Here is a 72,089-nt window from a genome sequence, read left to right as displayed (position 1 = left end):
CGTTCGAATTCGGCTCGATTTTTTTACTGTTACATTTTTAGGCCTTTGGCTTGACTTGATCCAATTCGCAAGTCGATTTGGGTCGATTCCAACTGATTCGAATTGAGAGGGTTTTTTAGTTAGCTCGACTCGTGTTCAGCTCTGTACGCTAGCCAAACCGCTTGTAAAATTTGTACATTGGAATTCGTCCGGGAAGTTTCGTAAGATCGATTATTTGATGGCCACAAATTCGGTAGTGAGGGATGCCTTTTGGGTTACCAGCAATTAACGGTGGGTCCCATCACTTGGGGGGTTTGGGTCTACGTTCATTGAATGCTATTTGTACCCTGGATGTTAAGTGGCATGTGAGCGGCTACCAACCGTCCAGATGTCCTGCACGACTGCCACGTTGGGAAAGCGGATTGGCTGGTACCACACATCAGCTATCCAGCTGCTGTTGGTACGTATCGTGAAGAAAAGCGCTGACGCTCCTCGAGCTCCGAGCTGTACGAACGGTTTAAAGGAGATCAAAGTTACGTAAGCCCTACCGTGATGTGTTTATTATATCTACACTGTTTTTATATTTTTAAATACTATTTTACAGTGTTATACGAAAACCCAAAGATCAACCCGACGACACCACGAATAGCCGCGAGATAAAGATTTTCACCATTAAAATTTTGATAGGGCCCACTGTAATGTATATTTTCCATTCAATGTTTTTATAAGTCCACAGAGACCGGGGTGAAAAGGAAAAATAAATTTCATATTAATCTAAAACTTCTGCCACCCCAAAATTGGTTTCAATGGTAGACATCCAATTCCCCGTTGCTTTTTGCAGTGTGGCCCACTTGATGGTTAAATTTATTTTATTTTTCGTCTCAAGCCTTGAGAAGAGCTTGCCAAATGGATGGATGGTTTGAATATAACTGGAGCTGAAAGTTGAGTGGGTTCAACCCGAGTGACCTGTGATTAACCCGACATTAGGATGGGCTTGGGCAGGATGTATCAGGTTTTGCCTTGAGCTTGAGCCATTCAAACACCAACCCGATAAAACTTAGGTTGGGTTCGAGTTGAGGTCTTGAGTTGCCTGACCCAACCCAAACCTGAACCCGATCAATATGTAAGTCCCTTATAAATTAATTATAATTGAGTGTGGATCGTAGAAGGCACAGGAAATTCCAATGCCGTCGGGTTTCATTGGTCCATGTCATTTCCGATGACTCAAGCTTACAAGATACGTCGGATTTCTTTCTCTCCCAAATAGATTGCTTGATAGACAATAGGACTTTTAAATGAGTATTTGTCCTATATTTTAGCTTGATGGTTTAGGAAAGATGAATTTCTTTACGATAAATAATTACGTATATAATTACTAAATTTATAGGTACAAAAAATAAGAAGTGTATTGAAAATATAATAGACTAATGTAATAATGAAAATATTAGTATATATCTACCCGACCAACCTTGCTAACTCGACCGAGCCTGCTTGGGTTTAGCTTGGGTTTAGAATTCCCAATCCGAGGTTGGGTTGGGTTGAGTTAGGCTTGAGGTATAGGAACCTTGGGTTAGGTTAAGGTTGAGCACCAACGCGGCCCAACCCGCCAGACTTTCAGTCCTTAATATAACACATACCTTATGATCAAACCCACGGAACTTGCCGGCGTCAATACAACAAGTATATAGCTAGTGTGGGGTACACCAGCCAATCTGCCGGCCTGCATTTTATAAAATGGATTGGCTATTCCCTGCCACCAGCCAGGTGACTGCTAGTCAATGCTATGTGGGACCCACCATGATGTGTGTGTTTTATCTATTCCATTCATCCATTTTTATGAGTCGTTTTTTGTTTTGATCCTAAAGATGAGAGGGATATAAATATCAGTTGGACCACACCACAGGAAAGCAACAATGACTAGATCAATCTGTTGATTAGGTCATACGGACCCAGATGAAGGGAAAAAACAATGATTCGCTTGATCCAAAACTTTTATAGTCCTCAAGAAGTTTCTAACTGTCGACATTCATTGAACACCGTTTCCTGTAACGTGGTCCACTTGAGATTGGGATGTACCTCTTTTTAGTCTCATATCAGCAAATGATCTTTAAAAATGGATGAAAGGAATGGATGAAACATATACATCATGATGGGCCTACGGAGCACCGACCACCAGCCATTGCTGGTGGCAGAGGGAGTAGCTGGTGGCAGAGGGAGTAGCCAATCCGTTTCCTGCATTGCAACTCAACATGCAGGACGGGTCAGCGGCGATCCCTGATTCAGCCGAGTGGGTGACACCCTGACCGTTGGGGCCCACCTCATTGTATGCCTCGTATATCCATGCTATCCATCCGTTTTTCCAGCTTATTTTAGAACATGTTTCAGAACATGAAGCAGATACACATCTCAGGTGGATCATGCAGTAAGGTTTGAGTTTCCACCATTAAAAGCTTCTCCGAGGATTTAAAAAAAAAGGTTTTGGATTAAGCTGCTATGTCTTTTTCCTTTATCCAGTTCGACCTTATCAATGGCAAATACACGTTACATTTATGGGTGTACATCGAGTCGAACCGTGTCAAGCTGGCCTCAGCTTGACTTGGCTCAGCCAGTAGCTGACCTTAGTTAGAACTCAGCTCAGCTCGGCTTGGTCCTCGACTCTAAGTGGCCAGCTCGGTGCGGTTTGGTCAGCAGCTTGGGCCAGCTCAGGCCGAGTTTGAGCCAAGATTGAGCCGAGTTTGCCATTGAGGCATTTCCACAACCACCTGGATTGCACCTTCAAAATCCCTCTGTATGTGAAACAAAAGCAATGATTTTACAGTTATTTTATCAAACATCTTCTAAGCAACATAAAAATCAAGAAAAATCAATAAAAAAGGGTATTGTTTCATGTACATACATTTCTTTCTACCAGCCATACTTCGTTGAGTCATTTTATCAAACACTTGGTGAGCAACATCAATGGCAGAGTAACTGAGTCATCGAACTGGTTCGATCGGAGTTCGATTCAAGCTAGATTCGATCCGAGTCGAGTTGAGCTGGGGCCTGCTTGAACTCGGCTCGAACTCATTTTCGAGCTCAAAAAATCAGCTCAACTCGGCTCGAACTCAACTTCGAACCAAGTCGAATTGAGCTTTTTCAAGTCGAGTCGAGTGAGCAAACCGAGCTAGCTCGATTGGTGTACACCCCTAATTTCATTGGATGTGAGGAAGTTTTAAGCGGTGGGCATTTAATGATCATTGTTTACTGTGGTGTGGTCCACTTGAGATGTTAATTTTCTACAATTTTTAGACCATGTCTTCAAATAGGTTGGAAAAATGGATGTACAGAATAGATATGTAATTCATATATCAAGGTGGGCCCCGTGATCTGGGTGATATCTACTTGGTTGGATCCGCTCGCAACTAAACTACGTTCATTTATGAGAGGAAAAAAAATTTGAAAGCGGATTGGCTACTGGGTACGCGTCGTGCGAAGACGAGCGCCAATGCTTCTCGAGCTTCGAGTTGCAAGAATGGTTCAAAGAGATCAAAGTTACAGGTAGAGCTGCGCATCGGACCGAGTCGGATCGGATTGGGTCTAACTTGACTCGGTCCGAAATCTACATGGCCTGACCTAAACTCGATCCGATTTGGGACCGAGTCCAAGTCATTTGACTCGAACCGATCTGAACCACTGCTAGCCTAATCCGATCCGAGTCGGACTTGATCAGGAAAACTGAGTTGGATCAGATTGGGTATGGTTTGGATAGGTCCAGATGTTTTTTTTTTGTTGAAAAATTTAAGAAAAATTGACTGGACCACCCGACCACTGTCAGACCATCGTCGAGCCAGGGCCGCACCACCCGACCACTGTCGGACCTCCGTCAAGCTAGTGCGGTCCACCAGCGAGCCACTGGCTCGAAACTACATCCCCATAAAAAGAAAAAAACACCAAATAACTTACCGGATCGAGCTTAGAGGACCGGACGAGTTGCTGGTGGGTGGGTTCGGAGTTCGAATCGAGCGCAACTGTTAGAGAAGAGGAGATGGGTGGTTAGGGTTTAGAGAAGAGAGACTTAGGATAAAAGAAAAAAAATGCATACCTGATTTGAAGAAGACAGGGACGGCCGAATGAGTTGCTGACTTGCCGGGCTGAGCGGTGGTGGACGGGTGGGTTCGGATCGAGATTTGAAGAAGAAGAAGACAGGGTTCATTTGTTCGGTTTTGGGATAGGTAGGGCAGGAAAGATGGGTAAAAGTAATATTTTAGGGTAAAAATTTATATATATAGTACCTATTCCGAATCGGGTCGGATCAGGTTTCGAATCGGATCGGTCCAGATTGACCACGATCGGAACTCGATTCGAAAAACTGTTGGATTTGAATGACTCTACTCAATCCGCACCGATCCAGGCCGTCAGTTTGGTTCGGATCGGGTCAGACATGCCCAACTCTAGTTACTGGATGAGGATTTCCTGTGAAAGTCTTTGGCAGGAAGTTCCTGCGCTAGGATGCAAAGTGGGGGCCACCGTGATGCTTATGAGAAATCTAACCGGTCCAATGTTTTTTGAGCTCATTTTAGTACACATGACTAAAAATGAGGAGGATAAGATTCAAGTGGGCCATACAAGATGAAACCGTGGGGAAAGGAATGCCTACCGTTGGAACCTTCATAGGCTTCACCTTGATGTTTATATTCCATCCAAACCAATTACAAGGTCATTTTCACTGGGGTGAAGTGAAAATACTAAAAAATTAGATCGATACAAAACCTTTATGGCCATATAAATGTTTCAACGGTGGTCATTAAATTCCCACTGTTTCCTCCCGTGTGGCCCATTCGAGTTTTGAATACACCTTATTTTTTGCCACATGTCCTAAAATATCTTTAAAAATGGATGGAAGGAGTGGCTTTCTCACAAACATCATAGTGAGCCCCACCCAGGTTCCTTGTGCAGGAACTTCCTGCATAAGGCTTTCACAGGAATCTGCGTCCAAAGTTACATGGCCAAATGTATTTATCATATCTACACCGTTCATACATTTTGAGAGATCATTCTAGATTTTGGTCAAAAAAATGAGTAATTTCTAAGGATCAAGTGAATCGGACCATAAATAGCAGCGGGACAATGATTCTCACCTTAAAACATTCGTGGGGCTCACCCTAGCGTTTTCTTTCCATCCAATTTAATCATAAGGTCAAACATACCTCTACGAAGAGCAAAAACAAATATAATATTCATCCAAAATTTCTATGACCCTCAAAAGGGTTTCAATGGCAGGCGTTCCATCCCTCGTTGCTTTTTACAGTGTGGTACGTCTGATTTTTGGATGTGTCTTATTTTTTGGCTCAAGCATTACCACAAGCTCCCCAAGTGGATAGAAGGTTTGGAAATAACGCATACCTCATGATGGGACCCGCAAATCTTGGTGGCGTCAACACACAAGCCGTGTATTGTACATCAGCCCATCCGCGTTCAAAAAATTCATTACACTCAAATCAAGTACCTAGCCAGTTACACGGAACTTTGACGATGATTCAAAAACTCAGTTAGACAGGCCATGTGAAGGGAAACATTTGGGATGGAACGCCAGCCATTAGTTGAGATGGTCTACTTGGTATTTATATAAATTAGGTAAGTCATAGCATGTGAATTTAGCGAGTGTAACCTCTCTTTTTTTTAGTTTTTTTGGTTGGCAGATTTCATCATTGAACGGAAATGAATGTTTTTTAGAACATGGATTGCGTCCTATCCTCGTCCGAGGGATGTGGATTGCGTCCTAACCCCGCATGGGACGCGGATTGCGTCCTACCCCCGCCCGGCTCTGTGGGGCCCACCGTGATGTAAATGTTTTATCCACACCGTTCATCTCTTTTCTCAGATCATTGTAAGCATAATTACAAAACTGAGGCAGGTCCACAGCTCCAATGGACCACAAAGTAGGGATTGAACGTCCACCATTAAAAAGTTCATGGGAGCTGGAGAAGTTTCGGATCAAGCTTATATTTATGTTTTCACTTCATCCACGTCTACATGAACTTATTAATAGGTTTGGATGGTAAAAAAACATTACAGTGGCCCTTAGAAAGGCTTCAACGGTACGTGTCATTATCACTGCAGCTTCCTTTGGTGTGGTACACTGGAGCTGTTGACCTACCTCATTTTTAGGATGATAACTTAAAACGGTCTCGTATAAGCTATGAACGGCGTGGATAAAATACTTACATCACGGTGGGCTCTAATGAGCCCTGATCGGACGGATTACTAACCGGGCGGGGTAGGACGCAATCCCCGTCCCACCGCATGGACGTTAATCCGTATGGGCAGATATTATGTGGGACCACCGTAATGATCCCACGCCATTTCAGGGGAAACGGATTGGCTACTCCCCCGACACCAGCCCTGTGACTGATGGTCGGTGCTCTGTGGGCCCATCATGATGTATGTGTTTTATCCATTCCATTCATTCATTTTTACCGATAACTTTAGGGCATGATCTAAAAAAATGAGAGGGATATAAGTCCCGGATGACTATACCACATGAAAACAATAATAATTGGATATCCACCATTAAAATTCTCCTAAGGCTCACTTTACTGTTAATTTGACATCCAATCTGTTGATTATGTCATACAGATGAAGGGAAAAAACAAAAATCAGCTTGATCCTAAACTTTTATGGCCTCCACAACGTTTTTAATGTTTGACGCTTATTCAACACTATTTCCTGTAATGTGGTCCACTTTTGATTGTAATATTCCTTACTTTTGGCCTCATACCGTAAAATGATCTGTAAAAATAGATGGACGGCATGGATGAAACACATACATCATGGTGGGCCCACAGAGCACCGACCACCAGCCATTGGCTGGTGTCAGGGGGAGTAGCCAATTCGTTTCCCATTTTAGGCTACAAGATAAAAATAAAAAAATAAAAAATGAGCAGGTACAGAGCAACTGTTGAAACCTTCCTAGGGTCCACTCATCCTACCTGTTCATGAGGTCATATAGACCAGGATGAAAGGAAAAAACTAATATAAGCTTGATCCAAAACTTTCAGGATCTCAAGATATTTTTAATGGTGATCGTACAATCCCCACCACAATAGACCAGGATGAAAGGAAAAAACTAATATAAGCTTGATCCAAAACTTTCACGGATCTCAAGATATTTTTAATGGTGATCGTACAATCCCCACTGTGTGGTGCAATAGAGAGTTGGATTTTACTCATTTTTTTGGTTCACATCCTAAAATAATAGGGAGAAATGGATGGATGGCGTGGATAAAACACTTAACGTCATGGTGGGTCCCCTGGAGCTCTGCTTGGATGGCTTAACGTACACTCAGGTAGGACCCAATCCGCTTCCCAGCCCACTTGGGGTCGAAACGGGCTGGAGCTTTGAATGGCTACCATGATGTATGGGTTTTATCCACACCGTCCATCTATTTTGGATCAAAATTTAGATAGATCAAATGTAATGCCGTATCATAGTCCATACCGTTCCGTATGCTTCCGCAGTCCTTCCGGTTGAATTTCAGCAATTCTCAACTTGTATCCAATGTTTGCGCGTGATCCTAAATTGAGTCCTGCATATCGGAGTCAACTCGACTCGAAACTTGTACCTTTGTGACCGCGTCATTGCCGCGGTTCCAACGCCCCGACTCGCGCACCGATACCCATACTAGGAGATGTATGCCCGCGTTCATTTCGAAGAAACGCTGTGCATTGCAAATTCTGAAAGAATCTCTACAACATGTCTCATCAATCAATCAATCAATCAAGTCAGGTACACTCCATACTTCAAGTACAAGCAACCCATCCCTTTCCATTCCCAAAGTCAACTCTCTCTTTCCATCCATCCCTTTCTTATAACTCAATCACTCCACCCATCACCCATCACCCATCACCCATCACTCCAACTCTTTTCATCCCATCACTTCCCTCGTTCTCTCATTCTCTTTCTTCACTCCCAAGCAACAAAAAAATATCCCACGTCCAAGCCTTCCCAAGCTCTCCCAAAACAACAAGTGTGGCCCACCTTCTTACTCTCTCATCTCCCATCTCAACCTTCCAATCTCCATCAACCTCTATTAAAGTTGAAGGCAAAGAGCATGGGTGCCTAAGGAGCTAAGGAAGAAGGCCGATAGGTGGGTGATCTTGGAATTTTCTCTGTTGATTTCTATTTGTGGGCCCACTTATGGTGAGACCCACTTGATGTATGCTTTGTATTAAGAGTAAGGAGGGCCCATAGTGGTGGGGTCCCTCCCCTTTGCGTCTCTCTCTCTCTCTCTCTCTCCCTCCTTCATTTTATTGTGATGATGAGGCCTTATGGCCCACCCGGATGGACCCCATCATGAAGTATGTATTTTACCCAGGCCATCCACTAAACAGGCCCATATAGGTTGTGAAATTCCACTACGTGCATGTGTGTGGAGGTGTGTAAGGGACGCTACTGCCAGTGTCCCGAGGCTGTAGCATCCCAGCTCTTTCAAAGGGGAAAGTGTGGGACCCACAACAAGCCCCACTCATGATGCATGTATCTAATCCACGCCGTCCACCCTCCTTCCCAGTTCATTTTAGACATTGAGCCGAAAAATGAAGCTGATCCAAAACTCCGGTAGGCCACACCGTCTAGAACATTATGTTAGTAGTTAAAAACTATTAGGGCCTGCTGTGGTATTTCTGTGTGTCGAAAAATACCCAATATTGGGCTTGTTAGACCCGTCTCAAACACAAGGACCCAACTGGCGGAGTAGATCTTCCTTATACGGGCCCCACCTATGAAAATCCACCAGATAATATATATATTTCCTCCATCCGTCCAGAGAGCGTCCAGAGACTCTGGACGCTGGACTGTTTTTTATTTTATATATATATATATATATACACACACACACACACACACACACACACACACTTAGAGAAAGGAATGGGTGGGCCACTGCTACGTGGGACCCACCCTCCGTCAATTTCTGCACGTGGGATTAGACCCACGTTGTCCATCTACCCGGTGGGACCCACCGTCGCTGGCCGGTCAGCGGTCTCACACGTGAAGTGGGGTCCACACGTGTGGACCACACGTAGTGTATGGGTTTATCCACACCGTCCATAGGCTGGGACGGTGGGCCCCTTTGATGCATGCATGCCGTCCATCCATTTGGCGACTTGTCTCACGATTGAGACTAAAAATAAGGCAGATCTAATATCAAGTGGACCACACTGCATAAAACAGTGGGATGAAACGCCCACCATTGAAAACCCCCTCTAGGTTATAGGGTCCTAGTCTTGGACCAATGTGATAATTGTTTTCCCTCTATATCCAGGTCTTTGTGACCTTATGAATAGTATGGATGGGAAATAAATACTATAGTGGGCCCTCTAAATTTTTAACTGTGGAAATCATTATCACCACTGTTAAATGCGGTATGGTCCAGTTGATCTCTTGATATGATTCATTTTTTTTAATGATACTCTATACTGATCTCTAAAAGTAGATGAATTGTGTTGTATTCGGCCATTTGACTCGGTTTATTCGACTCGGCCCATTCGATTGACCGCTTTGATTCGACCCATTTAATCGACCCATTTGAATTGGCCCATTGATTTGGCCCATTTGATCGGCCCATTTGAATCGGCCCATTTGATTGGCTCATATGAATCGCCCTTTTAATTCAGCCCCTTTGATTCGACCCATTCGATCGGCCCATTTGAATCGACCCCTTTGATTCGGCCTAGTTGATGTAGCCCATTTGATGCATGATTGACCCTTTGGAGCGGCCCACATGATGCAGCCCACTTGAGGCATATGAGGCCCATTGCGATGTGAGATTTTCACCACGATGTATGTAATGATGTTTTGTTGGTCATGCCTTGAGAGCAATGATGGTTTGACGTCCACATTGTAAGAGCAATGATAGTTAAATGTCCGTATTGTAACTCTCCCTAGGGCCCATTGATAGGCCCATACTTGTAGTGTGTAGGCCGTTTAGGCTCTTCTTTGTTATGAACAGAACCCATCACCACATAACATGTTTAGTATAGTTCCATGATTCATGCTCATAAGCATCATATGTATGCTTGAGATGAGAAGTGACTGATCATAGCATATGCCTTTAGGCAGATTGTTTATGGGCTCCCTGATAGGCAGAGTTGCCCTTCATGAGCGCGTAGTATGCGCAAGATTGTTGCATGACTGGTAGTGTGATTCATGCACTTCGCATTTGTATGACATGATTTCTATATGCCCTAGCGACATCAGGGTTAAGACCTTCACAGACACATCGTGGATGGCAGGATCAGACACTGAAAATATTGTTACTAAGCATCGGGGCGCTATAAATGTCCCTGGGTAAAAATCTCTAAACTTAATGGTATCAAAGGATGACTCCAACATCGAGATTGAGTGAATACATAAGTAAACGAGGGTTGAATACCAGGAGGCTACGTCTCCCACTGTGTCGTGGTCGGTTAGAAAGAGGTGTAGCCTTACCCGCTCGAGGGTAGGGAGCATTGCTAGGTTGATTATGACCAGCTCGTGAATGGGTCCGTTATCGACGTGCCGGATAGATATTGGCAGACTATTGGCTAAGCAGATAGTGAGGTTTCTTACGCTTACTTGGACTGCATGCCTGGGAAAGAGACAGTGCCATTTGGAGTGTACTAAACCCTAGTGATTATTTAGAATGAGAACCGTACTGATATTTGATGCTCTAGCGAGGAGCTGTGTTGATATGTGGATGAAGATTGACATGCTTGACTTGCATTTCGCATTGCATGGCCTTTGATATGGCCGATAGCATTCATGTTTTGCACCACATAGCCTTGGTAAGGCTGATTGCATTGACGTACTTATCAGCATGATTCCGCATTACTGTCATTGTATTCTGAGCACGCTCATATTACGCATACACTTACACCACCCTCTAAGCTTTCTATAAGTATATGCACGATTGATGTGTGCAGGTGACGCTAGGACGCAGCCGTAGCTTCGCCGCAATAGGAGTGTGCAGTCGAGCTTTAGGAGTTTCCGTTATCACTATCTTGTATTTCCCTTCATACGCATTGTACTTTAACGTTTTTTTATCATAGTGAATTTTGTGATGGTGTTCTTGTGGTTATTGTTCGTGGGTTATGCTTATGGTTATGCTCTTTATGAATCAAATTGATGTAAAAAAAATCTTCCTCATAAATTTTAGCTTCGTTTTCAAAGCTTTTGGGAGGGCTGTCTATGTAGGACCCACCTTATTCATATCTGTCTAGTTGGAGTGAAGGATTTTGAAAGGAGGCGTTGTACAATCAGGTGAGAAATCTATACCGAAGCTTCTCCTATGAAATCAATGCAAATGTGTGAAGGTTCTTGAATGTCGATAACAATGTAGATATGAACATCAATTACAAGCATTGAAATCTTTGAATTGAGGACAACTTCTTCACGGTTACAGGAATGTATGCTGCTTCTACAGTGTATATGTATGTCTAGGAGACATGAATGTACAATCGATTTCTTGTCGAACGCATGTCTAGCATAACAGTGATGTCAGAAGTATTCTATGTTTGACCCCATCACAACATGTGCAGCTAGTTGGATGAGTGGTCTGCAATCAAAGAATACATGTTTATCTTCATTGCAATCCATGATTGTGTGCATAAATACGAAATAGTCCAAAGGTTAGAATAACTCATGATGGTGCGTATATGTTGGTGTTTTGACTAATGAAGTTAGAACATGAATTCGTCATGGCTCTAATACATCTAGCTGAAGACTAGATATGAATACAGGGTTCTTATTCAAGCATTGATTTTATTCCTCACATGGTTTTGATATAGGGCATTGGTGCAACATTGGTTTTATTCCAAATGTGTCCACTCGTGTCCACTCCCTATTACAATTGCGCCAAACATGTCCATTCCCTATTACCATAGGATTGTGGATTCTTATGGGCAATCCAAACGTGACCTACCACGAAATACCGTGGATCTCTCATAGAACATCACCGATCCAAACAGGTTTGGTGTATATTCACTGACATCTAGCAATGATGGCTTTGAATGCAATTCCATCCCCTGTAATCCTATGGTCTTTGATGGGCCAAACATGACCTTAAAAATTTAAGAGGATATTTATGACTATGCAAGGAATATTTTTCAAAAAAGCTTTTTTTTTTTTTTGGATTTTGGCTATTTTGGTTAAAATCACTGTTATAGTGGTGTGGTCAACTTGAGCCTTGAATCTGCGTAACTTTTGGAATACTATCATAAAATGATTTTTTTTTTTTTTAAGGATGGACAACATGAATAAAATCCACACATCACGGTATGCTCGGCATACCCCTTTGGATTCCGCTTTGCAAGAAGAAAGCTTCGTAAGCAATCCGTGTCGTACTTCCGAATATTCATAGATAGCACTCGTATGCGTATTGGAAATGGACACATATTCTGAAGTACCATATATATATGTCATGCGAGTCAATGTACTTGGAAATGGACACATATTCCTTACTAATTCTTAAAGATCTATCAATACCTAGTTAGGATTCACCAAACCCTTGACCAATCCACCTCGGCATCTATAACGGAGCATCATCATACGGTTGCGGTAAAGGGAGCTAAAAATCCTTCATCATCAAAGAAGATCTTCATTAATTGTTTAATGTGGTTCACTTACTTTTAAGTAAGTACCAAGAGCTTGTTTGTGTCTAGAAACCATTCATTGTGTAGGTTTGGGTTTTAAGAGTTTGAATTTCCAAACTCGAAAAGTCCTTATGTAGGCCTCTGACAAGAGAGTATGTTTTGTTGTCCTTGTGTAGGACTTATCATGTTTTTGTAGAGGACTTGATAAGACCTTATGTAGGACATCGATGGATGGAAAGCATATGACCTTGTGTAGGTTGTGAAGGTTTACGGCGAACCTCATTTAAAACCATTTGAATAATAAAATCCGGCACACTCTAGAAGAGAGTGGGTCAGCCAAGAGTGGAGGAGGCACATAGCCGAACCATTATACATCGTGTACATTATGGCAAATGATTAAATTCCGTATTTGTGATGTTTGACTGAAAATTATACTTTGTTTATTTTCTACAATAAACATGTTTGTCAAAATACATGAATGATGTGTTTCACTGATTATACTATGTTTATGCACTTATTCTCACCTAGAATTCTTTACTTGTGTAGTTAGAATGAAGTGCATGTTATTAGTTTAAATAAAATTTTGAAAAGTCCTATTCACCCCCCTCTAGGACATTAGACATATCTCCAAGCTTTTCCCGTAGCAATAAAGCCGCAATTTCATGTCTCACTTGGATGAGGGGTTAGACCAAGTTTTAACTGCATCCAAAACTTAGGTGGGCCCTACCAAAGTGCTTTTATGTTTTTAGGCATGTCTTCACATGGTTTTAGACGGTGAGGCCCATACCATCTAAAACCATGTGAAGACATGCCTAAAACATATAAAAGCACTTTGGTGGAGCCCACCTGAGTTTTGGATGCAGCTGAAACTTGGTCTGACCCCTCATCCAAGTGGGACACACGCAATGGATGGGCTGGATTTGTGAACCGCATATCGGTGGGCCCAATAAATAATTATAAATGTTTTAATAGTAGGGTAACCCCTCGCAATTATTGTATGTGGTGTGGCCCACCCAAGTCATGGATTAACTTGAATTTTAATCCCGTGCCCCACCATGGAATGGTGCATCTGACTGATGGGGTTGATGTTCGACATACATTATGGTCGGGCCCACACAGTTCGACCTCATGGGAAATTCCCATGGGGTCAACCTCATAGTACCATTTCTCTCTCTCTCTCTCTCTCTATATATATATATATATACATATAAAGAGAGAGAGAGAGAGAAGAGACATGCTCACCTGTGCACATCTGTACCTTTGCACACGTGTCATGGGTGTCTAATACGAACTGTCCATGTGATCTGACATCCCATGAAACCCCACAGGACCAATTTTCACATTGATCTAAAACTCTGGTGGGCTATATCAAAGAGAGATGCAAATCAAGGGAGGAAACTTTTTTCTTTTTCCATGGCCCACCAAAATTCGGATCAAAGTAGAAGTTGGGCCTTAGGGGTTTCATGGGATGCTGCATCATGTGGACCATTCAGATTTGGGACCGTTCATTTTGATATATATATATATATATATATATATATATATATATATATATATATATGGACCCAGAGATTATTTGCTAAGGTGGTACCCAATCCGTGTCATGTCCCATCACATGGACACGGGTGACTGCCTTTTGAAAGAAGTTTTTTCCATCAATAACTATATTGGGCCCATTATGACATTTTTTGAAAATTCACTTAGTTCATCCGTTTTGTCAGATTATGTTAAGACATGAGATAAAAAATCAGGCAGATTTGAAACACAAGTGGGGCATACAATGGGAAATAATGGAAAAGGGATTGCCTACCATTCAAACCTCTTTAGGCTTCATCGTGATGTTTGTATGCAATTCAAACCATTCATAAAGTGACACAAATATTTATAAGGTCATTATCACTGTGATAAATGGAAAGAATAAAATATTATAATGATCCAAAGCTTATGTGGCCCCACGAATGTTTCAACTATGGGGTACAATATCCATTAATTTATGTTGTGTGGCCCACTTGAGCTTTGGATCTACCTTATTTTGGACTCACTCGATAAAATGATTGCCCACTAAATGGTACAATGGGCACAACCCTCTATGCATATGGGCAATTTAAAAAGCTTTTCTTTTTGAATTTTAGCTATTTTAGTCAAATTCGTTGTTATTGTAGTGTGATCAACTTAAGCCCTGAATCTTCGTAACTTTGGGAATATTATGATATAACGATATGAAAAAAATGGATGTGTAGTGTGAATAAAATCCATACATCACGGTAATTCTGAATGCTCGTGGATAGCGCTTGTATGCGTATCGAAAGAAACAGATTGCGTACTGTGTTACTCGGTATGCTTTTATCGTACTGAGTAAACTCAGTTGGGCCCACTGTGAATGTATGTGGTTTATCCACACCGTCCATCCATTTTTCTGGCTAAATTTAGGGGTGATCCCAAAATGGAAGTAAATCCAAAGCTCAAGTGGACCATGCCACAAGAAATAGTGTGGAATAATGATTTTCACCGTTGAAACCTTCCTAAGGCCCACAGTAATGTTTATTTGTCATCCAAGCTGCTCATAAGATCACAAAGACATAGATGAACAAAAAACACAAACATTAGCTTGATCCAAAACTTCTGTGGCCTCCAAGAATTTTTCAATGGTAGAGGTTCAATCACACTATTTCCTATGGTGTGGTCCACTAACTTGAGCTTTAAATATGCTTAATTTTTTGCCTAAAGCCTTAAAATTATCTGTTAACATGGATGAATGGAGTGGATAAAATAAATAAATAACAGTGGACCTCACAGAGTTTACTTAGTACGATAAGGGTATTGAGTTAGTACACAATCCACTTCCGTATTGGAAATGGACACATGTTCTAAAAGTATGGGACATAAATGTCACGTGAGTGAAGCTACTTGCAAAGTACCAGTTCCCCTCATCTTCTAAATCATTGTCCTGTCGGCTTAGTCACATCTGACTGTTTCCTAACCTCCTTTCCTCTTTGCAACTCAAACCATTCTTGCTCTCTCTCTCTCTCTCTCTCACGTGCACACATGCATATGGAAGACCAAAACTCAAATCCCAACCCTCGATTTGTCCTCCATGGACCCCAGAAGCGGCTTCGACCCCACCCCCACTACCAAGACCTTCCACAGCATCCGTCCGCCCGTCCCTCTCCCACCTGAAACCCTCCCTCTCTCCACGACTTCCTACATATGGTCTCTCCTTCCAAATCCGCTCCCTTTGAATCCATCCTTCATAGACTTTACGCATATGGTAGACCAGAACTCAAATCCCAGCCCGTGATGTGTGTCGAACATCTACCCCATTAGGCGAATGCATCATTCCATGGTGGGCCACAGGCTTAAAAATCAAGTCAATCCATGACTTGGGTGGACCACACCACATACAACAGTTGAGAGGGGTTACCCTCCCATTAAAACATTCATAATCATTTATTGGGCTCACTGAGACATGGTTCACAAATCCAGACCATCCATTTTATGTGTCCCACTTGGATGAGGGGCCATACCAAGTTTCAGTCACATCCAAAACTCAGGTGTGGTCCCACCAAGTGATTTTATATGTTTAGGCATGTCTTCACATGGTTTTAGATGGTATGACCCACTTGAGTTCTATATACGGCTGGTTTTTAGGATATCACATAACCTAAAAGGGGACTCATCAAATGCACAGTGTTGATATTCTACACACATCACGATGGGGCTCACACAACTCGACCTCATGGGAAGTTCCCATGAGGTCGACCTTATACTATCATTTCCCATATATATATATATATATATATATATATATATATATATAGAGAGAGAGAGAGAGAGAGAGAGAGAGAGAGAGAGAGGCATGCTCACCTACGCATGTGCGCACCTTTGCACACGTGTCATGGGCATCTAATCCGAACGGTCCATGTGATGCAGCATCCCATTATACCCCACGGGACAAAATTCTAGTGGGCCATGACAAAGAGAGATGCAAATTAAGGAAGGAAACTGTTTTCTTTTTCCATGGCCCACCAAGTTTTGGATCAAAGTATAAGTTGGGCCCTAGGGGTTTCATGGGGTGTTACATCACGTGGACCATTCAAATTTGGGATTCACATCACGTATGATGAGTTCTCAAAAAGTTCGCACAATTTTAGTGCGAACTGGTGTGTAACTGAACATTTGGCTATATATATATATATATATATATATATATATATCATAATGGACCTCAGAGAGTACCTGCGGTGGTGGAACCTAGTCCGCGTCATGTCCCATCACATTGACACAGGTGAATGCCTTTCACAAGAAGTTCTTGCCATCAGTAACTATGTTGGGCCCACCATGATGCTTGTGAGAAATACACTTAGGGGTCGTTTAGAATCATGGATTTGGAGGGGGGGTTGGGATTTGAGGGGATTTCAATTCCCCTAGTTGTTTGGCAACATAAAGTAACTGGGGTTTTCAAATCCAGGGGGTTTCAAATCCCCTCAAAGAGGGGGTTTGAAATCCACGGTGAGAGCTTGGATTAGACCTAAAATCCTTTCAATAGTTGCATATGTAACATGCGTGTCACCATACTATTATTCTATTGGGCACATGACCCATTAATGATATCAAAAAATAATTAGATTATCAATTGCATTACTATAATTACTTTAATATGATGATCAGCACCATCCAAACATTGTCCATGTAAATTAATGGCTAAAAATCGCTAGTCAGTCACTCGAACATGATCTTGTGCTTGTGGCCTATCCGAGACTTGGAATTTCATTATTTTTGGGCAAAACATATATTTCAACAGGCTTATTATAACCATTGTGTCAAACATTACATATGTCACTAATTAGAGATATTAAAGTTGATTTAGTAATTAAATTTAAACCCCCATAAATATACCATGCACGACTACTTTTGGATTAACGTTGATTCCAAATCAAGGGAGCTAAACACAATAAGATGATTTCAAATTTAGGGGGTTCCAAATCCACGCTCCCAAACAGGCCCTTAGTCCATTTGTTTTGTTAGATTATGTTAAGACACGAGACAAAAAATCAGGCAGATTTGAAACACAAGCGGGTCATACGACGGGAAATAATGGAAAAGGGATTGCCTACCATTAGGGCTATTCACGAGTCGAGATAGCTCGAAAAACTCGCTCGACTCGGCTCGAGTTAGCTCGGATTGACTCGGCTTGAATGGCCGATTCGGGTCGAGTCAAGCTATTTTTGTGAAGCTCGAGTTGAGTTCGAGCTGAGTTCGAGCATGGGGCAATTCAACTCGACTCAACTCGAAGCTCGAACTCGAGCTTAACTCGGCTCGATTAATAATTTTAAAATTTTTAAAATTATATATATTATATTTATATTAAATCTATTATATATAATATATATAAGTTAAGTTTTTTTAAAAATAAAAATAAAAAACCCTAGCTACCTGACCGGCCCCTTTCCCTTTTCCTTTTCCCTTTCTTCTCTTTCTCTACCCCACCCAGCCGCTGCCCGCCCGGCCAGCACTCCACCGGACCACCACTAGTCTAGGCTTCCAGCAAGACCAGCACGCATGCTCAACCATCTCTATCTCTCTTTCTCTCACTCTCCCGATCTCGCTGAGCGAACCAACGTGGCTACGCCCAATGCCGGCTTGGCCCGATCTCTCTCTCTCTCTCTCCCCTAATCTCTCCGAGGTTAGTAGTAGTAGGTGTTTAACTTATTTTTTTATTTAACTAGTAGATTAATATAAATGTGGATTTATTATACATTGATTGTAGATTGGGGGCCAGGTTAAGTCGGGTTGGGGATTAGGACGGGTTGGGTGGGTTGGGTTAGGTCAGGTTGGGGTGGCTAGGTTGGGTGCTGGGTCAGATTGGGTTGGGGGGCTGGGTTGGGTGCTGGGTCGGGTTGAGGTGGCTGGGTTGGGTGGGTTGGGTTGGATCCTCCACATATAACCCCCCCCCCATATGTGTGGAATTGTACATTATTTGCTAGCGAGGAGGCCCTATAATGCCTCCTTGAGACAATGCCAGCTTTTGTGGACCTTAGAAATTAAAACGGTCTCTTGAGTGCTAGAATTTAAGCCCTAGTGCTATTGACGACATAGTACCATTAAGCTCAGAGAATGTTGTTCACATTTAAATATCCAACACATGTTTTCCATTCTATCAAGTAGGGCCCTTTGTGTGGGCTAGACTGTATGAATTGTCTGGTTAAAAAATGGGGTAGCTGACTCCATTTGTCTTCTGCGTTGTAGCCCACTTGATGAATGAATTGGCCTGATTTTTTACAGTATGGCCCACCAGATGTAAGGTGTGTGTGTGGATGTAATAGGGAACACTCTAACTTATAGTGCTCTGGGAACTCTACTCATTTCCTTAACTAAAAGAAGTCTTAGAGAATTGGAAGTTAAATATGCTTTGTTTTTAAATGGTGTGCAGCAATGTCTTCAGATGATCCGATATTTGAAATCATGGATCCCAAGTGTACTCCCCAAACCCTAGAAGAATGAAAATCTAATGTAAATTGTGTGTGTGTGTGTGGGGGGGGGGGGGGAAGAGAGAGAGAGAGAGAGACAAAACCATGTCTTAAAGCATCAGAGGAGATACAATTTTTATACCAGGCTCTTGTAGACTCCAACAAAAAGCTTTCTACCCCCTCCCCCACACCGAATACAACTAGCCATAGGATACACAATATCAGACCCGTTCTAATCAATGAAGATTCTGAAATAGAGAGGGTGAAGAGAATAAGTAGAGAAGAAGAAGAGGAGAATGAAGCTAGATTAAAAAGACCAAAAGAAGAGCAATTACAATTAGCCTTGAAGTTAAGCAAGGAAGAGGCAGATGCATCAAGATATCAACTATGTGCTCCTCGACAACATGACGTAGAAGCAGGACCGAGCTTGATAAGCAACAAGCCATCAAAGTTTATTTCCAAACTCGCCTCATTCTATAAGAACTTGGGTATTCCATATAGATCAGCTCATAAAAATAGTTTGAAAAAATTAACTGAATCTATACAAGAGCATGGTGAAACAGTCTCCCCACCTTCTGATTTAGGGGAGGTTAATGATCATATTGGAGAGCATACTACCTCTAGCCCGAGCTTGGATGACGAAAAATTTGAATGTAATTTAGAGTAGGATAAGGAGAATATTAAAAATAAATTTTGAAGTATTAAGTTTTTTAGTTGTAATCTTGTAGACTTATAGTTGTAGTTGTACTTGTATGGACTTAACTTTCCTAATAAAATGCTATAACTTAACTAAAATGTTGTAGATTAATGATCATATGCATTATCTTCTTATTTCTTCCTAATTTTTTTCTTGTAGACTTGTAGTTGTATGGATAAACTGTTTATTATATATTTTGATAATTGTTCTTTAAATATTGATGTTTATGATTAATTGTCATCTGATGTTGTTAATTAATATTTAAGTCACCTAGTGGTTTAGCAATATAACCCATTATTTAAAAATTTATATTGAACAAGTACAATCATTTCATTGAAAATACTTGTTCTTTGTTGATTCCTAAATTGTCCTATATTGGACAATTCGGTTTCATACTATGTACTTAGGTTGTCATCATTCAATTTACATGTAGTTGGAATTTTGGTAGTATTTTACTATATTTTCTCTAAATATGTAGTTTTTTACTAGTTGGTTTTCATTGCATGTGTAATGGATTACATGTGGGTGTGGCAACTAATTAGTATTGAATTTTACATATATCTGAAGAATATAGGGAGGTGTTGCCAAAATTTCGGCTCGCATGTAAATTGTATGGGGACAGTACATGGTATATTACCGAATGGGATAGAGACAATTAACACCTGTAGATAAAGATAAGTAGGAATAAGATATTTAGAAATAATTAGTAAACAAAATTTGAAACAATTATGGATAATTTATAGTTATGTATATGTATGTATCCCGGTGGATTTATTTATTAGGGGACTATTTGAAACACTTGTGTCTTTCAGTTTATAGAGGGGCCCGATATTGTTTGTATTATATATTTATATATACGTATAAATGTGATTGACTGATTACTTCAACCTATAAAAGTTCTGATCTTACCCTACCCTTGTTATCTTTTGATTTTTAGATGACTACTGAAGAAAACCCAAGTATTCCTGGCCCTGGTGTGTCAATCACATCTCCTTTTGTTGTAGATGAAGAAAAATTAGAAAACAAGGTTAAAACAACTTCAGGTTCTGTGAAAGGGAAAAAAAGATTGGCAATATGAGAATCTTTTGATGAAATCATGCAACTAGATGGTTCAGTCAAGATTAGGTGCAAGTTTTGTAAAACTCTTTACAGCAAGCATTCTGGTTCTTCTACAACTCACTATTAGAGACATCTTGATGATTGTGTGAAGAGACCAAGAACATTGAAAGGTGAAACCCAGCAACTGCTTTCGTTTACCATTTATAAAGACGATGACTCTTAAGCTGCACTCTCAATGTATAAGTATAATCCGGATAAACTGAAAGAGTAGTTTGCGAGGTTGGTGATAGTCAATGAGAAGTCATTTAACATGGTAGAAAATAAGGTTTTCACGAAAATTTTTAAATTTCTAAATCCCAGATGTGAGAAGGCCTCTCGTATTACTGTGAAAAGAGAGTGCATGAAGATGTATGCTGTTAAGAAAGTTAACTTAAAAACTCTTCTGGCATCCGTATCTAGAATAAGTTTGACTTCGGATATGTGGACGGCCTCAAATCAGAGAAAGGGATATATGTCATTGACCGCACACTTCGTTGATGTAGATTAAAAACTACAAAAGAGGATTTTAAACTTTCGCCACGTTCCTCCTCCTTGTACCAGTGTGGTACTGTCCGACTGCATTTATAATTGTCTTGTTGAGTGGGGCATTGAAAAGAAAATTTTTTTAATTACTTTAGATAATGCCTCGTCCAATGATACTTTGGTTTCTTTCTTACGTACTTAGTTCAAGGCTACCGAAAATTTATTCTTCGAAGGTAAAATATTTCAGGTTAGATGTTGTGCTCACATACTCAGCTTGATTGTGCAAGAAGGGCTAAAAATAATTAATTCAACGATTACGAACATTCGAGATAGTGTTAGATATATAAGGGGGTCACCTTTAAGACTGAGTATGTGAAATGATATAATCTAATGTTTGGATTTGAAATCTAAACAAGAGTTGAAGTTAGATATCTACACTCACTGGAATTCCACTTATGAAATGTTGGATACGGCTTTAGAATTTAAAGTTGCATTATCTGAACTTGTAATGCGCGATAAAATGTACGCATACGTGCCAAGTGATGAAGACCGAAAGAAAGCTGAAGATGTCCATCAGTTTCTCAAAGTTTTTTACAACTGCACGAAGATTTTTTCAGGAAATAAGTATCCCATGGCAAATCAATTTCTTCCTAAAATTATTTTTATTATGGACGCGCTAAAAAAGTGTGCTGCTGATGGTCCAGAATTTTTAAAAGTGATGGTTATAGGAATGTAGTTGAAATTTGATAAGTATTGGGCTGAATGCCACTTCTTAATGGCCATTGCGGTTGTCCTAGATCCATGATACAAGATGGCAATGGTTATATTTAATTTCAGATCATTTTATCCAAGTTCTGAAAGAGTTTAAGCAGAGACCTTTTTATTAATACTGCAATTGAAGAGTTGTTCACTTCATATGTTGATAATTCAATTGAAACATTAAGTGCAATAGGTACTTCTCAAATTGTGGGTAGTTCTTCTACCGCGGGTAAGCGACTTCGTGACTTTATGTCTTTTTTTAATGAAGAAGAAACGAAGATGCAAAAAAACTGAATCTAAAGTGGAGAAGTATATAAAGGAGCCGGTCATAAGGCTACAAGAATATGATTTCGATGTTTTGCAGTGGTAGAAGTCTCGAGCTTGTGAATACCCTAAACTGTCGGTGATAGCACGTGACATTTTATCAATTCCAATTTTGACCGTGGCATCAGAATCAACTTTTAGCACCGGAAGGAAAGTATTTAGCAAGTATCGAAGCTTACTCGTCTCGAATACAATTGAAGCACTGATATGTACGCAAGATTGGTTGCATCCAATTTGAGGAGGTAGCAATTTTGATATTGAAGAGTATGAAGAGGACAATAGAATTGAAGACGTGGACCTGAATGCTTGAAGGAAGGTAAGCTTTAAAAAATTTTATGAACGGTTTTATAATTTTTGATATATTTTAACTCTTTGGAATTGATATTGATTGTTGAGGACAAAATGTGGTTTTTGGGTATGATACTGATAGTATATAGATGTTTATGTCTTAGTAATGTGGCATATGAAACATTTAATTTATATTTTTAGTAAAAAATTTAATAAGTTAACATATGACCAAGCTCGAGCTCGACTTGAGGTAAACTCGACTCGACTCAAACCACTATCTCGACTCGACAACTTTGGACTAGTACAGCATGAACGAGTTAAGCCGAGGCCGAGCTCGAGCTCGAACTCGAGTACAACATGGACGAGTTGAGCTCGAGGCCAAGCTCGAACTCGAGTACAACATGGATGAGTCGAGCCGAGCTTGGCCCACCTCGACTCGACTCGATTCGATTAGTAAGAGGATCTTCCGAGATCCTTGACGGAGATCTCAGGAGTCCAAGCGTGTCGCAGATATCGTCCGAGATTCTTAGAGAGAACCACAAACGAAACTCCTTTGGGCGAGATCCGAGACCATTAGAGATGTGCAATGGGCGGCCGAGGTGGCCTTGGCCGACCCGACCTGGGGGTGACGTGTTATTTCAAGCTATACCAACTTAGGCCCCACCGACCTGGGTTATGCTGACCTAGGTCATGCCGACCTATCTCCTTAGTTGAGCAGCGGGATGAGATGTTCTTGATGAACTATAGGGGATCTTGGAATCAACAGAGGTAATGCTCTTTCAGGTGTTTGTTTGGGCAGGTCGGTAAGTGTTCCGATCTGGTGACGAAATGTTGAGCTTGATCTTACTTTCAGCTCGGGTTTTAAGTATGAGATCAAATCAACTGTCATGTCCAATATTTTGAAATGAGTCATGACCACATCACTAATGGTGTAGACCAATTACATTGCAACTAGCATGCTACCTTGGCAATGACACGTACCAATCACATTGCAACAAGCAGGAAATTTTACTTATATGAAGCAAAAGATTCAAATTCATTTCGAAATAAAATCTGGATCTTTTTATTGCACTGATCCAGACCAATCACATAATGACAAGTAAAAAATCCAGTCGGTGCGTGAAGTATTGTATTCATATTCATTTACAAATAGAATCATGATCTTACGCTCGCGGAAAGCGCGAAAAATCTGGGAAGCGGATTGGCTGTTGTACCACACACCGGTATACTTACGTGCTCTGCGAAGACGAGCGATGACGTAAGCGATGACGTACGAACGGTTACAAAGATATCAAAGTTACGTGGCCCCAAAATGATGTATTTATTATATCAACAACGTTCATCCATTTTTCTAGATAATTTTATAATACCATAAAAAAAAAATCGTATGCAAAGATTAACTGGACCACAACACAAATAGTGCCCAAGATAATGATTTTCACCCTTAAAAAATTTTCTAGTACCAACCCCAACGTTTATTTTCCTTCCAATCTGTTCATAAACTCACAAAGACCGACGAAGAGGAAAAACAAATTTAATATTGATTCAAAACTTCTGAACCCTAAAAAGTTGTCAATAGTAGACATTCAATCCCCCACTGCCTTTTGCAGTGTGGTCCACTTGATCATTAGATTTGTTTTATTTTTCGTCTCAAGCCTCACGACAGTCTGGAAAAATGGATGGACGGTTTGAATATAACACATACCTCGTGATGGGACCCACGAAACTTGCTGATGTCAATACGCCAGGTATATACTGGTGTGTGGTACACCAGCCAATCCGCTTCCAAAAATCCGTTTTCTTGTCAGCACTGCCGTATGTGGCCCAACTGCAACAACGACGCGGATTGCGTCCTACTCCGCCCGTCTCTAGCCACGCACGGGCAGTTACGTGGGTGGGCTCACCGTGATGTATTGGTTTATCAATGCCATTCATCCCTTCTCTCGGATCATTTTACGGTACCTGTACAAAAATAGGGCAGATCCAACGTTAAAGTGGACCACACCACATAATAAACTTAGTTGCATTGAATGCACATAACATTAAATGTCAATTACGTAAGAGTCATTTGTGGTGTGGTCCACTTGAGCGTTGGATATGTCTCATTTTTATGTTCGTGACTTGAAATGATTGGAGAAGAGAGATAGACGGCGTGGATATACCAATACATCATAGTGGGCCCTCCAACAGAACTGTCCGCTCGTGGCTAAGACAGGCGGGGTAGGACGTAATCCACCTCCCTGCAACAAACAGGTTTTTCCTAAGAGGATCCGGACTCGAATAGAATATCTTAAACGGGGCCCGCTTTATCCGACCTCTGGATAGGCGGAGGCCACACGGGCCACTGAAGGGCCACCATGATGTATGACTTCTATCCACACTGACCATCCATTTTTTCATATCATTTTAGAATATTGTACCACAAATAAAGTATATTCAAGTTTTAAATGGACCACATAGTGAAGATTAAATTCTTACCTTTGAAATTTTCCCAGGCACCACAGAAGTTATGGATTACGATGTATTTATTTTGTCACTTCATCCGGTGTATATGACCATATCAATATGCTGGATGGAAAATAAATGACAAGGTGGACCTAAGAAAGTTTCAATGGTAGGTGTCCTTAGTACTGCTACTTCCTGTGGTGTGGTCCACAGGAGCCTTATACCAGCCTTATTTTTGCTGTATTATTTTAAAATGGTATGGAAAAATAAATAGAACGTATGGATGAAAGTAATACATAACGGTGGCCCTCGGGGCCTCTGCTGTCCCGAGCTCGGAACAGACGGGGCAGTACCTAATCAGCGCTCCTTAGTGCCCACACACGTATTGGAAATCGAAACGTGTCGCTCTTAGCTTCTTTTTGCTGGTGGCGCTGCCATCAGCCAGTGGCTAGTAGTCGGTGCTATGTGGAGCCTACCATGATGTATGTGTTTTATCCACGCCGTCCATCCATTTTGAAAGATAATTTTAAGATTGATTAGAAAAATGATGTAGATATAAATATCAGGTGGACCACACCATGGGAAAACAATATTGATTGAATTTCCATCATTAAAAAATTCCTGAGGCCCACTGTAATGGTTATTTAACATCTATCCTGTTAATTAGGTCATACAGACTTGGATGAAGGGAAAAATTATATATCACATTGATCCAAAACTTGTGGCTCCAAAAAAGTTTTAAATGGTGGGCGTTCAGTCAATACTGTGTAGTCCACTTTAGATTTTGATCAACCTCATTTTTAGCCTATTACCATAAAATGATCTGGAAGAATGAGTGGACGGCATGGATGAAATACATACATCATGGTAGGGCCCACAGAGCACCAACCCCTAGCCATTGGCTACTGGCTTAACTACAATACGTTTCCGCTTGACGCGGATTGGTGCTACCCAGCTGTCTCTGCCTGGAACGGGCAGGAGCATTGAAGGGCCACCGTCGTATGCGGATCTCATCCGCATCATCCATCCATTTTTTTTTTTCTTATAATTTTAGTGTAGAATTCCATCAATGAGGCATATCAAAAGTCAAGTGGACTACGCCATAGGAAGCAGTGGTGACAATGGTTCAAACCATTAGAAAATTTTTAGGGCCCACCATGATGTTTGCTTGCCATCAAACTTGTTAGCAAAGTTACATGTACGAATGAAGAGAAAACACAAATATTAATCCACCCAAAATTACTTCTGTGGCTCCCAAGGAATTTTCAGCAGTAACGGTCTGTGTACGGGCATGCCAAACAGACTGGGTGACCTAATCCCTGGATATAGCAATCCCATGGATCTTAAGACAATCCACCGACAACACCATCATTACCTTTAAATCCCATCCAATCTGTTCAAATTTGCTTGGGATATGTTTGGTTCGAGGGATTGGAAGGGATGGGAAGGTTTAATCCGGGATTGGCTAGGCGTGCCAAACATACTCAATATAGTAATCCAAAACTTCTGTGACCCTGAAAGGGGTTTCATCGGTTTCATCGGTTTCTGGGGTATGGTCCACTTGATAGATAGATCTATCTTATTTTTCCTCTCAAGCTTTAAAATTTCGTCTCAAGCTTTAAAATGAGCTGGCTGAATGGATGTGCAGTTTAGATATAACACATGCCTCGTATACCTCACACCCACAACTTGTAGGCGTCAATACAGCACCTATATAACTGGTGTGAGAGGTACACCAGCCAATCCGCTTCCGCTTCCAACTCATCGTACCGTCGCACTTCTGACTGTTTCGTGGACTCCTCTCCTCTCTGCTGCTAAAACAATCATCTCTACCCCCTCTCTCTCTATCTCACGCGCACATGGGAGATCAGAAGTCAAATCCCAGCCCTCAATCCTCCTCCATGGAACCCAGAAGCGGCTTCGACTCCAGCACCAAGATCTTCCACAGCATCCGTCCGCCCGTCCCTCTCCCACCCGAAACCCTCCCTCTCTCCGCGACTTCCTACGTGTTGTCTCTCCTTCCAAACCCTCTCCCTTCAAATCCAGCCTTCATTGACTCTACCACATCCCTTTCCCTCTCTTACCCAGATCTAATCCACAGAGTCCAAACCCTATCCTCCAATCTCCAATCACTAATTCCAACCCTCCACTCCAAACCCCACCACCATCCAACGGCCTTCATTCTCTCCCCTCCCTCCTTCCATATCCCCACCCTCTATCTCTCCCTCCTCTCCCTCGGCATCGTCGTCTCTCCTTCCAACCCCGCCTCCACTCCTTCCGAGATCTCCCGCCAAATCCAGCTCAGCCGCCCCGTCATCGCCTTCGCCACGTCATCCACCGCCTCCAAGCTTCCCTCCTCCTTCCCTCACCCTATCATCCATCTCGATTCCCCCCAATTCCACTCCCTGATGACTACGACACGTGTCGCATCCTCCGCCGTCCGATCGGTTGTGAACCAGTCCGATCCGGCGGCGATCCTCTACTCGTCGGGGACGACCGGGAAGTTCAAGGGAGTGGTCACGACGCACCGGAACTTTATCGCTATGATCACATCCATTGCACGGCGGGACACTGAATCCGAGGTGGGGCCGTCGGTAGTGCTGTTGACATTGCCGCTATTTCATGTGTACGGATTGTTCATGTGCTTGGGGATGGTGGCGACGGGGCAGACGATGGTGCTGATGGAGAAATTCGAGTTCGGGCCGATGCTTCGGGTCGTCGAGACGCACCGGGTGCGGTTCATTCCGGTTGCGCCGCCTCTTGTGGTGGCGATGGCGAAGTCAGAGGAGGTCGCGAGGTACGATCTGAGCTCGCTGGAGTCGGTGGGGTGCGGCGGAGCTCCGCTCGGAAAAGAGGTAGCGGAGCGGTTCAAGGCTCGTTTCCCAAACGTGGAGATAGTGCAGGTGAGTAGATATGTCTGGACCGACCGGACGCTGATTTACTGCGAAAGCCTTTGGCAGGAAGTTCCTGCTCAAGGATTCTGGATGGGGTCCACTACAATGTTTGTGCGAAATCGAAATCGTCCGTTTATTTTTCGTGCTTATTGCAGGACATGAGACCAAAAATGAGGAGGATCCAAAACTCAAATGCGCCGAAAAAGTAGGGATTTTGAAATATTTTATGGCCACTGAAGTTTTGTTTCACTTCATCCCAGTGAAAATGACCTTATAAACGGTCTTGATGTCATATAAAGATCCAGGTAAAGTTTCAACGGTAGCATTTCTTGCCTACTATATCATCTTGTCTGGCCCACTTGAGTTTTGGATCCTCCTCCTCAGTTCTCGTCGTATGTTCTAAATTAAGCTCGAAAATTGATGGACGGGTTAGATTTCTCACAAACGTTGCAGTGGGCCCATCAAGCCGCGTCCGGACCGGGTGTAAAGATGGAAGAGCTTATTCGTCCTGATGTTGCACACGTATAGCAGATCGCGGTCAAATCGGGCAGCGGATTCAGCCCAGCCGTGTGCTGGGCGCACTCCATCCAGCGCCTACCCATACTTAAAAAAGGTGAAAAGTAAAAAGTAAACGATGACGGGCCCATCTCTTAGTGTGCGGCTTCAATGAATCTTTGACTGTGGGGTCACCTTGATTTATGTGCCTTATATCCACGTTTTGCATAATAAAAAGAATGAGGTAGATCTAAATCTTCAGCTACCGGAAATGTTCAATGATGACGTCACAAAGGCCCTATTTCATATGGTGTGGTCCACCTGAGATTTGGATCTTCTTCATTTTTGGGTTCATGCCTTAAAACGAACATTAAAAATGTACGTACAACGTAAATGTAAGGTACATACATCAAGGTGGAGCCTACAGTTAAGAATCCACCGACCTCAGCGGATCAAATGCCATCCAATAAAATCTCACTATGTCATGGGTGAAAGTTGCTTCATGGATCATTGTCCAATATTTTAGACATTTTAACTATGGGTTCCACCCATAAGTTACATTTTGATTGCAATAAGGTGCATGTTGATTGCAATCATTGGACTGCATGCATCCGCCTCCTACAAGCGACCCTGACTGTGGGATTCATTTTAATGGATGAATTGTATGTTGGTGCCGCCCATCCAATTTTCCAACTCATTTTAGGCTTAAGCTAAAAAATGAAGCACATACAAGTTTCAGGTGGACCACACTATAGGAAATAGTGGTAATTGAAAACCCACCATGAAAAACTTCCCAATACCCACTGTAATATTTGTTGGCCATCCAATCTTAAACTTAGATGAAGTTGTCAATTATAGATTTCCTAGAGAAATAGGTAAAAGAAATTTCCATTCAAGATTTAATAGTTGGTCCATTCTCATAGTAGGTAAAGTCCATCTTGTTCCGATAGGAATGAACAGGAATAGATAAGCTTTAGCTAATATAATAAAGATACCAATTGTGGTTCCAAAGACTCCACCTGTTTTATTTATTCGGAAACTATTACAAATAATGAAGAAACTAGCAGATTTAGGTAAGAGGCAATGTAAAATAAATTAGATTTGATACTTGAATATTCAGTTTGATAACCTACCACTAATTCCTCCTCTGCTTCCAGTAAATCAAAGGGTAATCTCTCACATTCCGCCAGGAGAAGAAATTACAAAAACCATAGACCTTACAGGTTAACATCACAGATACCATCCCCCCACCAAAAATTATAAATATCAACCTTATCCAAAACTCGTGGCTTACGAAAGCTTTTTAATGGCTGATGGCCACGGTTTCACACTTGCATGTACTGTATTTTTGAGCTTATGCTGAGAAAAAACGGATGGGGATGGGCGGTAGGTGTGTCAATGGGTTAGGGCCGGGTCTGAAAAATCTGAATTTTGAATAGGGCCGGATGGCTGGCCCAAAACAGTTCAAAATCCGGACCAAGACCTACTCAGTCCCAGCTCATTGATTGCCCTGATGGGCGGCGTAGAAATATAATATATGCATAGTGGTGGGCCCACGGTTAGAGTCGCACCCACGTTGCTGGTTTCGGGGCGCAGCGAAGCTGCTCTCGCGCCGCCTTCTGGAAAAACCAGAGTCGGATCAATTGCTTAGTTGTGGGTCCCAGCACGAGAACGAGCAATTCCGTCCAGTTAGATAATGTCAAGTGCCATGCGGGACGAGAAAATGGACCGTGAGAAGCGAAGTTATCAAGAACGCCCACGTTGGACGCTTGTTTCGCGTCACTCCTTTTGCAAGGAGTTACTGTAAACCCAGAATTCTGTGGGAGCCGTTGTTGTCCGTAACTTCGAAGTCCGTCCATCAGTTTTAGCCGCTCGTGTCGTGATGGGAGCCGAATAATAAATCATATTGCTGGCAAAACTAATAAATGGATTGGACGTCACACGGACATCACGATGGGCCCCACTAGCAGTGTTACAAGGAAACTCGCGTCTGCATGGAGCTGTGGCTCGACTAAAGTACAGACGCTGTCATGCGATCCATATGCCATGTTCGCTGGCGTGATGCGATTAACCTTTTCAGGTTGACGTGATTAACCTTTTTAGTTTGACGTTCCGCGAGTCGCTTTTCCGTTAATGGATTAGGCTGTTTTATATTTGAGTACGACAGGGTCACAGGAAGATATCAGTGGGGTTTTGTATGTTAGAGAAATGCTCTAATGCTCTGAGGAGCACAGTTTTACAGTGCGCCTAGTTGTATTGGGTAACTTGGACAGTCCAATAGATAGATCTAAACTGTCCATTAAGTCTATAACATATTTCAAGTGCTACCATGTGATATTAAAACACACCGGATTATAAATCCATCATTGATTTGGCCTTTCTTTTATAACTGTACTTTTTTCAACTCATGGATGGGAGAAGAGATTCTTTAGAATTATAAACAATTCATGATGATGGGAGGTAGATAATAGATGGATCAAATTGATGATTAGACCAAATTTTGTATAAATTATCTTGACCGTCCATATTACAGGCCATTGATTAGATGGTTGACATCCTCCTGTCGGTGTGATATTTGCATCTCAGCGCACGAGATGTCGCATGGTAACAAACGAGACGTCAGTTGGACCTAATGGGCAGTCTACATCAATCGGGAAACAGATTGGCTACTCCCCCTTCCAGTGGCCAATAGATAGTGGTCGGTGCTCTGTGGACCCCTACATGATGTATGTGTTTCATCCATGCCGTCCACCCATTTTTACAGATAATTTTATGGTATGAACCCAAAATTGAGGTAGATCAAAATCTCAAGTGGGCCACACAGTGTTGATTGAACTCTCACCATTAAAAACTTCCTGGGACTACAAAAGTTTTGGTTCAAGTTGATATTTGGTTTTTTTGCTTTCCAGGTCTGTATAACCTAACATACATGTTGGGTGTCAAATAAACATTACAGTGGGCCTAGGAGGTTTTTAATGGTAGACGTTCAAACACTACTGGTTTCCATGGTGTGGTCCACCAGAGATTTTGATCTGACTCATTTATGGTATAAATCATTAAAATGATGTGTAAAAATGGATGGACGGTGTGGATAAAACACAGATCATGGTGGGCCTACATAGCACCGAGGTGGCTAGTGGCTGCGTCACTATCCAAACCGCGTCCACGTGAGTGCCTGATTTACGAGAATCGCGAATTATCGTAGCATTTGAGCATTTTCCCCAGATATTCCAAAATTGTGTAGGACCGCTGGGCGATTGCCCGTGCGTGCCTGCATCAAGAGGATCTGAACCGTTCATATGATGTTGTTTCCCCGTGGATAGACTACAATGAGAAAATATCAGTAAGAGCAGGATTATGACCGTTTGATCAGCGGAAGCAAAATGGACGGCTGAAACAAATTCTTCTTGAATAGATAGGATAACGTGGAAGTTTTGCGCGGATTACTTACTGAGAACTCAGTACGTTAAGCGTCGTGAGTAAAATCTGTGGGGTCCACTGTAATTTATGTATTTTATCCGCTCCGTCCATCTACTTTACAAGATAATTTTAGGGCTTGAGCCCAAAAATGAAGCATGTTCAAAGATCAAGTGGACTACACTACAGGAAGCAGCAGTATGAATTGAATGTCTACGGGCCAAAATTTTTTTGGGGCCACATAAGTTTTAGGTCAATCATATTTATGTTTTCCTTCTTGTAAACAGGTTGGATGACAAATAAACATCACTGTGGCCCTGTTAAGGTTTCTACGGTGGAAATCATTATTCCCACTTTTCCTGTGGTGTGGTCCACTTGAGCTTTGGATATACTTTAATTTTAGGCTCAACTCCTAAACTGAGATGGAAAAACGGATGGACAGCGTGGATTAACTACATGCATTGGCCTTGGAAACGGATTGGCTGCTCCCCCTGCCACCAGCCCGTGGCTGGTGTTCGGTGCTCTGTGGGCCCAGCATGATGTATGTGTTTCATCCATTTTTACGGATCATTTCAGGGCTTTAAACAAAAAATGAGAGGGGTATAAATCTCAGGTGGACCACACCACAGGAAAACAATATTGATTGGATACCCACCATTCAAATCCTCCTAAGGCACACTGTGTTGTTTATTTGACATCCAATCTGTTGATTAGGTCATATAGGCCCAGATGAAGGGAAAAAACAAATATCAGCTTGATCCAAAACTTTTATGGCCCCCCAAAAGGTTTTTAATGGTCGACGCCCATTCAATACTGTTTCCTGTAGTGTGGTCACTTAAGATTGGGATATAACTCATTTTAGGTATCATACCATAAAATGATCTAGAAAACTAGATGGACGGCATGGATGAAACATGCACATCAAGGTGGGGCCCACATAGCACCGACCACCAGCCGTTGGCTGGTTGCAGGGGGAGTAGCCAATCCGTTTCCAGGGCACAATAGAGTTTACTCAGTACGATAAAGCGGACTAATTCAGTAAATCCGATTTCGATTAGAATTGCCCTTCTCTGGCCACGAACGAGCAGTTCTGCGGGTGGGCCCACCGTGATGTATCTGTTTATACACGCAGTCCATCCTTTTTATCAGATCATTTTAAGGCGTGTGCACAAAAATAGGGAGATCCAACGCTCAAGTGGACCACACCAAATAATAAGCTTGGGTTGCATTAAACGTAGAAAGCATTAAATGCAAGAGTCAACTGTGGTGTGGTCCATTTGATCGTTGGATCTGCCTCATTTTTGTGCTCATACCTTCAAAGAATATGAGAGAAGGTATGGACGGCGTGGATAAACAGATACATGATGGTGGGCCTGCTAACAGAACTGCCCGTTCGTGGCTAGAGACGGGCGGGGGTAGGACGCAATCCGTGTCCAAGAGAATTGGACTTCCATCACCTATCTCCATAGACAAAAACAAGCGGTCAGACGCAGGCGGTTAGTCCGGTGGGCCCTGCAATCAACATCGTCCACCATAAGGAGGCAGGTCCACTGACGCGAATTTAACGGTCGCAGAGAGCCAAATTCAAAACCTCTGTGAGGCTTGCTGTGATGTGTGTGTGTGTGTGTGACACCGTCTCTGTCCATTTGTGGCTCAGGTTAGAACGTTATCTGAAGAATAAATCTATCACAAAACTCAAGTGGGTCACACCACACAAAGAGAGTAGGAATCGGTACGACTGCCATTGAAACCTTGTTGGGCCCACTAAACTTTTGGTTGAGACTGATATTTGGGCCTACTGATCAACCTACCGCACTCTTCATGTGGGCCACAAATGGACATTGGGTATCAAAATCTTCGGCCATATTTTTCTATTATTGTACCGGTGTTTTTGAGCTGAGGAACATCTATAGTGGGACCGCCTGATGAACGTGCCTGATCCAACACATATGAATTTGGACAGTCAGCCAATGTGTGCCTATGATGCACGACTGTTTTTCTGCTCGTGAGTCTTACATGATGATCAGGCCTGCCCAATATTTTGATGAAAACACATCTAGCCGTTGGATTACATCTGATGAGTGGCTTGGCCCCTGCACTTGTGTGAGAAGCGAGGTTGGCCCCACCATGAGGATCATACTGTACACACCGTAGAAAATAACTGTAGCCACTGATAAATAAAATATCAAGAAAGACTCCGGAACAAGTGGAGGATAGATGAAAAGGAGAATTATTTAATACTCTGCAGAGTATGTTGGATGATACGCATGCACTTGTTCTTATACATGTGTGGCGGACAGATGCTCGTGTCCATGTAGTAGTTAGTGATCTTCTTTTCCTTTTTGCATTTTAGGGGTATGGTTTGACTGAGTCATCGGGTGGAGTAACAAGGACTTTGGGGCCGGAAGAGTGCCAGCGCTATGGGTCTGTGGGCCGTCTTTCTGAGAACATAGAAGCTAAGATAGTTGATCCTACAACTGGTGAGGCGTTGTCTCCTGGCCAACAAGGCGAGCTGTGGTTACGTGGACCAACAATCATGAAAGGTAAATAATAAGGCAAGTTATTTGATACTCTGGTAGAGTGTGACACTTGGTACACAGGCACTTTGAAATTGTACACTTGTAAAACATTAACTCAAGTTAAACTTACTCAATTTTGGAACCAATTGTGGCCAAGTCTCAGCCGAATTGAATATTGGTTGAACAATTCTAACATCTGGTTCATGGACATTTGGACAGTTTGATTTGAATTACTTCAATGCAACATATGCAATTTCTAAGTAATTGTAAGCGTCTGCATATCATCCATCACACTGCCGGTGTATCAAAGTTCTTCTCATGATAATAATAAAGGGCTTCAAGTATCCATGTGCATTGCACGTATCTCCTGCCTTCAAATAATGGTGGGTGGGAATCCTAAACCTCATATTTGAATGAGTGTCTGAAAATTCGCATTTTGAAATGCTTGTGAGGTTCCACCAACTGTCTTTTAATGGGAGATGATAGGACATGGATCGGCAACTAATACACTGCATTGAAGTAATGTTGCTGTTCTTTCATGCATTATCACAATCTTGTAAATGCTCTATTATGGCCATTTTAGTGATATACAACTGTTTTTTTTTTTTTCAGTTGGTTTATTGTTATGATACTGTTTGCTATTCATGGGTATTTCATTTCACTGGTAGCAGGGTAGTACAAGCGATTTAGAACTGCTTCCCACATTCCTTTCTGCATTTGAGTAACTAATATGAAAAATGTTGTAAAATGAGACATATCTTGCTTCCGTTTCTCACATCGCTTCATCCATTTCTCAGTCTCAGAACTATGTAGTAGCAATTTCATGTGTATCTGTTGGACTCTCCACCTTATTCCTTTATTCTATTTTCCATTTTTTCATGCTTTGAGACCATTGATGTTCCACCCCTTCGACATAAACCGTGTTTTTTTTTTTCTTTTTTGTGTATATTTTTCTCCTAGGGGCATATTCTTCCTTTATTTCTTGGTAGTATTGTGTTTAAGAGTGCGTTTGGTTGCACCAAATTAGATTTATTAATCATGAAATACCATGAAATTTGATGATATTTGGTGCAACAAAACGCACGCTGAACTAAGGCAGGTTTTGTATCTTGTCATTTTATTCTTTGCAAATATATTGCATTTGGGAGCACTACTGGTTTTTGATTAATGGTTGCAGATTCTCACCTTCTACTATTTAGTTAAACATGAAATTAGCTCAAAATACTACCCACTGATCATGCCTTGATCACCATTGTCGTGATTGTGTACTGCACCTATGGAGCATTCTTCCATGTATGACATGGTGTGGTTTTTAAATGGTGGCAGAATCTTTTCTTCTTCTTCTTCTTCTTTTTTTTTTTAAAATTATTTAAATTATTTTTATTATTTAAATGCTAATGAGGACCATGTGCAACCTATGTGTATTGGTAAAAAGAGATTTTTGTTACCTGCTGGGCCATGGCCTTATCGATCTTTGTGGGTTTTGAAACTGCCACTGCAATAATACTTGTAAAATTGAGTTACATGAAATTCTTTTTTTCTTATTTGCTCATCATTGACAAGACAACAAACATGAGGTCATCTGTAAGAAGATAATGGTCCTTTCTTGCAAAAGCTCCGTCGCTTGAGATTCCAATCGCTGACAGACAGCTTTGGAAACTTGATTGGAAATTCCTTATTCCTCCCATAGATAAACTGCTACTTTATTTCTCAGTTGATGAATGGAACACTGGTGGTGTTTGTGCAGGTTATGTAGATGATGATGAGGCGACTGCCTCCACGTTAGATTCTGAAGGCTGGTTAAAGACAGGTGATCTCTGTTACTTTGACGATGAAGGGTTTCTCTATGTCATTGACAGGTTAAAGGAACTTATAAAGTTCAAGGCATACCAGGTAACTAGGTTATTTTGTTGAAACTTGTGCTTGTGGCAATAGTCACTCTGCTTTTTCGATCTGTCTAATTGAATTGGGACTTGGTTGCAGGTTGCTCCTGCTGAACTGGAGCAATTGCTTCAATCCCATCCAGAGATCGCTGACGCTGCTGTGATTCCGTATGTATCTGATAGTGGCATGTCTGATCTATGAGCTAGATTTTCTATATGTTGAGTTTTTCTTTGAGAACACGCATTGAGATCTGTTTTGAGATTGATATCTAACAAACTAATTCACAACTGACCGGACTATTTGCATCCAATCTTTCTCAAAATGATACAAATCCAATAAAGGATTCCCTATCCAATGGTAAGAGTGGTCTTCAAACCTAGATAGGGAAGTTGACGAAATCTTTGTATGAGTATTTCCCTGATATGGAGGCAGCGAGGATGGAGTTATTCCAAATTTGGGTGTGCTATTATGAGAATTACCCATCAAATGCCTCAAGTGACCCATTAAGTGTATTTGTCTTGGTGCACTACAGGGAAATTGGACTCCTCAAGGGAAATCCCTCGGCCATTTCCATAGACCTACTGTAAACTTATATTAAGCATGCATATGGAATTGGACAGTTCAAATGCATCCTTGATAGTTTCTTTTCTATTATTCTGATTCAATTGCAACAAAGTCTATTGGAATTCTCCATAATGTGTTGCCTGTACATGTGTTTTTGTCTCATTGAAATATACTTTTTGGTCATTTTTGTAAGCAACAATTTTCCTTCTATTTATCTTGTGGCTAGGTCAGCTTGGGTTGGACCTGCAGCCTCAAGTTGGTGAACTTGGATGCCATCCATTTTTAGCAACAGGCTCAATCTCTGCACTGGTTTTAGTACTCTTCCTGCCTTCTATGGTTAAAAACTAGTGTCTATGATTCTACATGCATGGCCCCTTGGTTGGCTACTCTAGCATTGCCAATTACCATGAGCTTGGAAGCCCCATCATGTCATCAAAGGCTAGGGAGCTGTTTGCATTTGGGCAAGCTTGTGTCTCGACTAGTAGTCATGGACAACTGTACACGTCCATGGTTTGTCAACCTCCTTGTGCACAGGAACAATGCATGTTGGATTATGGATTGGGTTCATCTGGTGAGTGGTGGAACTACTCGTCTTTGACACTTTATAATTTCGGTGCGCATGAGGATCATACTTATCTCTGCACATGCATGACATGTTCAATATGCCATGCATGCGACCATCCAAGTTCAAGCATCCCACATGTTCGTATGTGCAACCATAATCTTCGAGCACTAAAAAATGTTGCACATGTGTTAATGTGAACGTGTAAATGTGCTACCAACCATTCTTTAGTTCCCCACATGTGGTGCAATCTATCCAGTCCATGATCCATGACTTTTGACGAACAACGGATGGAACAACTAGTCAGCAACAGTATATCCATGATCAACCAGCCATGACAGCATGCCATGGATTGCTGGTCACAACAAAACTTTATCTGAATCCAATCATGCTCTAACCCTTAAGGTGTATATACATAATTAAGTTGATATTTTACACAGATCTCTCAATTCAATCCTTGGTAATAATACCTTTTACTGTCAAATCTACAACATTGTCTTCATTGCTCTCAAAATGCAAGTTCACGTCAGCTTATACATTCTTTCATTTTCTCACTTGTCTCAATTATGAGGTGATAGGTACCCTGATGAAGAGGCGGGGGAGATACCCATGGCATATGTGGTGAGAAAACCTGGTAGCACCCTTACTGAAAAACAAGTCATGGATTTCGTTGCAAAACAGGTACTGTTAGTTCAATTAACTGTCTCAATTTATATCTGTTGACGTTCCATGATGGATGGTGATGATCATACGTGTGGCCCACTTCACATGCACATCATGGGTTCTATTGTTTCATTTCATTATTCCTTTTGTTTAGTCGTTAAGTTGATGTGTTAGCATATAGTTTAAGCATATGAGCTTTAGTTATGGACTAACTTAAGCATGGGGTATTTTTATACTTTCACATATATGATGAAAGCCTTAATGATAATAAGAGTGCTAGGGGCATCACCACCTTCTAAGCCTTGTCTTTTCTCTTGTTTCTTCTCATATTCTCTCTTTCTCCTTCTAAATCTAACTCAAGAAACATGGTATCAAAACGGAAAAAGATCCAATATCACATTCCTTCCCCTTTTCTTTCACTTTCTTTCTCTTCTCTTCAATTTTCTTTTCCACAAGGTGAAGTCCAAAGTCATTTGAGGGTTGCGTAGTTGTGCCACGTGAGTGTGTTTGAAGCCCACTTTCAAATACAACCATTTTAGTTGTTTAGAGTGGGCCACTATGCATCTATGGTCAGATTTGAAGATCAAGTGCGGGGGTAGAGATCATGAATAAAAGTGAGGGGTTCTTTGTATTCATTATCGATCTGTCCGTACGTGTATGGGGGTAATCATTTATCTATGTTTTTTTAAAGCAAGTTTTTGGTGAGTTCAAATTCAAGTTCTTCCCTAAATGTTTGATCCCTTCTTTTCCTTGAATTTGGATGTAAAGAACGATGCCAAGGGCAGTCTTTTGCAAGGTGTTCCATTTCCGTTACAATACACTTGTAAAGGCCCGATACATATAGGTAACAACCATGACCGCTACACGTTACGGGGGTGAAACGGGGAAGTTGGTTTTTTGAGACTGTATCAGCCTTTACGGTGGTCGTAAAGGTTGTTACGGGGCAAAATGACCGTTATGCACGTAATATTCAAAAAATGATCACTTTTTTCAATTTAAATCCATTTACTCAATTTTCTCATTCCAAAAACTCTTCTATATCATTTTACAACAGATTTCGACCACTCTTACTATAGCTTTTAGATTGAAGTGATTTGAGCGGATAGAAGCTCCAAGGGCCTTTTTTTTCAAAAAATTGAAAAAGTAGCATTTATGAACCCCCCCCCCCCTTTTTTTTCCTAATTTCTAGTTCTAATGCTTGATTGTGATGTGTAAACATTAGAGACATATAATCATATTAACCAAACAATCTAATACACCACTCTCACGAAAGAGTGGACCATTACAATATTATAAACATGTTCAAAACAAAAAATGAATGCATATTTAAAATATTTACATTATTTTTTATTTTCTAGATATTTTTTTTAAGAATTTTTCGAGTAAAAGAAAAATTTTCAATCGTTACGGGGGTCGTAATAGTCGTTACGCTGCTGTATAAGCCGTTACAGCCAATACCCATGTCGGTAATGGTGGTGACTGTTACAGCCACCGTTACCAATATGGAATACCTTGGTCTTTTGCCTTAATTTGAATCCATGAATCCTAAAATTGTTTCGACCAAGCTTAATGGTGAGAATTATTTATAATAGGCCACATTCATGTAAGTATCTCTTATAGGAAGAAGGAAATTAAAGTATCTAAGGGCCTGTTTGGATTTGCGTATAGTATTGTATTATATTATATTTGGGTACTGTTCATGTATACATTGGACGGTTTTCAGAATACATCCAAATCAATCAGATACTAATCAATGTTTGGATAGGAGGTATTGTTTGGCATAGTATACAATACGTTATACAGATCAATGTTTGGATAGGACGTATTATGTCTGCGTATTGTACAACCTTAATTGGGTCGGGTGGCTTCTTTAACGTATGGAACTTTCTGATTTCTGGCCCAGATGATTTTCACGTTGAAATGTACCAAATGAACGGTCCCGATCTTACACTGCATAGATACCAGATATCTTGTAATCGTACAAATTTCAAACTTTCATCCGCTGCCGAATACAGCGCAATGAGTACGAAGTATTGACGGCAATAGAACCCACTGACAATACTGTTGGTTCGAAAATTTGGCTGGAGTTTGTATTCGCATGCATGGGAATCAACTCCTATTCACTCCAATTGTTCACTCCCCAAGTATAGGGATGTGATGTAGTAATAAACTCGGTGAGACCGAGGTCGAATCCCAAGGGATTGATACCTGTACGTAATCTGAAACTAGGTAGAAATAGAACTAGCCTAAGATAAAATCTAAATCGAATATAAATTGATGAATAATGGTGAGAGATTAATGTAAAACTTAAGAGAAATCAGAGATAAGAAACTAGGGATTCAGAGGATCCACTTGTAGAGATCAGGGAGATCTTATGCCTACTTAAAAAATCATGGAAATTAAACTAAACTTCCTCTGATATAATTCTAAAGAGATGAAAAGTATATGAATTAGAATGGATTCCATCACCAAACCATGCCCAGGAGACAAAACAAACAACAGAATTTAACTAATTACCAACCAATCAACATGCTATGAAGGTTAGGAAAGGTACCGTCATCCAACCATGCCCAGGAGTCGATGGCGAACAACAGGGCTTCCTGACGTCATAATCAAATGAAGGAAAAAGAAATACTCAAAGCCATCGCAGACCCATTATAATTTCAGTCACAACAGACCATTAAAAACTAAAAATATTTCCATAATAAAATTAAATCCAAATCCATTCAATCTAAACAAAAGGGCACATACATGAATTCTCCCATCACGCTACGAGCTTCACCTCTTAGCCCTAGCTAAGAGGTTTAGCCTAACATAGACATGATTAGGCTAAACATCTTAAAAGAAAACAACTAAAATTGAAAGAAAACAGGGAAGAAACGGAACCAGCCGGCCGAACTCTCTCTCTCTCTCTCCTTCTTGCTCTTCTTGGCTTCCAACGTCTCCCAGATCCCCTTTACACATCCTCTCTCTCTCCCTTTTATAGGCAAGGGTAGTCGGTTTGGAGTTTTACGCAGCCAAAACAAAACCCATGCGTAAAGCTGTTTACGCACCAAGAATCATGCGTAGCAAAGACACCCCTTTCCAAGCTTATTTTCCTGAAAAATAATGTCACCTGGGACGTTTTTGGATGGTCTTGGCGATGGATGGTTTGGATCGGCCATCCGATCAACAATGGTGGCCCACCCGAATTTGAACGCAACTCTCTTTCGCAAACAGAGCGTCGTCAATGCGTTGCTGTGAAAGATGGTGGCCTGTGATTGGTGCCAGACAGTAAATCCATTCCGTTCATTGGAATACTCTCGAAAAACCATTCGGGAATGGATTGTTTGGCTTGGATTAGGTGTGGTCCACTAAACTTTCCATTTTACCGTCCATCTTCCGTTCCGCTGAGATCTTCACACAACTGCTTGCAAGGTGGCAAACGGACACCTATACGTTGGTCTTGGCCGTCTAAAGGATCGAATAGACGGTCCAGATCTATCGTTTGAACGATGTATGGGCCCCACAACTCAAAACCGGATGGACGTTGTCCGTCCGTTGGACATTTTTCGGAGAGACGGGTCAGCCCCTGTTTTGACCGGGCGGCAAGCCTGGTGCGTTGCGGGAGTGCACCGCCTGTGCACTCCCACATGTACACGTGGGGTCCACTATGATGTATGTGAAAAATCCACCCCGTCCATCTCTTTTCTCATCTGATTTAAGGGGTTGAGACCAAAATTGAAGCATATCCAGCTATCAGGTGGGCCCCAGATCAGATATTTATAGGCTGATCTGTCCATTGGGCCATTTTCACAAGGATCCAGGAGCTGAAATTTTACGTGTACAGTTCATTTATGGTCCTCAGGCCATGTATAAAGTTTGGAGCCGATCAGATGGTGGGAACCCTGTGATCTTGCATTATGGACGTCTTCCAGGCCTGTTTAAAGTGAGTGGCTAGAATTTCTCTGATCTCCGGCGTGTAAATCCTCTATCTTGGTCCCATGGAGTCCCGTCCAATGCCTTGGTGATGCTTGAGCGTTAAATTCATGCCTTTAGCATCCTTTTCAATCCATGCTCGTCAATACACTCTGCATCACAAACACGATTAAATCGGGCCATTGAACGGTATCATGCTTGTAAATCCAGGCAATAATTGGGTCTGATATGCAATATTTGACCCTCAACACCAATCCAAACACGGTAAACGTCAAATCATAACGTCTAATACGATACAATACATCCCAAAACGCGTATCCAAACAGGCCCTAAGATCTCCTAAGCCTAATGAAAGCTAAAAGATTATGAAGATTGGGTGCAAGAAGTTGCTAAGATTATTGCTCTTTTATGGAATAGCATGGAACCACGTATTAGTTCAAATGTTATCTTCTTTTAAAAGAGATGTATTCAGGTGAGAAGAATTTGACTTGTATATACGAGTTGCTTCAAAACATCTTTGCCCTTCAATAAGGGGATAAGAGCGTAGGCGGGTATTCGACATTCTAGGGTATATGGGAAAAACTGAAAGTATACCATCCCTTATCAACTGATTATGTGACGATGAGACGACAATGGAAGGAATTTCGTCTCCAAATTTGTTTATGGTCTTCGTTTTAAGTTCCAACCAATGCGAGGTTAGATTCTCGGTGATAGTGGTGTTTGCCTGTGTTTGCTTGTGTTGTTAGTGTAAATACTCCAAGTTCATCTTCATTCGATCTATTGGCATTTATTTTCTCTTCTTATAGGGGAGAAGGGAAGTCGCGGTGGATGATTTGGGAGTAGAGATTTAGGGGGAAATCACTTTTGTGGTAGAAATACTTGGGGAGGTTGTGGTGCAGAGTTTGGTGATAGCCGTGGTCATGGTCTTGGAAACTACCATTGCTCTCATTGTGGGCTTTCTAACTGCACGAATGATGCATGTTGGACCTCATTGACAAACTAGTATGGGTGAATCCAATTACAACTCTGGTCACTTCTAATCTTATGAGAGGCATATTCACACTGCTTCTTTTATTACAACAACAATAACGCCACCAATAACAAGTTCGATCTTCTAATGGTAGTTCTAAGGACTCTGTAGTTAAGCCCATCTTAGCTCATTTTAAATCAAGTATGATAGGGGATATAGTTATATTGTTTAAGGATGGGTTTGCCAAATTGCTAAAAAATTGTTTGAACCATGTGTTCTCTTCCACTGCTACTCTTGCTCAATCAAGTATGATATGTCTTGCATTCTCTGAAAATGTTCTTTGGGTTATTGATTCTGAAGCTTCAGACCATCTTGTCTTGTTTTGATTAGATAAGTCTGCTCCCATTTTCTCTGTAACATTAGCTGATCGTACCTCAACTCATGTGTCTGGGTTTGGTACTGTTTATTTTACACCATCTCTTGTATTAACATTAGTGTTATATATTCCTAAATTTTCTCTGAGTCCATTCTCAGTAAATAAGATAACAAAATCCTTAATTTATCTGTTACATTATATCCCTCCTATTGTAAATTTCGGGATCTAAAGAAGGGAAGGACAATTGGTGGAAGACAAAGAGAATGGTCTTTATTATCTCGACAATGGAATAATTGGAGCTACACTGTAGACAGATATCTCACCTCACTGGTGGCATTGCAGGCTTTGTCACCCTCCATCGTGTAGTTTAAAGAGTCTTGTTCCGTCGTTATCTTATGTATTTGAGTTAGAATGTGTAGCTTGCGAGTTAAGCAAGCATCATAAAGTCCCGTTTCCGCCTAATGTGGACAAAAGGAGTGATAGTCCTTTCTCTGTAGTATATTAATGAGCGAGGTCCACTACATAGTAATAGTTTATTTTGCCTTTAAGTATATTATTTGTGTGGATGATTATTCTCACATGACCTAATCATATTTAATAAAGATTGCTTTGAAGTGTTTTCTTTAAAGAATTTCATATGGAAGTGCAAACACAATTAAATTCTAGGGTGTGTGTTCTACATTCAAATAATGCTAGGGAATATGCATCTCATGAATTTAATTCGTCTCTTGTGTCATGGCGTTGTTCATCAAACCTTATGTGCACATGGTACAAAAAATGGTATTGCTGAAGGTAATAGTCGGGGTTACTCGGGCTCTGTTGTTCAACATATATGTTTCAAAAATGTTTTGAAGTGCTGCAGTTTTAACTGCATGCTATTTAATAAAATGGATGTCTTCTTCTTTTTTGAATAGTAAACCATATTATTCTATTTTGTGTCTTGATATATTTGTGTTTTCTGTCCCTCTTAAGGTGCTTAGGTGTGTGTTTCGTACATCAGTTAGATCACGCTTTTGACAAGTTTGAACCCATGGGTATCAAGTATATATTTCTTAGATACTCACATGCCCAACAAAGATACGAATGCTACAATCCTGTCTCTCGTAAACATTGTTTTAACTGATGTCATGTTCTTTGAAAGTACCCCCTATTTTTTAAAGATGGTAAGTTGTTGCAGTTTGGGAGATGTCTGCTACTCTTTCCATTGTGCCTGACACAGAACTTTCATCGGAAGAAATTTCTGTACAACACTTAGTTCAGTCATTGCAAGTCTACTCCAGATGTCCCAAGCATAGTAATGACGTCCTCCCGAATCTCCTTCTTTAGCATCTAATAAAGACAACTTGCCTGTTACTACTCACAAGAGTATACATTCTTGTATTCCACATCCCATTTCTCATTTTGTTTCCTTTGTTGTTTAATCTCCTTTGCAAATTTAGTTTATTCTTGTCGTATACGTTTTGTTCTTCATTCTTCCTAGGAAGCTCTCAAATGGGATGACTGCTCTCCACGACAATCAAGCCCAGACTTTAATGGACTTACCTTCCAGAAAATGAGTGGTTGGGTGTCAATAGGTGTATATAGTTAAGTACAATCTTGATGGCTTAATGGGACACTTAAAGGCTCGGATGGTCACTAAAGGTAACTCTTAGGGCCTAGGTGTCGACTATTCTGAGATATTTTCTCTGTTAGCAAAGCTTAATTCTGTGTGGGTAATAATTTTAGTTGCCACAATTTTGGATTGGTCCTTATACCAACTTTATGTGAAGAATGAGTTTTCTTCTTAGTGATCTTACTGAAGAAGTTTATATGGATAAACCACCTAGAGTTGTTATTTAGGGGGAGCGTGATAAAGTTTGTCATCTTAAGAAGTTCATTTATAATATAAAACAATCTCCATGAGCTTAGTTCAACAAATTTAGTAAAATAGTGTATGAATATGGAATGAAATGGAGTCATGCTGACTACTTTGTCTTTGTCAGGCAAAGTGAGGCAAGTGTCATTATCTTGTTAGTGTATGTAGATGCTTTCATTGTCACTGGCATTGATGGTTCAGGTGTTGACAAGTTGAAGGCATTTTTATAGTAATACTTCTATACAGTAGGATTCGGACAGTCTTCGATACATGCTAGGTATTGAAATATCAAGAACTAAGGTGGGTATTAATTTGTCGTAACAAAAATATGTGATGGATTTACTGGTTGAGTCTGTCTCTTTAGAGCCAAATTAGTTGAAACTCCTATGGACCCAAACTAGAAGCCTAGTGTGGACCACGGAGAGTTAATTGATAATCTAAGAAGACATCGCTGTCTCGTTGGAAAATTGATTTACTTAACGATCACTTGACTTGATATTACTTTTCATGTAAGTGTAGTCAGTCAGTTTATGCAAACTCCTCATGTTCTTCATATGGAACTCATGTTTTGTATACTCAGATACTTCAAAGAAGTTATTGGTTATGGTATTCTATGAGCGCAATGGTCATCTTCTTTTAAGATATCGGGAGGTGTCTCAGTCTGTCTTGACATTGCACCCTGGGCATTATGGCCCACACCTAATGCTGTTCCCACATCATTGCTGACCAGCTGCATAATGCTTGGGTGTTTGGACATGGACCCATTCTGCCAAACTAACGGTGTGGATGTTCATGAAGAGTGCATCCAAATGCATCTATTATCTTTTTCCTCCTTTATTTTTTATTTTTTATTTTTATTTTCTGGTTTCTTCCCTTCAATTGTAACCCAAAGAAGTGAAATGATTCATTAACCATTTCAAAACATTTAAGTGCATGCTTGTATACGTGGAATCCAACGGGAAAATATGGAAAAATAATTTTCCAATGATTATTTCCACGAACACTGTTGAAAAAGAATTTGCATATTTAGGGTCCTATTTGGATAGCAAGTGGAATCCACATACTCACTAGACAACAGTCAGTTTCTTGTGCCACAAAAATCCTGTGGATAAAGTGTAATGAGTACTTTGTGAAACTATATATCCTAACAGCCCAACCGTCTTTTTAGTGGAAAACAATTTCCAAGTACGTATGGATTTTGTGTATCCAAAGATGCCTTAAAAAGCAAAACCCAACATCATTTACCAATTTTCAATTATTCCTTAATCATGGGTTTTCACTTTCCATTTGTCTTACTGTTCTTGCTACAGGTTGCACCATACAAGAAAATACGACGAGTAGCTTTCGTAAACTCGATACCAAAATCTGCTGCTGGAAAGATCTTGAGGAGGGAGCTGGTCAGTCATGCTCTTTCAAGCTCTTCTTCGAAATTATAATTCATTCTTTTTCTTGGAGACATGTGGCCATGCTAACAATCAAATGCATATATAGTTCTAGTAATTTTAATGAATCTTCCATTCATGCAATTCTTCATTGTTTTCCAGTTGCAGCTTCCAACCATAGGAAATATAATGGGAGAGGTTTTTTCTTCCTTGTGGTTGTCTAGTCTTTGAAATTTTGTTCTGGGAATCAGTGATCAGGATTATTCATTTGGTGATCCAAATTTCACATTAATCAAACCAACTTAATAGCTCGGTAAATGGACGTTCTCAATGTAAACTGTCCATTCAAGGAAGCCACTTTCAACCATAGTATTTAATCAGATGAACAGCTTGGATGGGATATGGTCTCAATGTAATATTAGATCGGGATGTATTTGAGAAATCCTAACTTATAGTAATAAGTCTATTCTACAGGACTTGCAGGGGAACCCTGGCTGCAAATAGAAAATAACGTCTTGTAATAGGGCCATGCAATGGATAGTGGCATCTAATAATTTATGTAGTGAAAAATCTACTAAATGACAATAGATTTGGCCAGATAATCACAAAGAACAGTCGCCATTATGTCTAGATATGTGAAAAGAAATGTAGAGGCTCCACTAGCATTTGCCCAATTCTATGCAGGGTAGCATGGATGGTCATGATCATCATCATCGCTAGAGCGGTTCATTAGGCCAGTGGGGTGGACTTGGACCTGATTTTTGTCTCAAAAAATAGATGGTCCATCTGTGTCCCTGCGAGGACCTGAAATGTAGGGCTGAAAGTCCGGCGTGTTGGGTCAGGTTGGTGCTCAACCCTAGCCCCACCCAAGGTTCCTATACCTCAACCCCAACCCAACCTCGGGTTGGGAATTCTCAACCCAAGCCGACTCGGTCAGGTTGGTCAGGTGGATACATGTTAATATTTTCGTTATTACATTAGTCTATTATATTTCAATACAGATCTTATTTTTTGTACCTATGATTTTATGAATTATATATGTGGTTATTTATCATAAAGAAAATTAATTTTCCTAAACAAACAAGCTAAAATATAGGACAACTCCTTTAAAAGTCGTGTTGTGTAGCACGCAATCTATTCCGGAGAGAAATCTGGCGTATCTTGTTAGTTTGAGTCATTGAAAATGACGTGGACCAATGAGACCTGACAGCACCGGAGTTTCCTGTGCCTTCAACAAAGACGATCTGCACTCAATTATAATTTATAAGTAACTTATATATCGACCGGGTTCGGGTTGGGTTGGGCAACCCGAGACCTCAACCCGAGTCCAACCCAAGTTTTATCGGGTTGGTGTTTGTATAACCCAATCCGAAGTCCAAACCTGATACATCCTGCCTGAGGCCAACCCAATGTCAGGTTGGTCAGGTTGAACCCACCCAACTTTCAGCCCTATTAAAATGAGACCAGTTAGCATCCACAATGGGCCAGGTAGGCCTAATATTTCAGGCCCAAAATTTTAATGGTTCGGCTAGTGCTGATGATGGCCCAGCCATCAACGGCCCTAATCATATCATGGTCCCTGCTTAAGGGGGCTGTTAAGATAGGCAGAATGATATTTGACAATTGATTAGGATTCACACGTATTCGGCATGTCGAGGTCAAATCATCGATCTGGACTCTCTGGCAAATAGGTCTGACATGATAGGCTTGGTTTTTGGGAGCATGCTATCATCAAGGTGGGGCCCACTTAGGTTAAAGGGCACACAACACTGGTCCCCACATGAGCAATAATGCATAAACAGATGAATAAGCAAAGGAAGTACTTTTTACAGGCATGTGAATGACTCGTAATATAAGCCTATTCTACATGCACTTGGAGCTGTACACAAATCGAGTTAGCTCGGTTAAGTTGCTCGACTCGACTCAAAAAGGCTTGATTCGACTCGGTTTGAAACTGAGTTGAGCTGAGCTGGTTTTTGGAGCTCGAAAAAATTTCGAGCTGAGTTCGAGCTTGTCTGAGCTCGAATCAACTCGGATCGAACCCCAACTCGAATTGAACTCGGATTGAATCAGTTCGGCGACTTCGTTATTTTGATATTGACGTTGCTCACCAAGTGTTCGATGAAATGACTCAACGAAGTGTTGTTTCAGATGCATACATTCTCCGCGGGATTGGCTGGTGGCGAGGAAGGTATGGATACGAAACAAATCACTACAAAAAAAAAATATTACATGATAAAACTACACTCCTATTTTGATTTTGATACTCATCTATCGAGTGTTTGATGAAATACTTGTAAATTGTTGTTGTTGTTTTGCATATTGTGAGAAATTGAAGGTGTACTTCAAGTGTTTGAGAAAATGTCACACAGGCTCGAATTGGCCCGAGCTGTTGGCCAAACTGAGTCGAGTTGGCCAGTCAGGCTCGAGGACCGGACCAAACTGAGTTGAGCTAGCCAATCAGGCTCGAGGACCGAGCCGAGCTGAGTTCGAGCTAGGGTCAGCTACTGGCCAAGCTGAAAGCTCAACTCGGTTCCACACTTGTTCTACATGGACTTGTCTAGGAATTGGCCTCAATTAAATTATTATTATTATTTAAAAAAAAAAGGTTTTTACATATGACGACCTCCCTTTTATCCCAATACATATAAATCCCTCTGCATATGAGAATTGATCACCTACAGTTTGCCAAGCAGGTGATTTTTTCGCCACATAAAATCATTCAGATTTAAAAAGAAAGTCAGCATTTTATTTTTTTGGCTGAAAACTGGTTGCATAGCTATTGCAACACAGGCAGCTTGTATGTAATCAGTTCTCTTTATATATTCCTAAATAACTCTTTTCATTTTTCATTACTGTTCTAAAACCATCCAATGGTTAACATCCATTAGAAAAATGTGAAAACCTTGTCATAGCCATTATAGTTTACTTTTGACTACCGGAAGAAGCCTTTTGTTAGCTTTGGTTTTGGAAGGTTAGGGTTGGGGTTTTGGAGATTTGAAAGGGGTAAAATGTTGTTTAAAAAAAACAAAAAAAAAAAATTTGCTAGTTTAATCATAGTTATCAATCCAAAAAATCGTGGCCAAGTGATATTTTTTTTTACCATATAGTGATGATCTTATTTGGCAAAGGGCATTGGAGAGTGTGTTACTTGTCTCTGGGCCAAAAGGGAGAGTGTTGTAGAGATGCTCGCATGGGAACCGGTTTTCATGGGTACTCGTAAGCACGTCTTGACACATGATGTGAGCATAAAATCCGAACGGGCCACTAGATGAGTCACCTCATGAAACCCCCAAGGTTCAAAAGTTAGCCTGATTTAAAATTTTGATGGGCCATAACAGCGTGAAAGGCAAATCAAGGGAGGGAATTCCCTCTCACTTTGCTATGGCCTTGTCCCCACATCACATGTCAAAAAGTGCTCACAAGTTCCCATGTGAGCATTTCACCGGTACTTTATATCAAAACCTCTAAAAAATAACATCTTGTAATAGGGTCATTCCAAGAAAAATGGCATTTACATAAACTTTCATGCAATGAACGATTCTACTAAATGACAATTGGTTTGGACAGATAATCACAAAAGAATGATGAAATGAACAAACCTGATCTCTGATTTTTGGACACTTGTGGAAATAGGATCATTGGATAGTTTTTGTTTTTAACCATCCAATAAATGTCCACCAATCTGATAGCCAGTTAATCAAATAAATGTAATATGTGGTTATGATGCATCTAAACGAGGACCCACAATTTGGACAGTTTAATTTGAATTATTTTTATGCCAAGTATGCAATTTCTTAATAATATCTAAGTGCCTAGGAATCATCCATCACACCCTGCAAGAGTATTAAAGTTTTTCTCATAAAGCTAATGGTAGGCGGTGTAATTCACTGGCTGAGATTTGCTAGAATATATCTGGATGTATTGCTAGGGGACAGCTGGAGGCTTTAATATGAGGTCATGATATTTTAACGATCACACACCTTAGATAGAGATAGAGTTTAGAAACTCTTTTTGTAATATTTTAGCTCATTTATTACTTTGTTGGCACAAGTTACATGTGCCTATCTGCATTTCATGTGTGCGGTTAGGATAGTGTGAGCATGCCCAAGTGATACTCGAGCCAAGTTTGATTGAATTGCATTGAGATAGACAATTAAGATCAAATTCAAGGACTTGGCTGCCCTCTCAACCACCAACAATTACAGCAATTATGCAATTGGAAAAGTAGGAGTTAGTTTTTCCGGATGGATTCTTTATACCTTATGTTACGGTAGTTCTCTCGCATGGACTTCTCTGTCACCAATAGTTATGGCCTTTGTATTTCTCAATGAAACCAAAATGATCATATTTAAAATAAAAGGGGCTAAATAAGGTCGATTTTACTAATATATAATTGATGTTCAACACAGTCAACAGAGAAATAAACTAAATTAGAGAAACAAAATGAAAAATAAATACATGAATCGCATGTATGGATAGACAATTGGGGTGAATGATCAGTAAGATGTAACCAATGTGTGAACTTTCAAGTAATAATTCGATTGACAAGGATCTAATGATGGAAGGTCATGAATATTTATGCTACTACTACGCATACTACAATAAAGGCATTAGACAATAGTGATCTAAGCTAACCTAAATCTCAAACATTCTATAACATAGATGGACAGAAGTAGAAGAACTAAAAACTAAAGTATGATAAAAGGCATCGTTGCGATAGATTGTGTTTGGCGTGTGCCTAGTGCTCTTCATCGCTTGCTCCTTGCTCCTTTAATAACTCTGGTAGGCAGTGAAACCTTCATCGATTTTCCTTGCTGATCCAGAATTCTTGACAATCATGGTGCTCAGTTGTTCTCTGATCATTCATAGCCTAAGAGATCTTCAGATGTCAAAAAAATCATTTTGAGATCTTTTACCAGTGTGGCTGTGGAAATTCGTAGATCTTACATTATCAGTTTTGCTAGAGTCGGATCAATCCTGAATCAATTGGTTCCACTTCGATGATGATAAGGTTCTTGAATCTTAGTATTCATCACGGGAGCATATCTAGAATGTGATAGGATCCCAACCTCGACAGGACTTTTGTAACCTTGTCAAGTATATCACTTTTGTTACACATATTAGAGTTATGTGTCATTCATCACTTCATCTTATCTACATCTATGCGTAGGATTCTGCGCTACTTATAAAAAGTGATATATCTCCAAATGGAGTGGAGCGAAAGATACCGTTAAGTGTGTAGTGCTAACACATGGCGCCATTCTATTGGTCCACGTAAGTGTGCCAGAAGTGGGTGTGAACATCCTTGACCTTTTTTTCTCTGAATACGGACGGTTAGCGTAAGATGAGGCCCATATATAAAAGGGTTGGATCAATGAAAAGAAACTCGGTCCAATAGCTAATAGTCGACCGAAAACCAAGTCAAATTTTTGTGATAGTTTACCACCGTTTTGAAAATAGTGGTGACTATCTTCATCACATGTGTTACTCATTTGCACGTATCCATACCATGAAAATAATCGGGAACATTGCAGATGGAGCACATCTCTAAAATCACACTGATCAAGCAATCCTAACCAAGCAATTGGTGGCTATCAATTGGACGGTTAAAAATAGAAAATGAATGCTCAAAATTCTATGGACAGCAATTTGGGTCATTCTTCATCCACAATTGGGTCAGCAATTTGGTTGGTCCGGATTGCCATGTTAATATTTTTATGTGAATGGGTGAAGAGTCACCACCAATTTTTAAACACCAAAGAAGCATCGGAGGACTAAGTCCAAAATAATAATAATAATAAATAAATAAATAATGAGATCCACCGTTTATCTGCAACTTATATAAGTCGGAGGACCAAAATCAGATAATTAATTGAACAATTCTAACCTCCTATTGATGGGCAATTGTTTGTTGAACTGGGACCATTGATGTTTTTGGTTTGGATCACCCATTATATATTCTTCAATTGGAAAATTACAACATCAATTTGGTATAGTTTCTTTTTTTTTTTATGGCTCATTTAAAGTGGGACCCATTATTTGAACGGCTTAATTTCAGTTATATCATATAGTTTTTCATGTGTATGAACCATTGGACAAAGGAGTCAAAAGTCATTTGATAATATGGTAGAGCTTGATTTTTAATAACCCACTCTCAATCTATAAATATACTTTATTAATTAAATTATAGTGTCTTTATCTTTAAAATGATATTTATATACTGCCATAGTTATATTGGAGTTTGTAAGAGAATTACAGTATACTCACCTAAATAATATGATGTGACTCCTTTATGGCCATATTTATACCTTTCAATAATTCTTCTAAGTTTATATAAGAGAGTTGCAAAATTGGCCTCAAAAGATATCATATGTAACTTTTCAGGATACTTGCTCTTGCTCCGGTGGTAGACTCTCGGGAGTTTCAACACCTGGCCAAGGTTCGAGCACCCATACGCGGTGAAATCCCACTAAGGCGTGAGTGTGTGGTGATGTGTGTGCGTCTTTTGAATATATATATATATATATATATATATATGTGTGTGTGTGTGTGTGTGTGTAACTCTTAAGTGCTATTATCTTTAAGTCAATATTTAAATCCTACAGTAATTATACCAGTTTGTACGAAAGCAAATCGTGTCCTGCTCTAGCCTGGACGTATTAAGGGCTCTGTGAGACCCATCATGATGTATGAGTTTTATCAATGCCGTCCATCTATTTTTCAGATCATTTTAGAGTATAAGTCTAAAAATTAGGCACATCTACTGGACCACTCCACAAGAAGCAATGGCCATAATGAAACTCACCATTGTAACCTTCCTAGGCAACACTCTGATGTTTATTTCCCATCTAACCTATACATAAAGTTATACAGATGTAGATGAAGGGAAAAGACAAATATCAAACTAATCTAAAGCTTTTGCCACTCACAAAAAGTTTTTAATGGTGAGAGTTCAATTCCCACCGTGTCGTCCACTTGAGCCTTAGATCTGCCTCACTTTTGGGTTTATATCCTAAGAGTCCGGATCCTCTGCCTCTGGGAGGCAGAGAGTCTCTGCCTCCCGCAATATCATTGGTCCAGCTCGACATAGCTGCCACGTAGGACCAGCAAATCTGTTTCCGTTTCATATAAAAATAAAAAAATAAAAAAAAAGAAAAGAAAATCTCTTAGCCGTCTTCCCTAACGGCAACCGCACCACGAGAAAATCTCTCCGCCGTCTTCCCTAACGGCAACGGTACCATGAACGGCAGTTTCCATTTCCGGTTCGCAGAGATTTCTTCTCCCCTCGTTTCTAATTTCAAGTTCTTTCCGTTCACGGATGGATTTCATCAAAGCGGAAGAAAAAGAGGGGTTTTTTCTTTTGAAGATCGGAGGCCCTCTTTCCCCAATCTCTCACAATCCCTCTTGCCCATTTTCCCTCGGGCAGCCGATAGCTGATTTCTGCTATTTCTTCTATTCATCCATCGAAGATCCACCCCACCTCACAGGTATTTTATTTTATTTTTTATAATTTTTTACAGATTATCTATTTATTTATGTTTTCCTCCATTAAAAATCCTTTTTTTTTTCAAGGCTATTTTCTGTGATCTGCAATGGACTCACTGAATGAATGGTTCAGATACCGGATTTTTAAATGAGGAACATTGGATGCTGTTTTTGAATTGCCTGTATGCATGTAGACTAATAGGAGATTTTCAGGATTATTCAGATTTACTTACAGATAGAAGTGTCCTGAATAATCACTCCTACCATCAAATTTTAACAAATTCAATGAAAAATATCATGCAATTGCACGCCACTGCCTCTCGTGGTAGACAGCCTGAAAATGAGTTGAGCACTCCTCTCCCTCCAATATTAGTGGACATGAATCTAAAAGATCCATATCGAAATGGGTAATTGAAATTTGTATATTGAATGGTCAGGATCTTCCAAGCCCATTTTGAGGAGCATTAGACAAATAATCTGGATCACCAAACAAGGGGACCCACAAGTATCTAAATAAAAGCATTAGGACCACTAGTCCCATTTATTTTTTTTATACATGCAGCCCAGCAGATTCCTGAAACAGTGTTTTTGACCCATCTACACAGGAAGCTTACTTGATGACAATACATGTTTATGGTCAAGCACAATGCCAAATCCCCATGTAATAAACATCCCTAACTACAAATCTCCTACAGCTAAAAGTACAAATCTAGAAGTTCTTGGGCGGAGCCTATGGATTTTGAATTCTTCCAGCGGGCCAATTCAAAATTTTGATTTTGCCTAGCTTAAACCCAGCCTATTAACATCCCTATGAGTAACAAACTTGCATGGTTATGTATCTATTTAGAAATTGGAAAATATTTTAGATCTTGAATTAAATCAAAGAGAAACATTAATACTTTATATGAGTGATATAAAAGTAATTAACATTTAGCTGAGTTATGAGTCTTTGATTCTAACAATCAAAATTCTATAGGAAAATCCACAACTGGCCCATATGCATAACGTACGACAACTGCTGAGTTCGACCACAGTTAAACTTAATTAACTTGCTGAAATAATACCATAGAAACATTAAGCTAGTTAAAAGACTTGAAAGTTTTTAGTATACAGTAATTAGAATTTACATACGGGACCCATGATAACAGTTGATTTCTTTGCAACCCCCTTGTGGACATGGATACCTTAAAAAAGATAACCGAAAAAATATCCTCAGATTTGGCCTTAGTTTTAGCTACAAGATATTAACATTTCCACCATTGTTAGTTTTGATGTTATTTTGCCACTATACAATAATTTGCAGTTAGAACTAAAAATTAATATGCCATGTGTATGCATAAATTGATTAGATTATTGTTGTAAAGTAGGTCATTTATTTTTAAACACTATTTTTGCCTTTCAGGTCAATGGAAAGTACTATTTTCTTCAAATCATGTACACCACGTGAGTTGGAGGACTCGTCTCAATCACAACCTCATATAGACATTGAATCAGAAAATGATATAAATGAATTAAGAAGCTCTAATGTATATACGAGTGATTCAGGCATAGATGAAAATGCATCTAATTTGAAAATTGGTGATGAATTTGAAACAGAGAAAGATGCATATAAGTTTTACAATAGTTATGGACGGAAAGTTGGTTTTAGTGTTCGGATTGATACTAGAACTATAGACCGTAAGACGAGAGTAGTGAAAATGAGAAAATTCGTCTGCTCTAGAGAAGGTAAACGACCATCTGATAAACGTGACATAAATGTGAAGCAACACCGCGATGAAACAAGAACAGGTTGTAAGGCATACATGACAATTAAGTTGGGAGTTAACGGTAAATATCAAATTACCAATTTTAATAGTGATCATAATCATATACTTGCATCTCCAGAAGAATCACATTTACTAAGATCACAACGAAAACTTTCTGTAGCTCAAGTAATGGTAGCTGATGACTGCGACAGATCTGGTATAAAGCCAAAAGCAACATTTGATTTAATGAGCAGACAAGCTGGTGGTCGACAATATGTTGGACATAATATGGTAGATTTCAAGAATTACTTACGGACGAAAAGGATGAATGCAATGAAACAATTCGATGCTGAGGGTCTACTGCAATTTTTCAAAACAAAGCAAGTTGAAGATCCAAAGTTCTTTTACTCCATTCAAATTGATTTTGAAGATCGTATTACCAATATTTTTTGGGCAGATGGAAGAATGATTTTAGATTACGATCTTTTTGGAGATGTAATTTGTTTTGACACGACGTATAGAACAAATGAGTATGGACGACCATTTGCACCATTTCTTGGTGTTAATCATCATAGACAAACAGTTTTTTTTGGGGCTGCACTTCTATATGATGAAACCATTGATTCTTTCAGATGGTTGTTTAAAACTTTTTGTGATGCAATGTCTAGAAAAATGCCTCAAACCATTCTCACAGATTAGGATAAGGCGATGTCAAGTGCGATTAAAATGGAATTAACAAGAACAGTTCACTGTATTTGTGTTTGGCATATGTTTCAAAATGCGTGCAAACACCTAAGTCATTTATTTAATTCTTCTGAATCTTTTGGCAATGATTTTAGTAAATGTGTCTATGATTTTGATGATGAGGGTGAATTCCACCATGCATGGGAAACAATGATTCAGAAATATGATCTTACAAATAATACATGGTTGCAACAATTATTCAATGAAAAAGAGAAGTGGGCATTAGTGTATGGAAAAAAAGTATTTTGTGTTGATATGAAAAGCACACAACGTTGCGAAAGTTTGAACAAGGATTTGAAGAGATACTTACATCCAGGGCAAAATATTCTCAGATTTTTTGAACACTTCGAACGATTGGTGGATGATAGAAGGAACGCTGAATTAGAAGCAAATTTCAAAATGACTCAAAGTTCACCCATTGTGTTGTTTCCTATTAATATTTTGGAGCATGCAGCTAGTGTCTACATGACAACCATTTTTAAATTATTCCAGTCTGAGTATACCAACAGTCTTGGTCAAACTGTTGAAAAACTAGAAGAGTCTGGGATGGTGATTAAATACCAAGTACGTGAAAGTAAAAAGCATAGACTCCACATCGTTACTGTGAACTCAACAGATGAGTTTTTTGAATGCAGTTGCAGAAAGTTTGAATTTATGGGTATTTTATGTTCCCATATATTAAAAGCAACAAATCATACCCTCACAAGACTGCCATCGAAATACATCTTAAAGAGGTGGACCAGAGAAGCTGCTTCATATTCCTTTCCGTCGGTTGTTAGAGGATGTGGCTTGGATGGAGACTCTAAGAAACTACATTCTCATCGTTATAACAGCTTGATTTCCAACTTTGTTAAGTTGTCATCAATGGGTTGTGAAAGTGAAGAGTCATTTCAATGTGTTACTAAATATTCTGAGTTGATGCATCAGGAATTGCAAAAAATATTTAGAGAAAAAGCAAAATTAAAAGGACCATCATCCATTGAAGATTGTTGCAATAATAATGAGAGTTATAGACAGGATGATTGTGTAATTTTAAATGTTGACAATGCACAGTTGAAAGACAAAATCATTGAAATAAAAAAAGAAGCTCATGAAACAAGAATGGGGAATCTCAATGACTTTAACAAAGAAGATCCTGAAATTAAAAGAAAAGAAACTGAAATTGTTGAAGGTAAAGAAGAAGCTTATAAAATCAAGAGAAAGGAGCAATGTCGTGGTAGACCTAGATTTAAGAATTGTTTGGAAAAGGAAAAAACAAAGAAACGCCAAAAGAAAGTGCAGAAAAGTGAACCAATGCTATACCCTACTATTAAAGATCTCAGAGATGTGTCAAATCCAATCCATCATCATACATGTCTCACACAGGTACGTTGTTACCATCTTGATTTAATATGTAGAAATTTAAATATTTTCAAATCAATGGAAAAAAATAATTGTTAAATTTATATTTATTTGTGAATTTGATGTTCATGTTGTTACTTGTATCAGGGATACAATGGTGTTTGTTTGGATCCCGTGACTACGTACTTTCAATCAGGGTTATCTCATTCCGTCGTTCAACCACATCAAGCCGTCCAAGGCCATCTCCAACCCTCGATTCACTTTCCTAATAATTTAAGTTTCACTCAATTACTTAAGGTAGGAAATCGCATTTATGAACAATTTAAATAATGCATATTAATTCTCTTATATTTTTTTGATACTAACTTGGATTCATGGAATGATTAATATGCAGAATACTACAAATTACGCAGCATTCCAACATCCTGTCGCAGGTTGTAGTAGTTCAATAATTGGAAAAGAAGGACAACAATCCTCGTGACTTATGAATGTTCTACGACAAATTTATTATCTAAATGTCATTGATTTTCTACTCCTACTATCACAAATGTTTGCTTGTATAGACAGTAGATTACAAATTCTAGGCACATTTGTTCTTCTCGTTATTTTTTGTAGGTGGCTGTTACTTTTTCCTTACATTTGTAGTTTCTGTGGATGGTATGCATTTTTAACATAAATAACGAGTTCAAAAATTAGATGATTAAACTATGGGTGCTTTATTCTTTTTGTTATTTATTTTAAACTAGCTCATGAAATTTTTTCTCTAGACGACACTCCATTGTTCTCTAGTATATATAGCACATGGACTGCATAAAACCTAATCTGGGATCCTAATCTTTTGATGTACATATCTGTAGAGAAATGTGTTGTTAGCGGCTTACTGTTTATAGTGGCATTCCAATTGTTTATGATATTTTGTGGGTTTTGCCTCTTGTTGGGCTGGTGATGATGAGATGGGCTTATGGTTTTGAAGAGTTGAATGTGACTGAGATTTCATATGTGGAAGCTTATGGTGTTTCCATCAGGCTGTTGATGGTGGGCCCCAGACTTCTTCAAGGAGCTGCTGCAAACGGAGCTGTTATAGTGCATTTTGATATTTAGATTTTTTTAGCAATAGTATTTTGGTGAACTCTTTTTTTTTTTCCCCTTTATCCATCCCATGGATTGTTGATACTGGTTTTTTTTTTTTGGGTGTGTGATATTTGCTAACGGCATCAATTTCAGATAGTCATGAAGTATTTTGGTGTATATTATTCCATTGTGCCGTAGATAGGTATTTATTTTTCGAATACTTGAAATTCTAGGAAGTTTTATGGTGTATCTCCATGCTTAAAAAGCTGTTATAAACTTCTGATTTGATTTTAGCGGTTGTCATCTTAAATGCATGGATTTTGCCATCTTGCCAATGCCATTTAATTTAATTTAATTAATTAATTAATTAATTTTAAATCTTTGCATATTTATGGAAGGAGCAATGAATTTTTGCTATCTCATCGATTGTTGATTCTATTTACAAATTGGATTTGGAAAATTATCAATATTATCATGTCCTGTGCATTGGAATGTGCCTGTTGAGCCTGTATCAAATTGGACACTGTTGGGTCTACAGTATGAATGATGGATCATACCTCCTCATAATATAACATTTAAATTATACCTCATCATCTACCCATTTCATTGGATTCAATAATGACTCTAAGGATCTCCTTTCGACACGAAGTGGGCCAACTGTTTCATCCCTAAGGACATATATTATTGGATTAGTACAAAAAGATTTAAAAAATAAGTGAGTGGAATAAAAATTAAATACTTAAAGCATCTTACTTGATTTTATTCTGAGCTTTAAGAGTTGTAATTGCATTCAGTTCTTCTTGAGATAACATATACTCATCACTCTTTTCCATACGTGATTGGATTCCAGGAGTTTCACATATACTTTTACCTTTGGTTTTACATTCAGTGTATGGAGATTGTAAAACTTTTGAAGGAACCCTTTTCCTACCCTGCTCTTTGACACGCTTCACTAAAGAGTTTTGATTTGTAACAAAAGTCTCTTTTATCTTCGTATTCGCATGAAAGGGAGTAGAAACTTGTGGTATGTTAGAATTTACTTGCATGTCCTTGATTTTCTCACATAACGTAGCTTCCCAATCGCGGTTTCTCTTTAATTCTTTCACTTCATCAGACAACCGTTGTATGATTATTTCTTTATCAACTATCTTATCTCTCAACTCTTTGTTTTCCATCAATAATTCTCTGTACTCACTATTATCTTCATTTTTCTTATTCTATATGAAAAAAAACATAATATCTTATTTAGATTAAAGCATTCCTAATTATTATGGATAAAAAATAAATGCATATGAAAAAAGTTTATTGTGATTACTTGTATCATTAAATTCTCTATAATGTTCAAAAATTTAGGTTCAAATTGTCTGCACGTTTCGTTGACTGCACTTAATATCACCTGTATAAAAATCACAAGAATCAATGAAATGGAATTAGTATTCTAACGCATTGTTATCTATAAAATATACACAAATTTTAAATAATTGTTGTATTTAGAATAATTACATTTTTGTCTTTATTTTGTAAAAATATAGGCTCCAAACGACTACATGTTTCTTGGGTGATATTTGATGCCTATATACAAATCACAATAAAGATAATAAGGAATTAGTATCACAAGATAACATGATTAAAAAAATATACGCATATATAAAATATTTGTTAAGTGGGGAACAGTTACAATTTTCTCTAACATATTGACCAATTTAGGTTCCAAATGACGGCACATTTCTTCTATAGTGTTTGATGTATCCTGTATGCCAATTAAAAATACAAATATTTTTAATGTGTGATCACTATTGATTGCATATCAAGTACAAAAAAGAAACACGAATCACTTACAGGGGGAGGTAGTAGATTTCTCTCTTCATACGTAGGCTTTATTTCTTCAATAACCTGATGGATATAAATATATAAATGTATATACTTTATTTGAATAAATTAAATATTAATTTTAAAATCTTAATTGAGTTATATAATTGATTACCTGAGTGTAGATGAGATTATCAATATAGTTCTTATGTGTGTCAGCATGCTGGTAACCACCTTCTACCCATCTCAATAAACGTGGATATACCATTTTTGTTGTTAACATTGGCTGATGAATGATGTGCTCTTGTAACCATGGCTATGCATAAAATAAATTCATATGAGAAAGACACATGAGAACAACAAGGAAAAAATTGATAAAAGTATTTGTTTACTTACTTCTAGTATCATGACACATCCGTTCACATAGCTCTTCTTCTCCTCCACACATTTAGAAATACTTTTAACCAAGAACTCATAAATAGCAGTAGCCCAATCATAACTATTCAACTTTTCCAGGTTATTCACATAGTGCAAAAAGATTTTTGGTGTGGCATGATTTGAGGTTGGAAATAAAATTGTATTAAATATATACAAAATAAAGAGTTTAGTAAAGTCGGCTAAACATTCATCCAAAGTTTCTTCCATCCACCTCTTAATATTCTCCTCAATCAAATTTCTCAATATAAGAGCGTTCGGAAAATATTTATTTTTAAAATTTTCATCGCAAACATCTAGTTTCTTATTCATATCTAAATACTCTCCATTTATACTCAACCCCAATATCAAAGCAATGTCTTGGGGTTTAATAAATAGCTTATTTCCTCCAATGATGAAACTTTTAGTTTTGTTATCCCATCTACGTATGATAGTATTTAAAAATGTGCGTTGAACTGCTAACCTTAGAAAACATAAAAATTCCTTAAAAGGAGTGGTTGAAATTGCTTTTTTATGTTCATCTTTTAAATTAATTTGATTGATAAAATCAAAAAATTTTGATGGGGTACATCTGGTGTTGTAATCATAGTTTTTTGATTGAACTGACTCATCCTGCAATCATGAAAATTAACAACGATTACGGCCATACATAACTTTTGTATCTCATTTTAAAATTTTATTTAAAAAAATTAAGAAACATAAGGAGAGGTTACTCACCATATTAAGCACAATATTCTTTTAAAGAACCTGTCAAATGAAAAGGATAGACACCTGCTTAAGGACAAAAGATTGCTGGTCAAAAAAATATTTCTTTACAAAGAGAAGATGCCCTATATAGTGACGATTATTTATCAGTCTAATTTTGTGCAGAATATCATGAATTGGTGCAATCAGGTGCAACTTTGATTAAAAATCTAGAAACAGCATGTAGCTTATGCTACATGCTATGTAACTTATGCGTCAAGCTTCAAAGAGGTGAATGCTACACTATACACAATTAGCTATTTAAAACACTAATAAGGATTTTAGCCTTTGAATTGGAACATATATCAATGGTACAAACCGGTTAATGAGAAATCTCACTTTGTATGGTGGAAAGACAACAAATAAAAGTACTAAATGGGATATTTCAACCCTATCAAATAATCAGTTTTTGTATTTGGAAAAAGCTCAAATCCAACTGCTAGTCTCAACATGTCTTATTGTCATATGTTGTGGTGTGTTCAAGCAAACCTCTATATTGGATGTATTCATTTCTAATTCTATACTTCTCTTGCCACTCATTCATCTCAACATTCTCATTTCAGTTATGTCGTCATGTGAATATGTTGCATGCATGGATGGTTGATGCTATAAAAAATGGGGGAATATTCAAAACATTATGAACATTGCATCATCTACTTAGTCCCCCCATACATTCTGTTATCTGCGCCAAACAGATTTTATACCACTACTTCCATCAAATTTTTAATATTTTTTATGAAACACTCAAAACTTCCTATTCTGATATTACTTTTCTGATTGCAGCAAGACCAACTGTGAATATTGCACACGGGTTAAGAAGTTGCTATCACAGTTGGGGACGAATTACAAAGTGATTGAATTGGATGTCAAAAGTAAGTTCTTTTTCAATTCACAAGAGTAGAGACTGCAGAAGATTTTTGTTTTTTCTTAGTTTCTCTTTCCATTTCTTGGTCCTTGGCTAAGAACATTCATTGTAAAACAGCGCTACCAATCCTCAAAACACCTAGAATTCCATGGCAGAATATGGCGTGCCCTGGAATTAAAGTTCTAGAACGCAACTGTTATGGATCTTTTAGATTCATGTCCACTAATATTGGAGGGAGAGGAGTGCTCAACTCATTTTCAGGCTGTCTACCACGAGAGGCAGTGGCGTGCAATTGCATGATATTTTTCATTGAATTTGTTAAAATTTGATGGTAGGAGTGATTATTCAGGACACTTCTATCTGTAAGTAAATCTGAATAATCCTGAAAATCTCCTATTAGTCTACATGCATACAGGCAATTCAAAAACAGCATCCAATGTTCCTCATTTAAAAATCCGGTATCTGAACCATTCATTCAGTGGGTCCATTGCAGATCACAGAAAATAGCCTTGAAAAAAAAAGGATTTTTAATGGAGGAAAACATAAATAAATAGATAATCTGTAAAAAATTTAAAAAAAAAAAAAAAATACCTGTGAGGTGGGGTGGATCTTCGATGGATGAATAGAAGAAATAGCAGAAATCGGCTATCGGCTGCCCGAGGGAAAATGGGCAAGAGGGATTGTGAGAGATTGGGGAAAGAGGGCCTCCGATCTTCAAAAGAAAAAACCCCTCTTTTTCTTCCGCTTTGATGAAATCCATCCGTGAACGGAAAGAACTTGAAATTAGAAACGAGGGGAGAAGAAATCTCTGCGAACCGGAAATGGAAACTGCCGTTCATGGTACCGTTGCCGTTAGGGAAGACGGCGGAGAGATTTTCTCGTGGTGCCGTTGCCGTTAGGGAAGACGGCTGAGAGATTTTCTTTTCTTTTTTTTCTTTTTTTTTTTTATATGAAACGGAAACAGATTTGCTGGTCCTACGTGGCAGCTGTGTCATGCTGGACCAATGATATTGCGGGAGGCAGAGACTCTCTGCCTCCCGGAGGCAGAGGATCCGGACTCATATCCTAAAATGAACAGGAAAATGAATGAATGGTGTAGATAAAGCCCATGCATCATGGTAGACTCCACGAAGTCCCGCTTAGATGGATTTATCGGCACAGGGAAGGACCAATCGGCTTTCAGTTAGTATGAGAGGAAATCGGATTGCATACTGAGTACTCGGTATGCTTAAACTCAGTTGGGCCCATCTATCTACGCAGTCCATCCGTTTTTCCATATAATTTAAGCGGTTGAGCCCAAAATTTAAGCATATCCAAAGATGAAGTGGATCATACCACAGGAAACAGTGGGGATAATGATTTCCACCGTTGAAACCTTTATAGGCCCTACAGTGGTGTTTATTTGTCATCCAACCTGTTCATAAGATCATATAGGCATGGATCAATTCAACTGTTTTATATGGTGTGGTCCATGTGAATATTGTATATGCTTCATTTTTGGGTAAAGCCCTAAAATTATATGGTAAAATGGATGGACAAAGCTGATAACATACATAAATCATGGTGGACCTCACAGAGTTTACTCACTACGCTAAGCGTAACTCACTGGGCAATCCGCTTCCGTAAGAGAGCTGCAGTAAATCCACCTTAATAATATTACGTGGCTCCTCTACAATCAGGGGCTTTAGCTTGCACCACTGCTGTCATTTGATTCGAACTAATCTCCAACGGTTAAGTGCAACCTGCGCCTCAAGCACTTGCTCATGTAGCTTTCGTGAGTGTGCAGAGTGCCTAAGATGACTCTTAAACTTTAAAAAAAGCACAGCTTTAAATTCCTAATCATATTCTGCTTCTCCACTTCTTGAAAAATAAGAAATAATAAAAGTTGTTTTATTCTTTTGTAAGACCAACCTTATTAAAATTTGAAAAGGAAGTCCATTTTTATCTTTTCAAGAGAAGTCCTGACCATTTGGACCACAAGTTACTGTCCACTTAGTGAATAACTTTCAACCTGTTAGGCGTATATGGCATCCAACCCTTCCAATCTGGTCCCACCAAGAGGATCGCCGGTATAAAAATCAGCTCTATTTACTCACCAGGTGGACCACACCATTTATATTGATATTTAGCCATTGGGAAATAGCAAAATACAAGTGTGAATCACTTGATGAGAGGCGCGGTTTCGGTGGATCTCCCCAGATCCAATGAGGTCGGTGGATCCCTAACTATGGGTCCACTGTGATGTATGTTTCTTATATCCACACCGTCCATTCATTTTGACAGCTTGTTTTGGGGTATGAACCTAAAAATGAAGCATATCCAAATCATCGGTGGACCATACCACAGGGAACGATGATTTAATCCCCACCATAGAAAACTTCATAGGCCTTCATAATGTTTATTTTCCATCAAACATGTTAAGGTCACAAAGACTTGGATGAAGAGACCACACAAATATTAGTTTGATCCGAAACTTTTTTGGCCTACAAATTTTTTTTTTTTTTTAATGGTTGTTTATCAATGCTTCTATTATGGTCCACCAGATATTTAGATCTGCGTCGTTTTTAAGATATGTGGATGCTGAATTTTGGACGACGGATCGTGTCCACGCTAACGGCTAATTTAGAGAGTGTCTGCAGTTGTGATGGTGAAAATGTTATATTTGACTGGAGCTGTTACTATCCAATTGATCTGATTTGATTCCAGAGTACCCGTGGAAACATTAGGATAGAGAATCCGACAATTTTGTACCATAAGATGAGTCATTGAACTATGGTTGAAGATTCCGAGTAAAGAACCACGGTTACACAGATGGAAGGTCTTAGGCACCCCATCTGCGGGTCAAATGTGCGGTGTTTACTTCACAAAATCTTTTGAACTTTTGACAATTAAAATTAGTTCTTGCGCACTAATAATGCAAGGGTGTATGTAATTAATGTTGTATCAGATAAAATGCTTACAACAAGCTGTAATTTTGGTTAGATAAATCTACCTTGACTGCCCACTTGCTGAAGCAATCCACCAACTAATCCAAGTTTTTGATTGACAAGATCTGATTAATTCAACAATCACAGGGTATACATTTGAATTGATCGTGTGTTGAATGCTACATATAAAAGACTATATATGCAATGTTGACGACATGCTGGAGTTTCGGCTGGATAAATCCGCCTTAACAACCCACTTATTGTGTGTATACTAATTGATTAGTGATTTTGATGGGTAAGATTTGAATATATTAGAGAGCCACAGAGCATACGCTTGAACCAATTAGGTGCTTATTGCTATGCAATGCAATGTTGATGGATGAGATAGGCAAAGGATTTGAGAAAAGAAAAGATGTTGCACGACGTTAATGCTAGAATTAGATGAAGCTGATTGAAGTTAGACAATTGGATGGATGGTAATGTCGGGAAGATTAGATTGAGAAACTTAAATATGGGTTTGGATTGCTTGGGATGCTAGAAATCTAATTGGATTAGGCTAGACCTGGGCTAGGCTCTCTATGTTACCATTTCCTCTCCTTGGTAGAGGGATGGAATGACCAAAATGATGACTAAAGGATTAAGAGGCTTTCCGGATGCTTGATGATGATTAGGATTTTTTTAAACTCTAGTAGGATGATTGGTTGTCTTAGATGTGTTGTGGATAATTGAAATGTGAAAGGAAGGGGGTTTTATAGCCCCCAAGTCAGGATTTTTGGCAATTCTTGTAAAGTCTGAGGTTAGAAAAGGCTTAGATCGCTACGATTCAAGATTGCCACGTGCCATGATCTTTAGGGTTGGATGGGATATTAAGTGTTGTAATTTTGGCCAAGGGGGAAGGGCATTAGAGTCAACTCACATTGCCACATGGATGAAGATTGTAAGGGCAGTAACTCCACACGTATAGGTCTACTTCCAAGACAAGAGACTTGCCACGTGGTTGGCAGCTCCCAGGGAGCCAACGGTCACGCATGAAGCCTCCCATTTTGGTAGGTGAGCTCCCTTACATGTGGGGGGTTTTGATTTTATATGTGTCGTATGGTTGTTTGACCTGAATTTTGAATGGGCTTGTTCTTATGGGTCTGGTTCAAGGTGGGATTTAGGCTTGACAAGGTAAGTTGGTTGGGTAAGTTAACAAGGTAATTAAGTTGATCGGGTGAGTCGACTTAGTGGGTTGACTCAATGAGTTGACCAATTTTGACTAGGTTTTTCCTTAAGGTTAGGTTTTGGTGTTAGGGTTAGGGTTTAGCCAGGTTTGATTGACTGGGTTTAGGATTTCCATCCAACTTGATCAACTTGTCTGCCTGAGTTGGGGTGTTTACAGATGTGCCTCTTTAGCAGAGGTTGCGTGCAACCGAATGCCAAATCAAGTGGACCCCTCACCTCCCTTAGTCAGATTTGAATGTGGTCTAGATTCTTTGCTTACCTTTGTATCTGTGTTAGTTAATTGTTCAAAAGTAGATGACTCGCATATATCACGAAGGTTTGGGGAAAACGTTATGACTGTCCCTGCACTTTCTATGGCATTACAGGTAACCAATTGCAACCCTTTGGCTCCTGATCAGTACTTTTGATGCATTTCCCAATGGAAACTTCTTAGACCCTTAGGTGCCTGCACATGAAACAAACAAGGAAGATCTTGGCTTATGCAAGGTACCCTCCGATGGCAAAGTCAAGAATCTGGGTCTTCATAGAAATAAACTTAAAAGAAAAGAGTCACCAGTTCATAAAAATTAATGGGTTATATTTTAGTGTGTACCTTTCACTGTTTAGGGGCTTCCCTATTTATAAGAGAGGGAAGATCACACAGTCGGAGATCTTGTTTGTTAGAGGGAAGATCACACCGTTGGAGATTCTCTCTATTTAGGACTCCTCATATCTCGAAGATCTTCTCGAGATCTTCGACGTCCAAGATCTCAGGAGAGATCCCCAGGTCATTTGCTTCGGATAGGATTGGACGTCAGTCGAAAGCCAATAGAATTGCCAATAGACCTGTCTGACCCATAGATAAGGTCGGACGGTTGAGTTAGACAGCGCCTTGGACACGGACAATACCGAGCTATCAGTAGGTCAGTTTCGTTCCGACGATAATACTGACTAGGCGAGCTTGTGATGTCCTCGTGATCATTGACTCCAGTAGTTCTTAGCTTCCTTTACAGGGCCTGACAACCCCATTAGGTTGTTCATCGGGGAAGCTTGTCGGAGGTTGTGCCGACCTATGGTCATGCTGACCTATGGCCGCGTCGAGCTATAGTCGTGCCGAACCATCCTATGGTCGGCCCTTTTCTGACAGTAGTTATCTCTCAAGTAGCTTGGCCCATTGTTTTGTGCTAGTTGTTGGTTCGACCTACTTTTATGGGTCATCCCATTTTTCCAATAACAATAAGCCCCCTACTTTCAAGTCAGTTGTGCAGACTTTGAAAGTAGGTCAGAAGCACCTAGGTCGAACTATTCTACCATAAATGTTGATTATGGCGGCCAACACAAGAGTCAAGACGTGTTAGTAATCATGTACGGCGTAGTCGAGGTGGCACGTCGTGGCTCAAGGCTACATGACCTGTCAGGCTGTCTTTTCGGTATCTGAACAATGAGAGAGAGATGCATGGCCATTTCTCGATAAGAGGGTTAAGCGACGAGCGAGGTTGCGCCACGTGTCGAGTCCGGGTAGTCGAAGGAGCGTCAGGATTCGCAGTAATGAGGGCCTTTAAATGTTGCCACGTGGCTCCCCTATATAAACAAAAACCCTAACCTTTGGTCGAGTCCTTTTGCATTTTTCCTTCCATTTCTTCCCCTTTTGTGTTTGAATCCTTAACCGCCGTGTATAGAGGCAAATTTCAGCGATTTAGTGAAGTTATAGGTAGTGATAGGGTGACAATCTCCCTTCAGCAATCTACCTATAGAGGGTGACTTAGACGAATCTCTCGGGGAGGATGAGGAAGAGGAGAAGGGCCACGTGAGGTCGTCCCTCATGGAGGCTGACCTAGCTCAGATTAGATTGCAGTACCATATACCCGAATCGGTCGTCCTTTGAGTTCCTTCGCCGAACGAGCTCCCTACTCATCCTCTAAAGGGAGCAGTTGCAATCTATCAGGTTGCCCTTCAATGCGGCCTGAGGCTCCCTCTGCAAAACATAGTAAGACGGGTGCTTGCTCGTCTGGAGTTGACTCCGGGACAACTAATCCCCAATGCTCGAAGGGCGTTGATCGGCTTCTCCGTTCTTTGGTCTAACCTTAAGCAACCCGACCTTACTGTCGACAAATTCCTCTATATGTACCAAGTGAACCCAACCGTTTTCATAAGGGCTGGTACTATCTCTCTACTTAGAGGGGGACTGGAGGGGGTATGGTCACGGATGTCTCAACCTCCAATAAAAATTGAAAAGACAAGTGTTTTAGGGCTTCCGACAGTTGGGAAGTACTGGGCTTGTCTTTGCTTCATGGCTTGGTTCCCACTACAATCACTGCTCCAAGTCGACTTTCCTTGGACTTAGCTTCTTTTTTTTTGTGTCATTTCTCAATTGTTCGATCTCTGATGTTCTTAATAGTTCATGCATGCCTTCTTTGATGCAGATATTCCCAAATATCCTCCCCTCCTAGGAGACGGCTCTCTTTCTCGGATCTAGAGAGCAAGTTCATTAAGAGATGAAGACCGATCTTGGAGAAGAATTCTTCAACCGGAGCTCTTGCTCAAGTTGGGTCTTAATACCGAGCTTACAAGTAAGAGCTTTGGCCAACCTTTAGGACTTAGAAAATTTATGAATTCATAACTAAATCACTTCCGCTCTAACTAATGTAGAAATGCCTGAAGCTCGTCCCTTGCTAAAGCTCGTCTCAAAGCGCAAGACACTTCTCCCTGAGGATACTGTGCCGATGAAGAAGGCGAAGAAGCCGAAGACGACCTCCAAAAGTAAAGGGAGAGTTGATTCCTCATCTCCCACTGTCGTGGATGTTAAGGATGAGGTGGCGATCACTGAGCCTGCCTCTATTGCTGAGGTGATGATTGAGATGACCGCCCGCGAGGAGGCTCTTCCTGCCGAGGTAGGGGAGTTGCTGAGCCTTCTGTCGAGGCTCAACCCGTAAAGGCTGGTGAGGCCAGCGGGCCTCCTACTGGGCCCTCTGAGGCTCAAGAAGAGAGTCGGCATCCTTCCAAGATGACACGAGGGGTCATAGAAGAGCCCATACCTTGGGCAGAATGGCATATCCCGACTATTGAATTCCTCAGCATGTTGAACTCTTCACCAGATGCGATCCTTGCATCTGCGGCGAAGAGTTTCCCTGGGGTAAGTTGATCTTCTTAAGTACTTTTTTTCCTTTCTCTGTTCGAGTTTTAACACCTTCTCTTATTCTTTTGGCAGTTCACCCCTTGCTTCTTGAAGGTACACCGCCATATTATGCATTTGCGGAAGGAAGTGTGGGAGAGCGAGAATAAACTCTTACAAAAGGGAGTTGAGGCTGAACAATTCTGCATTGTTGCCAAGGAGTCTTAAGTTGCGGCCACTACGGTTAACCAAGCCCGCTCTATTGTGGGAGCTCGAGCTTCATATTTGGCGGCTGAGCTGGAGGCAACAAAGAAGCTTTTAGTCGAGACTTCTGATAGGTCGACTCGATGGGAGGCCGATAAAGCAGAGTTGAAGGCAAAACTCTAGAAGGCTAAGGTAGAGGCTCAGGCGGCTATCTCCTCAGCTCGAGCGGATGCTGTCAAGGAATTCAAGTCCTCCAAAGAATATTTGGAAGACAGGGATGCCTTGTACCAGATGGCATTCATGAAGTGCGTTAAAGAGGTTAAGGAGGCCTATCTTGAATTAGACCTCTCTGGCTTCGAAGATGCTATCTCTGAATTTGAGGCCCCTGCTGAAGACATGCCTTCTGAGTAGCCCCCCGAGGCTTAAAGACAAGCCCCTTTTGTACCTTCAATTTTTGTGGACTTCAATGTAATACGCTCCTTGGAGCTTTGTCAATACAACTCACTTTTTGGCATAATGCTTGTATGCGAATTTCTCTTACTAGATAGATCGGATTAAGTGGATAAATCAAATCAAGTATATAGATCGGATCAAGTAAGTAGATCGGATTAAGTAGATAGATAGGATTCTGATAAGAGGGTCGATCCATTGAAAACCTTAGTTGTGGTAGCCATTGGAAGTTTGCTCCTTCTTTCGAGATCCGATCAGTCGACTAGGTTTTTTCCCTTTTTACTAGGGAGAACCCTTAGTAGTGTTCCACTTACTATGTAAGTGCTAGTAGTGTAGAACCCGACCTCCACATGGGGAGTCAGCTCATTAATAGGGGTTATTCTTCCTAGTTATCTTGGGAAGCCCTTTATAGATTTGTGTTGACAAACAGTCACTTTCAAGCGTGGAAGTAAGAAACATACTATGGGATTTCATTGCACTAACCTAGATGCAACCAGTACATAGTAAACTATGCAATGGATATGAATCGGTTCCGTAAGGATGGTAGATCTTAAGGTTCCATGGTGAGGTAAGAGCTGACCTCATAGGTCTTCAAGACGGTATGTTGCAAGTCGGCTAGTACTTGTCACCAAGTAAGGTCCTTCCCAATTAGGGCCCAAGGTTCTCAAGCCAAGCTCCTTAGTATTTTGAAAGGTTCTTCGAAGGACCAAGTCCCCAACTACGAACCTCTTAACTTTTAACTTGGCATTGTAGAAACGAGCTACTTGTTGTCGGATTGTAGTCCGGATCCGAGCTTGTTCTCTTCTTTCCTTGAGAAGATCGAGGTTCGAAGCCATTAGCTCGGAGTTTTGTTATTCATTAAAGGACTTAGTTCGAGTAGTTGGTAGCCCGATTTCTACCGGAGTAACGACTTCGGCTCTTAAGGCCAAAGAAAAGGAAGTTTCCCCAGTGGCTGTCCAAGCTGTAGTTTGGTATACCTAAAGTACATTGGGGAGCTCTTCTGCCCATGCTCCTTTAGCTTTTTTGAGCATGGTCTAGAAATGATGTTTGATGATCTTGTTGACTGCTTCAACTTGCCTATTAGCCTGTGGATGTTGTGGTGAGGAATAAACATTTTGGATCCCGAGGTTTTCGCACATTCCTTGGAATTGCTTGTTGTTGAACTTCTTCCCATTATCGGAAACGATTATACGGGGAATTCCAAACCTGCACGCAATGTTTTTCCAAACGAAGTCTGTTATCTTCTGTTTAGTAATCTTTGTTAGAGGCTTGGCTTCGCCCCAATTTCTAAAGTAGTTGACTG

At 40.0% G+C, this 72,089-nt stretch overlaps 2 protein-coding genes across 2 annotated transcripts; both read left to right on the top strand.

Moving 5' to 3' along the window:
• The first annotated feature begins 26,961 nt into the window (after positions 1 to 26,961).
• Positions 26,962 to 46,792, top strand: LOC131246292 (4-coumarate--CoA ligase-like 9). Its single transcript, XM_058246250.1, has 6 exons — positions 26,962 to 28,052; positions 34,309 to 34,498; positions 36,222 to 36,367; positions 36,458 to 36,525; positions 38,063 to 38,165; positions 46,577 to 46,792. The coding sequence occupies exons 1-6, from the start codon at positions 27,009 to 27,011 to the stop codon at positions 46,700 to 46,702; spliced, it is 1,677 nt and encodes a 558-aa protein (XP_058102233.1). The 5' UTR covers positions 26,962 to 27,008; the 3' UTR covers positions 46,703 to 46,792.
• Positions 46,793 to 57,775: 10,983 nt separating this feature from the next.
• Positions 57,776 to 58,602, top strand: LOC131246294 (uncharacterized). Its single transcript, XM_058246254.1, has 3 exons — positions 57,776 to 57,990; positions 58,114 to 58,263; positions 58,361 to 58,602. Exons 1-3 carry the CDS (start codon positions 57,919 to 57,921, stop codon positions 58,445 to 58,447), a joined length of 309 nt encoding a protein of 102 aa, XP_058102237.1. The 5' UTR covers positions 57,776 to 57,918; the 3' UTR covers positions 58,448 to 58,602.
• The last annotated feature ends 13,487 nt before the right edge of the window (positions 58,603 to 72,089 follow it).

This window comes from Magnolia sinica, chromosome 5, assembly GCF_029962835.1.
Source record: "Magnolia sinica isolate HGM2019 chromosome 5, MsV1, whole genome shotgun sequence".
Lineage (NCBI taxonomy): Eukaryota > Viridiplantae > Streptophyta > Magnoliopsida > Magnoliales > Magnoliaceae > Magnolia > Magnolia sinica.
This window is presented reverse-complemented; position numbering and strand designations above follow the sequence as displayed.

Excerpts from the sequence above, each read along its gene's own strand:
- LOC131246294 (XM_058246254.1), top strand. The coding sequence starts at position 57,919 with ATGCTATACCCTACTATTAAAGATCTCAGAGATGTGTCAAATCCAATC. Across the intron at positions 57,991-58,113 it reads ATCATACATGTCTCACACAG|GGATACAATGGTGTTTGTTT; the intron begins GTACGTTGTTAC and ends TACTTGTATCAG. Across the intron at positions 58,264-58,360 it reads GTTTCACTCAATTACTTAAG|AATACTACAAATTACGCAGC; the intron begins GTAGGAAATCGC and ends ATTAATATGCAG.
- LOC131246292 (XM_058246250.1), top strand. The coding sequence starts at position 27,009 with ATGGGAGATCAGAAGTCAAATCCCAGCCCTCAATCCTCCTCCATGGAA. Across the intron at positions 34,499-36,221 it reads TGGACCAACAATCATGAAAG|GTTATGTAGATGATGATGAG; the intron begins GTAAATAATAAG and ends GTGTTTGTGCAG. Across the intron at positions 38,166-46,576 it reads TGGATTTCGTTGCAAAACAG|GTTGCACCATACAAGAAAAT; the intron begins GTACTGTTAGTT and ends TTCTTGCTACAG.